This window comes from Helicoverpa zea, chromosome 1 (assembly GCF_022581195.2).
Source record: "Helicoverpa zea isolate HzStark_Cry1AcR chromosome 1, ilHelZeax1.1, whole genome shotgun sequence".
NCBI lineage: Eukaryota > Metazoa > Arthropoda > Insecta > Lepidoptera > Noctuidae > Helicoverpa > Helicoverpa zea.
The window spans coordinates 6,397,644-6,469,732 of NC_061452.1; the positions used below are offsets into that span (position 1 = coordinate 6,397,644).

The 72,089-nt window shown below is 35.9% G+C and overlaps 2 protein-coding genes across 2 annotated transcripts; one reads left to right on the forward strand and one right to left on the reverse strand.

Moving 5' to 3' along the window:
• Positions 1-15,213: 15,213 nt before the first annotated feature.
• Positions 15,214-20,211, reverse strand: LOC124633727 (snurportin-1). The gene is made up of 9 exons (XM_047169044.1): positions 20,094-20,211; positions 19,847-20,009; positions 19,411-19,501; positions 18,900-19,064; positions 18,390-18,581; positions 17,966-18,096; positions 17,206-17,354; positions 16,805-16,980; positions 15,214-16,464 (listed from the first exon to the last, which is right to left on the reverse strand). Exons 2-9 carry the CDS (start codon positions 19,996-19,998, stop codon positions 16,363-16,365), a joined length of 1,158 nt encoding a protein of 385 aa, XP_047025000.1. The 5' UTR covers positions 19,999-20,009; positions 20,094-20,211; the 3' UTR covers positions 15,214-16,362.
• Positions 20,212-28,152: 7,941 nt separating this feature from the next.
• On the forward strand, positions 28,153-44,614 carry LOC124630715 (integrator complex subunit 6). The gene is made up of 16 exons (XM_047164696.1): positions 28,153-28,433; positions 28,531-28,608; positions 29,124-29,363; positions 31,957-32,137; positions 34,206-34,414; positions 35,593-35,763; positions 37,035-37,187; positions 37,784-38,014; positions 38,429-38,623; positions 38,987-39,196; positions 40,038-40,238; positions 40,646-40,960; positions 41,266-41,383; positions 41,855-42,018; positions 42,468-42,594; positions 43,120-44,614. Exons 1-16 carry the CDS (start codon positions 28,317-28,319, stop codon positions 43,347-43,349), a joined length of 2,940 nt encoding a protein of 979 aa, XP_047020652.1. The 5' UTR covers positions 28,153-28,316; the 3' UTR covers positions 43,350-44,614.
• Positions 44,615-72,089: the final 27,475 nt, after the last annotated feature.

The window sequence follows — 72,089 nt, forward strand, 5'->3', positions numbered from 1 at the left end:
CGGACGATTAAATTCGCGGAACAACAAATCAGAGTTTACTCACAAAATTAACCACTGCCAACCAGTTAGAAACTAAAATAAAACAACAACAACTATCTGAACCAACCGCCAACATAATCATATTACGGCATGGTAGTCAACAAATATGATAGCGGCCATATTTCGGTCCCACGTGGATCCAGCTAAACTAATCACCGTACATATCAACTTATATCGGGTACATGTTTGTATGTTTGCGCTTTGCGCCGATATTGACTTGGTCTAAGTCAATAAACCCGGGTTTGCGCATCGCACATGACTTATGATTTTGGTTGGACGAAAAATGGTTGAAAGAAAGAGGGGAAGGGGTCCAAGGTCATTATCCTCCGAGCCTTTTTCCAACTATGTTGGGGTCGGCTTCCAGTCTAACCGGATTCAGCTGAGTACCAGTACTTTAAAAGAAGCGACTGCCTATCTGACCTCCTCAACCCAGTTACCCGGGCAACCCGATACCCCTTGGTTAGACTGGCTTCTGACTCCGTAACGACTGCCAAGGATGTTCAATGACAGCCGGAGGGGGAAGGTCCAAGGTATAGCTGCTTTAAGCAAATTAAAGAGAAGGTGAAGGCTGCGACGTATAAGGAAGTTCAGGAGTTGGCGCTCGATATAAATGGATGGAGCTGCACCGACAAGAGCTGAGCTCTTAAATTAAAGAAGAAGAAAATGGACTTCAGAGGCTATTAAAATGCAGAAGAAAAACAAAGCAGGTATATAATAGTCTTTTGTTGTCAGTCTTGTTGTTGCTAGTCTGTGTAGTTGAATCAAAAAGTTTTTGAGTAGCCCATCTGGTTTGCATATTAATTGCAGTCCGTCTGTATGCAAACATCCGAGAACCAATGTTCCTACCTATCCAGGCGAAAATGTTAGTTCCGTTACGTCAGTCGATTTATTTACGGAGAATTTAAAATATGAGTAAGTAAGTATACCTACAGCATTAGCATACGTGATGTGTTATGATTACCTATGTGTTTCATGCAATTACAAATTGAAGGAATGAAATCAATTAGCTAACTACCAGCACCATACCCATGCCTACCGTGGTAATTAATCTTTCGTTTTTTTACCACTTGACTACAAGGCGTTGCTAAGATTTATTCAGCGAGGATGCACTTAATAGACTTGTCGACTAGTGCACTTTGTTCGTCTTCTGAACTACGTGACTCGAATCGTTGCAGCAATATACAAATATTTGCCTTACTAACGCGTACTTGTTCTAGTATTCTGTATCAGATTGTTTGTGCATTTGGTACCCAAATTCTGGAAACTTGGAAAGAACTGGTACACCACACCAAAAGAGTAACTGTAGTCTTACTTATCATAGAAGGGATAGCAAGTCAATGGATTAAACTTAAAACCTGGCCATAGAAAATCCATGATAAAAAAACATCGGCTCATCACGTGAAACATGTAATCAACCTTTTCAGCTTCGATGACTAAGGTACCTTTCGAAATATTTAAAAAAAAGGGTTGCCTCAGTTGCCTGCCTTTATGTAACACTAGCCGCGGTTTCACCTGCGTCTGATGGGAACTACTGCCCACACAGGGATGAAACTTCACTTTTATCTTGATTCACTAACATTGAGATCATCTACTAAATAGTCCGAAGAAAGCCTACACATTTGGTTTGTATAATCCCGTTCTTGAGTTACGAAATTAAAACGAAAACTAACATATATACCAAATTTTTTAACTTTAAATAGATTTTACAGCAAAAAGGTACATCACAATTCAAACAACTTGTAATTTGGCTATCCAACACGTTTAACCCTGCAAGATTTCAAATGCAATCTCCAAATGGAATCTGTTTCCATCGAACACGATTCTTCAATCTTCTGATCCGTCATGATAGATAACGGAAGCAATCTATACAACGGCTTGAAGCCTTGTCATTCCACTTTAGATATATTGAATTTGTCATGGTGTTTAGCACAAAATGTACAAAGACAAAGTAATTGTTAAATATTTTTGGCACGTTTTTCGGTAAAGTTAAAATTTAGATTTTTACACGTATTTTCAGCTGTCTATACAAATAAAGGAGGCATCCTGATTCTTAGAAATACGATTCTAGCTCAAACCTGTGAGACTGTGAAGGAATATAGTCTTAGACGTGGAATATTTTCAAGAAATGTGTCGATGTAGAGTTAAAAATTACTTACATTATTAGTTCACCCATGCATGAGGTAAGAGGATGAGTCCCTGATGCAAATGTTTTCATATTTTTTCACTTCCTTTGATTTTTGTATCTCAATCGTCTTAACAAGTTGGTAATGTAGCTATTGTTTTAAATAGCAACACAAATTATTTATAAATAGGTATGTACATTTTCCATTACTAACGTTCCAAAACCTGTTGTAGGTATAATTTCGATAAAGAGACCCAATAATTGCCGTTTTCCCATCAAACATTCATTAAAAAGTAATCAACACGTTGCGCCGACACGGCTGGAGAGAAACTCGCTAATTTCTTACAACAATACAAGCCCATCTCAGTTGCCATATTTTCCCCGATTTTACTGCCATCACGAAGACCCAAAAAACTAATCAAGAAGAATAATACCCTTCAGGTAACGTAATTTCCAAGTTGGTATGTTGCAATTGTACTTACCCAAGTCCGAGGTGTTTATAGCCCACCTTCTTAAAAGTTTATTTCAAGAACCCTCCCAACTTTACGTGTTCAACGAAATTTACACACACGGTTCGCAGTAAACAATCTAGGTAGTACTCAATGCATACAAAAAAGTCCCGGTATATTGGCGAACACCTGAACGACGAGAGGTCTACAGCTTCGCTTACGAATCGCTCCTGAAATTCCGATCACGTGCTCGTAGGCTTAACTCGACCTCGATTCCACTCAATTTAAACGTCTAACACGATTTTATTTCCACTAAAAGTATCAACGGGTAGTGAATTGTTGTCGACCTATAATTGTAATCTGAAAACCTTTGCTGTCTGGAACAAACATCCGAACAATCCTATCTCAAAGCGCTTATGCGAACTATCTCTTTGTGTTTTGGAGTGCATTTTTCAACTGTTGCAGCGTCTCGACCTTAATAAGTGTGCAGCAATTAGCGCTGAGAGAGACAACAGCGCACGATCGCGGGGTTCATTACCGAGCGCGCCCGCCATCCGACAGCTTTAATGATCGTCGCTCGAGAATTATGCACAAAGCCATCCCTATTACGTCAAAAATTTCAAGCTGAAGGATTAAGGAGGCACTGTATAGGAACACGTTATTCAAAACGGGCCCATTCACGGAATGTTGGCATTGACAGCTTGATCCACCCTGCGGGACGCAGCATCACGTCGCGTCGCTTAAATGTGGCGTAGAAAAAACTTCAATAAAACCAGCGTAAAACGTCTCTCTGTGCTTTATTGCTTGAAAGTCGTTCACTTGCTGAAACAACCATCCCGATGCGAAGACGTTCGTTAAAATAGCTTTTACGATGCCGTTGTTATGATATTGCGTAGGAGTACTGCCTACATAATATATAGCTAGTATTCTTATCAGAGCAACCCTGTAATAGCTATGAAAGCAAATTATTTGCTTCATATACGCGCATGATAGCGTTCGAAACATATCGTAAGGTTAATATGGGTACAAAAGTGCGCTCATTTACTTTTTCCTCAAGAAGTAGCTGAAATATGGGCTGACATAAAGCCACTTGTTTGAAAAAGCGTTTTCTATCTACTTGGGAATTCTGTCCACGCACGGTGTACCATTCGCACGTGTCTGGCGGACAAAAAAATGTTCTGTACAGTATTTGAAGTTTATGAGTGAAGTACAAAAAGTTTACACAAACTTCCATGAGTACCTAAATCCACGGAGCTTTAGTCATGTATTCGGAGATTAGGATACGACTCGAAGTAAGAATGCTCCCTTCTTGCTGAGGAATACAAATGGTGCTTAGCTGTATTAATACCGACCCGGCAAAATCGCATTGATGGATAAAGTTAAGACTACCTAATAGTTTAATTCGCGTACAGTCCATATACAATTTACATTTAATGTACAGAATCATCTACTTAAGTAAGTAGTGACATAATATTATCATAGTGCCATCAGGAATCCGGCGGTCAACGAACTAATTATGTCAATATCCCACGGGATTTTTCGCTGTACGAAGGGTCGGTTAAGAATAATTACGAAGTGATGTGAAAATATTGAAGTTGTTTATGCAATACTTACCAACTTAATCTGCCAAGTGGCTTATGATCATTTCGTTTATTTTAATGTGGAGTATTAATAGCAATGCTAATCCCGTAGTGTTTTAATTGTAAAAAACATTCAAACTATGTTGGCCTTACTACAAAAACATCTGTTTAAAAGTAAAGTTAAAGTTTTTGTGATAAGACGGTGTATGTTTAAATACATAGAATTTCATTCGTTTTTTTTTTTTTATTCTTTCTTTCTTATTCTTTCTAATTCTAATTCTTATTCTTTCAAGAACTACCGCTACAGCTACGCCCGGCGGTACCGTGGTGTCTCTTTTGACAAAGTTTGTCCCTTTTGGTGGCGCTTTTGAGAAACCCTACCTTCAATTTTGGTGGTAATTGGTCACGCTCGCTTACGCACCCTGACACCCTGCCTTGTATAGTTACGCAATTTAATCAAATGATTGTATATAAGATCGCGTCAGAGATAGACGTTTGTTAGTACAATTTAAGTCCGCCAACAATAAAGTCCGTCATAAGAGTTTTATTGCGTCGTTTATCTCTGCTGGATCTTGGCTGAATCTCAGTTTCAATCTATTTTAACGACGCCCTTAATATTTATACACTCTGTGTAAACGAAGTAAATAATTAATATTGCCTCAAGAAACAAAACACTCGCACCCAATTTTTTTAAACGGGCTCTAATGAATTAGTGTGCAATTTAAATAATAAGACTAAACTTCGGATCTTAATCAAACCTGACAAATTGCAGTCAGTCAGTCTTAAATTCAATTTACTCGAATTCACTTTAAATAATTGAGTTGAAAGAAAGTAATCATCTTAAATCGAGGATTGTCAGATTTTATTTGGTTTGTAACCGACAAATAGCTTTTTAGTAACGACTTTAAAGAGCTTGAGTTTTTTTTTATAAAGTGAAGATACTTTTGCTGATGCTGAAAAATAGGTGGTAAGTGCATATAGGTATAACTTTATTTATTGTCATTTTTTCTAAGATATGTTTGAGGTATTTCTATTTTCTTGCAATGATTTCTATCTTTGCTGTGAATATGGTAGCAGTGGCAGTAAAAGAAGCTTTTTTTAAATATTTTTTCATCACATCGATCACGAAACTTTATTTTTTTATCATATTTCCTCAAACCTAAAGGAAATAAAAATGCAATAGTTTCATTTAACCCCTCATCTATCACTCGCAACTGAATGTATCGCGTTCTCGCGTGACGTCACATTTCACGACATGAAATAACTTAATGCAAATGGAAGAGCTCTCGGCGAGTTTGTGAAAGCACGATAAGTTGGATCCTGAGAAATGAGCTACTCGACTTGACCGCCGCTCATGTGAAAATTATGCTATCCGTTACTGGAAGACAGATTCTGATACTGGAGAAATTGTTGTGACACTTCTATTATTTTTATATCTTCTATTTCTTGGAAGGTATCTCTAATTATAGTGCATCGAAGTATTAATCTAAGTACTCATACAAACATGCATTTTTCCACCAGAAAACAACTAAGATGCATGGATACAAAATTGGTCTAAACATGAAAAAAATTCTGGTTGCAACTTTTTAAACTGTTTACCCACGCACAAATAAGTAACAAGACCCTTTAAGCATTACCATCAAAATAATGAATATTAAAGTTGATGTCTTTAGCTATAAAAATATCTATCGTGAAGCTCACACTTCAAGCCGTGGGGATATAAAACAATAACCAATCGAGGCTACTCGCCCCGAGGGATTGTACTACATCGGCTGCAGCAGATGACATGATACAAAATGATGTTATAATTTAATCAGACAGTGAAACTCTATCCTAATAACATAAGCAATATGTTATAAATTATTCATACAAGATGAAAGTGGAGACTGCTTCTTGTCCTGCTAGATGAGGTTGAATTTTAGTCGAACTAGCTCTTTTTTTAGATGTCGTATATAAGAATTTCGGTCAAGGTTTTCAAAAATAAAATTACCATAAATAATTATAGTAAACTATCCATTAATTAAGTCATTAACACAACAGATTAATCGACCAGTATCACTTAATCCACATGCATACCTATAAGTTTTCTTAGCAATGAAAACGGCTGGTGCAAAATTATCCCCGAGGCCCTAGGGTACGTCAGGAAAATAGTCTATTGAGGCCGCAGTCCTTGAGTGTAATCTCACTATCTTTCCTTTCAGATTACAATAGATATCGAAATAGCCTTCAGAAATATACTTTAATCGTATATACCGTAGAAATCTTTATACAATATTTAGAACGTAAAATATTTCTTCAACAGACTAGGTATGTTTCAGGTGAAAAATTTTGGTCCGGCTGCAGATCAGCTACAACACCGACTACCTTAGATGTAGCAGTCGAATAAAAAGCTTACCTACTATAACTTCCATAGGAACCTATTTTAAAATCAAGTTAAAAATCCCTCACACAAAAGTTTCGCGCACAATAGAATTGTCTGGCGCGAAGTTATCCTGGGTTTGATGTGAAACAAAAGCCAATCATGGCCGCTTTCCCACGAGACGGTAGGTACCAGGAGTTCCAACTTAATTATCTTAGATGCGTCACTGCAGAGGCACTTCCAGTGAAGTGGTAATGTGATCAAGGATCTACCATTATTATAGAGATGATTATTATACAAGAAGTTTGTATTGGTCATAAGCTAGATCCATTTTATAATGGTACCGAGCAGGCCTAGTGGTTAGTAAAAATCTTACTTTAGTTATGTTCGTTTTCTAGATATACTATAATAGCTTGTGAAATTCAGTTGCTGAGATTCGATCCCGTAGGTATAAAGCAGGATTTTATTTTAACGGTCAAGTACGGCAGACGTCGACGCCATGATACCTACATAGGTAACTATAACTTGAGCTTCGGTAGAAAATCCTTTGAAATCAGAAAAACAATCTTGAATAGGCATGATGACAGTAATCAAAAATCATTAAAATAATATATTTATTAAATTGAACTTGAAGCTTGAAATATAAAACGCGCATTGTTTTCTTTATTAATAATGTGATTAATATGTATTTTTATAAAATAAAATTACGAAATAAGGCAATCCGCCATGATATCTTGAACACCAATCAGAGCTCGTGACGTCATCTCTCAAAACAACTCGCGCGAAAGCGCGCGAACGTCACATTTCGTTATTGTGAACTTCCACTGCGATCTTTGTTTTTAATTAATTAATTGTTTATAACACGAGTTATGGAGCCCGGATTTATCAAGGCAAACAGCGCTAATTTGCCTAGAATTGATATCATAATGCTGGGAAAGTTTTTGGCATCAAATAAAGATTTTCGTTCAGCTGAATTTAGAAATGTTAAAACTTCCATGTAAGTATACTAGTTTAATTAAAAAACATTGAGAGATGAAACCTTACCTCGAAATAGTTATTTACATTATAAACTATGCTAGAATCTAGAGAACTATGTAATAACTTACATCAAAGTGATCTTCACAAAAATAAAGTTGTACCCTGGGCAATATTGCTTTTGAATCTCGCCTTGCAAGTTTAGGCCACTTGTTTCGTATTTTTTTATTGTGAGGAACGTACACAAATAACTTATCAGGAGTTGTTTTGGATGTGTTCTTACACTGGGGGACCCCACAACACCTATGCCCTTTCGAATTCATATTTAATAACACAAAAAACTTAATTATTGCACGAGCGTTGTTTACTTGCGTCTTGTAATTTCAGTCGTGACGTCACAAGTGACGACATGACACTGACAAGCGTTTTCGCGCCGGATTCAAAGTGGACAGAGAAAAATGCAATTATTTGATAAAAAAAACTTCGCATTTTCTTAAAATTAATAATTTTTCATATAAAATAGACGTATACCTACATCATACAAAGGAATTTAAAAATTTGTCATCATGCCTATTATATAATTTTGATCTCAGGCACTCATTCTACCTATAGAATTTCGATTGCGAAACTGATAATTTTCAGGTCAATGCTTATGGAATGGTGAAAATTCATGAGTTGTTCCAGACGTAATTTCATGAAATATTCTTTATAGCAACCATTTCAATATGCATATTAAAATTCCTTCGTTTCCGGCTTTATGAATGAAAAGCAAGCGAGCTGCATATCGTTTCGCGCAAGCTCTGAAAGTTAAATTGGAAAATATCAAGTATCTACGCATAGTAGAAGTACCAACAGCTATTTATCACAAGAGAATGAAAACTGGCAAACTTTTAAGCTAATCTCTATAAATAAATGTTCTAAGCACACGAAATATAATGTAGGTTAGGTTCCCTACATCACGTTTTCTATCAAAACATAAGAAAAGCTGATGCTGATGATGCTGAGCTGTCTCCTGCAACCATAAGAACAATTACCTAAGTAGTCTTTAGGCACAAAATCTTTTATGAATTCTGGTGCTCTATGTACAAAACCTCTAATCCCAATAAGATACTTCTGCCTACAGGTGAAACTTTTTGCTCAACTTCCGTAAAAAGCACATACCTACCTACTTACCAAGATGTCGAAATGTAGGCAGGTATGTGTACATAAAAGTCATACAATACATACAAGTCGAAAGACGCGTCATCACGGATACATTCATTACCTACACACTCATTTAAATGATGATCGTCATTACTATATTTGACTGCAAAAAAACACATGTCGACTTCGCGCGCTGATCAGTGTTGCCATAAAAACAAAACGTGAGCAATACATGGTAGGCACAAAGTCACGTCTACAATTCATGGAGGTGGCGGGTAGTGGTTTTTCTATGTAAAATATATGACAAGCAGGGTTAGGGTCACATTTGGAGTCGCAACTGAAGTCCGGGTCCCCAGAGCATATTTGAGAACCTCAATGCTCAAAGGTTTAAGGGAATTTGTTTTTCGGATTCGTTTCTTGAAGTCAGTCTATGGGCAATGTAAACATGATCACTTATCAACAATTGAAAATAGGTAAATATGGGCAATACACTTAGACTTATTTACAGTTGAGAAGATAAATCGTTCCCCCAAAGTAAAATTATGCTTTACACAACTTCAACCTTAGTAATTTCATCCATTATCATACATCTGTATGAACCAAACAATACGGCGTCTAATTTATACGAGCTATTTCACCATGAATTAGTGCTCACATTCAATTTAAAACCTATAAAACCACGATTTCATAGGCAATAACTTTGCTATTCAGTACTAATCGACGTCCTAATAAATCTGAATGACTAGAAGCGCCTTCGTTGTCTAACGATAAAAAAAAATCCTGATGTGGCTTCTTTTATAAAAACAAGTGAGTTTTATAGCTCATACATAGCGTGGCTAAGTGCTGGATACGCCACAAGACGTTTGTGTCAAATCACTCTTTTTATTTCCGCAGTTTTTATTATGGTAATAACGCGAAAGGCCCATGAATAATGTTCAGCCCTATATTATAATGGAAGCGTGAAGTTCTTTGCCCCTTTTGTTACCTACATGACTGGATTCAGTATTATGATAATGATAACGTGGCTTACATTTTTTTATCCTGTGGAAATCCTCTCCCTGCAGCTCGTTTAGGGGTGTTAAAAGGGTACGTAGGTCTTACCTACTGACTAAACCCTCACTTATGATCCAGTTGCGTAAGCGATAATGGGCAATGGCAAAAACACCTTAAATCATATTTTTTACTCTACGGCTCTTAAATATTATTTTTGGACATTTATGTAATCCGTATTAGGTACACTTTAGCCGAAATCAAAATAGGTACATGTCAGTCGGATACATATTGTAGCCCCTACGCGAGCTCTTAGTTGAACCGAAGTAGGGATAACTATTAAGGTAATCTGTGGCTGAACCATGAAACTCTACCGAAGCTTGGTAGGTTCATATACATATATCCATAAGTATGAAGGTTCATATACCCACCCATCGTTATTCAGTTAGATATTAGTTCATCAATCATGACCAAACTAATATCATAGAGAGGACAGTTCCGTTTATTTGCTCGGGTATAAAAACCGCTTATCTGATTGATATGAAGCTCTCCTATCGCTTATATTGTCCAGATTGATAACGTTAAAGTATAAATGAATATTTCAGAATAAACTCCTTTTTTAAATATTGTAAGCTTTTCCTTAAATGTGAGATCCCCTCATCCCGCTATAAATCATGGGATTCCTCCGGTCGAATAAAAAGTATCTTTCACAAGTTAGTTTGCTGACCCATAATAGTCATAGATAGGTATCTGTGCAGATAGTCACTTTTTTGGGATAGTGACCATGACCGAATTTCGGTCTTCAAGAAATATAAGGTAAGAAAGATAATATTAATATAAAGTATTTTAAGTATTACACTTTAATACATTTTGTTAAAATATTTTCATGATGTTAGGAAGGTAAATTACGCCACAACAAACAACGGAATGTTATGGTAGGTATATAAGCAATAATTATATTGTGTTTCTTGTTTACGTGTTCTCAGAATTACGTTGACCTAGTCGCCGTTTGTTAATAAATACTTCATAACATGCAACTCCTTGTTTTCGGATGCGTCTGATTGACCCCCCACTGAGCAGCTAATGTTCACTTGTTATTTATTAGAAATTTCTAGGAACAGACATGTGCCCTATAGATATACATGTGTGTGTACGTAAGTACAGTTACTTACACATGTTTCACAATCCTAATGGAGGAAGGATATCTGCCTGGTTCTTGTGAACTCTACGAGTTGAATGACCTTTGGCCACGGGTTTCTGATTATATGCATACTTACTTATTTCCATACGAAATATATTTCTAATTTTATATTAATGCCAAATAATAATCGTGTTAGTTCTAACATTCAAGAGTGGGAAGAATAAACAGCGTAATTTTTCAGCAATATGTCAATTTTCCCCTGAAATAACTCAAGCATACTTATTTTTAACCTATTACAATTTTAAAACAAGGCCTTTTAGCACTCGCTTTGGTTCAATTAGCCTTAAATCAGTGATTAATTGAACCATAAGTACGTGGGTGGTATATTCTCATAGCTCGCGTTTTCATATCTTCAAAGGGAGCTTGGAAGAACGCGTCATGTGCGCTATTATACAAAATTTATAACCGTGTGGATTTGTTCGCAAGAAATAAATTCGTGTAACAAACACCTGAGACAAAACCGCGCAAACAAAAGGTAAAAATATTTGTTTTTGAGGTTTATTTTTAAATAAACCTCGTATGTAAACTGTTGTTTCAGATAAAGATTATAGCCGACGTTTTTTCGTGCACGTTTTACAACTTAAGGATGGAACTGCATTTATTTTCAAAAAGCAATTTTAAAAATGTCCAGATAATAACGCAAAAGCAGGATTCAAATTGAAGGTCACTTTGGTTTGAATGGGATGAAAGGTACAAAAACAACAGTTAACTGTTCATAACTTCCCAGAGAATCATTAAAACGAAAACTAATATACTTCAACAAGTTTGTTGGTTCAGAAGCCCCGAAACTTCAATAAAAAAAGCTAGAAAAAGGAACACGGTTGGCAAGGCAAAGGCAGCGAGTTCTATGAGGTTGCGTTAAATCTTTATGAAATAATATTTCAGTCACTTATTTTGAAAGCTATTGACCGTCATCAATACACTCCTTCGGGACACAATCATGGCAGATTGCCAAGCCAAGCTACAAGTCAGCCAAGCCGTAAATCAGTCCTTCGAGGCACTACTAGTAGGTTGATCTACCAACCAACCATACTAATTAAAATATTTTTTTAAACAAAAAATCTGCCTACATGAAAAATCTCAACAAGCAAACTGGAGAGAACTTAAAATTTTATTTGATAAATGCATTTCGACCAAAACGTAAACTGAAAAGGTCCAACCATGGAAAATAAAATGCAACGCCATTTTTCATTGGGCAGATAGTGAATTCGTATGAGTAGGCATGGTCACGCATGGTTCAAGATTAACGGTAAGCATTTCTTTATAAAGATCATCTATTAAATATTCGCTGAATACCTACCAGGACCTTATGTGACATGGGGATACCGTAATATCTTACAAATACCGATTTATCGCGATATTACGGTTCACTTCTCGTTGGAAGAGTAAGGATGATATATTGTTTCTTACCTATTTCAGATGCTGAATGTCTCTATTTTCTCACGCAAAGGAGTTTTCATGCCAATCCCTTCTTATTCGACCATTCTTTATCCAATAGATACCTAAGTTCCTACTTACATAATTATAGATAATATAATGCCGAATACCTATAAGTTGAATTTATATTCGATTAGTAGCAATTCAAGTAGATCTTGTGTGTTGTTTAATCTTCAAAACTATAAACAATGTTTAAAAAATAAAACTATTTATTTCACGAAAATGTAATGTTTATTGGAGAGATTTACCCTGAAGAAATGCGTAAAATTGACGCATGCGGGGTTCGTAAAATTGACCTCATCGTTTATTCTATTTACAAGTGACGTAAGATATCCTATATATAGGACATTTAGATGTTCAGCTAACTAAAGTTCATGGATCAATTTCACGCAGGATATTATTAGGTAGGTATATTAATTACAACATATATTATTATCTTTCTAAGGTTAATTGTAACAACACAGATCCAAGGAAATTTTACAAGAATATCTTATTCTAAGAGACCATACCTACTATGTAGAAATACATACTAGAAGCAAGTAAGTTCTACACTTTGTGTAAATAGACATTAATATGCAAAGGTTTATCTACTAATAATTCGTTTTTCTTACCATTCTCAGTCCAAAACGATTCGTTTTACTTTTTTTATAGGTAGGTACTTAGTTTAAATTGTCCCACTGCTGGGCAAAAGCCTCCCCATTCCGTCTCTACACCTCTCGCTCCTTACGAGTGTTCTCACAGTTTAATTTTACTTACAATTATATTATTACATAATAATTCGTCATTAAAAGCTTACCTATTCATCATTCTAACATCCCCTTTTTTCATACGAAGAAAACATGAGCTTAGCCTAAGTAAAATACTATCACCACTGAAGGCAGGTTGTTGCTTTCAGTCTCTCCGATTTCCTCCTAGTTGTATTATTCAGCCATAGGAATCTTAAAAGTACCTACTTGTGTCTAAGATGCAGTTAGTGACTGCAGAAGACACATTGTAACTTTCCAGGTTTGAACCCTCAAGCTGCTATTCAAAATGCTTGCACATAAAAAGGACGCCAGATTACATATCGTATTGATTAAACATTATCTTTTAAGAAAGGCTTTTTTTTACGATCTTTATATTAAGTTTTCATTCCTTAATATTTTTCTATTTCTACATAGGTATGTCGAACTGGTTTGCTGATAAAAAAAATAGAAAAGCTGTCTTCTCTAAGAAAAAAAACTGCTAAATGCTAAAGTAAATATTACGAAAAAAAAGTATCACAATAACGAAAAAAAATAGGCATTGCAGCTAGGGTTGCCAGATTCAGGTATTTCGATTCCGGGACAATTCGAGGATTACGAAAAAAAATATGAAAAATTAGAATACCTATCTATACTTTTTCATTCAGAATTCATTTTTCATTCAGAATTCGCATGTTTGAAGACTGTTTTTGTAGTCCTTTCAAAAGACTTGTGAAATCTGGGCTCTTTAAAACGAAGAATTGCAATGCAGTGGGGTGGGGTGGGGCATAAAGGAGGGAAAGCGGCCTGCTACTATTATCAAAATGAAGAAAGCTAGTGTATGACGGTATTCGAAAATCCGGGTCTAAAAGATGCAATTCCTGGACACGGGACAAGACTAGTAATTCCTGGACAATCCCGGATTTCCCGGCCATCTGGCAGCCCTAATTGCAGCAACACATAAATAAGCTTGCCGCATGGCTGCATGATCATTTTTAAAAGGCTTTAAAAATATATATATTATCTGTAGCTATAGTACTTTGAGGAAAATAGCGGGCGGATGAAGTGGCTCGGAGCGTTGCAAGCGTTATTAAAGCTGATCTGCAAACTCAAAATCTCTAAAAAAATGTGTTGGACGTTTTCATAAGATTATTAAAATAATAATAAAATATGTACATAGGTATTTGTACAAGGATACTTCCTAGTATGAATAGTTAACAATAACCATATCGATAAAAATCGCTACGTGGTCAATCGATTACAAAACTAGATAAATTAGGGAACAGCTCTAAACTATAGTTTATTAGAAAAAACACAACTTATCCCATTGTAATGCGGTCGTCGTTCCTGCTCTGCTCGCTCCATACACGTTGTTATTCTGCATACACATAATTTCCCGTGCCACCTTCGTTATTGGGTCCTGTAGTCGCTGATGCTGCTGCATTCGGAGCCGCCTTTATAACAAAAAAATATCATGCTTTAAAATATTTGTACGCTTCAATTTCTTTGCAATCCAGGGGCCCGATTCTCCTAATTTTACTGCGACATACGATTCACATTCGACTGATATCCAATCACGACTCAATCACGATTGAAGCGTATGTGATATTCTGCTATTTTTTCTTGGAAATAAACGTTTTTATCCTTTTCTGTCATTTAATAATGAATCATTTTGTCTGCAAATGATTTACGATTGCAATTTGATTGTAGAGCAAACTACCGTATAGACCAAAATCACCAAAATGGCAGACCAATCGCAAGCCAATCGAATGTCGTTAAAATACGATTGGTCTTATATTAGTAGCAGAATGCCCGATATGGTTAAAACTGATATTGCGATTCAATTTCATTTCCAATTTTGACATTATTAAAACTTATTAGAATCGGGCCCCTGGTCGAAAATACCATTCGGTATTTATCATTTTGTTTACACAAAACCACTGCTTTTAACGAATCGCTACGACCATTTTTTTAAAGCAGGTTTGTATGTGTGTGTCTAATTTAGGTTATGAAAACAGAAGTGTAAGTAATTGTTACCCAACAAATAAGTGTTACTCTTTTTTCGATACTTTTGGGTCACAATTACTACAAGTTTTCAGATGCAGAAGCACATCAAAGTAACTGTCTATCAGACACTCAAATCGCAATAAACTAAAAGGTTTAAGATGGTACAAAATGAGGAGACAAAAGCAAACATTCGAGACTTGTATCCATTTATTTAGAGTTCATAACAGTTTGCTTAACTCTAGGTCATGCTACATTCAATAAATAACATTATTCAAAACTTAATTAGGTACAACAGTTGAATTACGGTCAAATTAAGCAACTGCCCACTGAACACATGCAGTGCTAAATCTATTTAACACGTTCATCATTAAATTTATTTTAAAGTGATAACATACCGATGTTTTTCACATATGTAACATTTATTTTATTTAATAATACTCACTAACGTACTCACAACATAAAAAATATGTACTCAGAGGAACAGTTAATGTCGAACTTAATAGCGACTTGGAAACTCATCATCAGCAGCCAGTGAAAATAACAAGCGAGTATACCTACATGTGTTTAGCAGGCAGTTGTGCAAATGGGCCTTAATTCATTAAAAAATAAAAATTAACCGGAATTGTCTGAAGATGAAGTTAACACATCATAAACACAGAAGGTCTTATTTTATGAGTAATTCATAGCTAATTCAGACTATTTCAATTATTTTAAAAATACTGTAAGTATTAAAATAAATTTATCGTGTACACAGGTCGAATAAATAAAATTTTTGCAGCATGCAAAATAAAAAACATCAACAAACACGTATTGGTAGACTGGAATCCAAAATATCGCAGACGAATTTGAAATCAGTCTTAGAAAATATATCTGAAATAGTTTTCATTTCAGAAAACTGGTTCAGAACTGGTTCTTCCACAGAATTTAGGATTCGACTTCCAAAACGTGTTCTTTTTAGCTACATAATTGTAAGCGACGAGAGATAACACAAAATACATAAAATTCCAAAACAGTAACATCATAAAAATACTACTTACGCCCATTTTCACAGACAACATAAACGTCAGTCATTCTTAAAACCACAGATTAAAAATTGAACGTGAAAAATAGTAAGGTGTTGTTTTAAAAAAAAATTACGTTCATGTTGCGAACTTGGGCCTTAATATTTCGGTACCATGTAATCCTTCCAAGATTGGATGTAGATCTAAAACGACATACACTTAAAGACTAGTTTTTAAGCTCTAGCTACTGACAATTCAGTTTCTCAAAAACTACACAGCATAGTCTAATTTACAGCCATTGTAAATAATTCCACATTTATTTAACGGTAGACAGTGCTTACTCCATCTGTTCGATACTCTTCTTGTCATCTGTGTTCCAATTTTGAACTTCTGTCGTTGGGTCCAAATTGTGAGATACAGTCTCTGTCGCCATTGTATTCTGTAAAAAATGGAGATGGATTTATACAAACTGAAGTCTGCTTTCTTGAACGTGCTAATTTTTAACAGTTCCTTAAGTTTATAAGCAAGGCTATAGGCTACTTTTCATATGACTGCGTGAATGGTCCCCATCGGGAAACCTGTGAGACTGCGGGAACCAATAAGTTAAATAAAAATTGAAATGAAATTACGAGTATAGGTTAATTCCTTTACAAAATATACAAAGCTACGTTTATCTGAGTACAGGAAGTGCTTCCCTCGAACACGGGAGACTGGGGAATCAGCCAGTACTTTATAATGATGTATATTGTATAGCATTCCATTTATGCATCTGTACTTACACTCTGGTCATTCTCGCTATTTGCTACTGGAACGGGCGCGATATCCATACTTTCACACCGTTGTTTCCACCTCTTGTTAGATTTTGCCTCTTTCTCTGTGAACTCACGGATATAATTGGCTTGGTTCACATAATTTTTAGGCATTCCAAGCATGTATACTGGATTTACTGTTATTTCTGAAAAATGAATACATACACAATTTAGATCACAAATACTATCGCTGTCTAAAGACTTAAAAGGGGTACAATTTATGATCTATAAATGTTTGCAATGTACATAATATTATCGACTATACATAGCCGATGAAATAAAATTCATGAAAAAAATTATTATTAATTGACCAAACTTTATTCCATTATTTTTACATAAAACAGTTTGAGCTCAAAAAAAATAATATTTACCTCTACCTAAAACTTCTGGCACCATAAAAGGGTACAGCCAGGTCACTAAGGGAGTTTCTCCGGCAACATATTGAGCTTGCTTGTGGTAAAACAACAGGCCATCCAGGCTAGGAGTACAATTTGGAAATGGTGGATACCTCATCATAAATCTGCAATTAAAGAACAGCTTTAAATCAGACATTAGATACAGATGATTAGATGATAAAAAGTTGTGGTGGCCTACTAGGTAAAGAACCAAATCGGGTATGATTTGTTTCAGGTATGGGTATGATTTGTTTCAGGCAAGTTCCAATGCAACTACTCTAAGTTTGTATGTACTTTCTAAGTATAACTTGAACATCAATGACTGTGTTTCGGAGGGCACGTTAAACTGAAAGTCCCAGCTGTTACTAAACATCTTTGGCGGTCGTTATGGGTAGTAAGAAGCCAGTAAGTTAGACAACCAGTCTTAGCAAGGGGTGTTGGGTTGCCCGGGTAACTTGGTTGAAGAGATCAGATAAGCGGTTGCTCCTTGTAAAACACTGCTACTCATCTGCATCGGGGCAGACTGGTAGCCAACCCCACCACAGTTGAGAAAAGGCTCGAGATAGATATAAGATACACACACACATACTCAAATCTGTCAGTGTGCTGCTTAAGATTTTATTTTACAATTTTCAGACTTATATCAAGAAAAACGGTAGTTAAGTCAAGGCATATGGAAATAATGTTTCACATGATTTTTATATTTTATTTAAAACATTGAATAAACAATACTTACTCATTAAAGTTTTCTGGATCACATGTTATTTTTGGTAGTATCTTAAATATTAACTGATTCTTTTTACTGTATGTCCCTAATTCAGGAATGTCATCTAGATTGGACAACAACCAATAATGTCTGAATTCAGCCTGAAAATAAACAGAATCAGTATGTTATTCATCTGACTACTATTTATGGTCACAACCACCCTTTAACTGCCATAGCGAACTAAAAAACTTAAAAACGGTTGGATGTGTCCATATCACAAATCAGGAAATTATTTTCAACTCTGAAGTTAGAATTTTGCTTGACTCAGACATTATGAAGTTTGATTAAGTATGAAGGTTAATTAAGGATATAAGTAGATAGCAATCTGCATTTGTTTTTTTTTTTCTGAATAATCGAATTTCAAATAAGTTGTTCTAAAAATTAAACCGCTCACCTCTCCATCAGTCATTGGCTGACAGTTCCAAGCCAAGAGATCTAGCACAAACATTGTTTTTAGAGTTTCTACATAGAAACAGTCTAGAATGCAGCAACGTCTTCGGCTCACAGTTGCCGGTGATCCTCCCGGTAATGCAGTTCTACATTCAAATCTGAAGTGACCGTATTTACTGTAGCATTGTGTTGTACCCTGAAATCATTAATGAAAACTAGTCAATAATAATGTTCCCAAGTTTCTTCAAAATCCATTCAGTAATTTTTTCATCAGAGAGATCTTTACAGAATTACATGTTTATTATGTCTGTAGGATTTGATTGCACTTTCTATTATTCTAACCAACATTGTTAATAAGATATTTGTTTGTGCACAAACTAGCAAAAAAAATTGTTAATAGATATTAGGGGTTGTTGGACTTTAACCATTTTATGAAAAAACTCCAATAAAAGTATAAAAAAGTCGAATAAATTCCCTTTTGTTGGTAGAAATATAATAGGTTTTAAATACTCACATCATTTGCAATGACTAACATCCTAACACCTTTTGGGCAAGGCACCACAAACCAGTTTTCATGGAAATCCCCTGGCTTCTCCACCATCCATTCAGATAACATTAGAGTATTGTTGTAATTACATCTATTGAACCCAGCCACATATATCTGTGGTCTGTAATGAACCTGAAATATAAATTAAATGTTTCTATTCTTAATTTGTATTTTTTTTTAAACTTAGCAAAGGGGGGCAGAGGTGAAGTGTTATGTCAAACTGCATAGTGCTGCACAATAAATAGAATTATAAGTTAGTTAGCCATATGGTTTCTTTGATTAGAAATTAAGTAATATTTGGTGTTGTCAGTTCATTGATATCTGACGGACTATGTCATAGCAAACTTCTCTGTAAAATTGAAGGGATCCTGCTTGTAAAGGTACTTTAGCATTGCTATGAGTGAAACTAAGTTCCAGAAAGTCTGACAACCAGTTTAGAGTAATTCAATTGAGGAATTCAGACCGCCAACTCTCTCACCTTTTTTCCTTTGAAAATTTGGCTTTGTTTGGCAGCATTTTCTACACCTTCCAATATACCTCGAAATGTGTCCGTGAGGGCATTACGATTACTGAAATATTAAAACTTTAAATAAAAAGAAGTGTGAATAAATACTACATAACAGTATAAGTAAGTAGTAAGTAAGTAGTAATACATAATGGTATAAGTAACACTTTAATACCAAAGTGATGACTCTTATACACCTTCTACTATAATATCTTCCAAAGTAATAACAACTACATAAGAATGTCTCTGTGTGTGTGTTAACATTACAAGAGAACGGTTCCACTTATGTAGATATATAAACGACCATTTGATCGAGGACAATAATTATTCAACTGAGGAGTATTTTAGTGGAATGTTTTGACTATTTACTATTTAAATGCCCCCAAAAAACTCCTAGAGTACAACTCACGTCTTTTGGCTGGAAAGAATTTCCTTTCGCCGCTGCTCCTGGTTGTCCAATTTCCCCCAGTATTTGTACATTCCTTCAAAATTTGTACCGGCATCATTGCTAGGAGTATCGTCCTTGCTGAGCGCACTGAATTTTTGCAGTACTTCGTCCATAATTACAGGTTCTACAACATATATAGACATGTATTATATACTTTCCTCTATTTTCTATAACAAATTGTAACTACTCAATTGACAATAACACGAACCACTGAATTAATAAATGTCAAAAGAGAATTGGAAAAACAATTCAAACTGAAATCCGATCTAAACAGATGGCTCAACACGACCGTATGGCACAACAGTAATGTTGACATTACTTTGACATCACTGTCATTCTCCCAACTGTCAAGTAATTATTGATTTTTGCGTACAGCTTTCGCTCTGGTGATGATTCCTCCTTTTGCACGCATAATGTTGAGACATTCAATCACTATTTATTATCGTCATCTAAGAATAAAATAATTATTATTAAAGAAAAGTAGAATTAACTAACTGTAATCATTATGGATTATATTAGAGGGACCCAATTGATGTTCTCAAGGTCTACATCTATTCCGTAGCCATTTTCCGCGTATTGGCTCCCGTTGGATTCAAATCGATCATCTTAAGCGGGAAGGTTGAAATTGCAATTTCGGTTCAAACTATTCTCTGGCGATAGTTGTGCTTTTTGTATTTGTATAACAGTATGGATAAGAAAATACTAAATGAAACCGTCTCTTCATCATCATCTCCCGAACCTTTTCCCAACTATGTTGGGATCGGCTTCCAGTCTAACCGGATTCTCCAAATAGGTGCTAATATTACAGCATTTGATAGTAATTTCTATACGATCTACCAATATACCACATAAGGTACCAACTAATTGTAATTGAAGAAATTTTTTTCGTCTCTTTTTCTGCCTGCCCTCTTACGAATTTCATTTAGGGACTCTCTACGATTTGTCTTTCTGGCAACATAATGACTCCCTACTTATTCATGTCATCTCTCAAGCAATCATCCATCCATATTTTCTTCGGTCTTTCTTTCCCTGACCTTACCATCCATATACATTCCCTTTCATTAGCTCCTCATTACACGTCCATATCTCATTATAGGTATTCAAATCAAATCAAATCAAAACGTTCTATTCTATTCTATTCTATTTTTGTATATGGCAATCCGTGTCGATGTCAATTTCGACGATTCTGCCAATGACAAGTGGGATGAGAAGCAAGAAGTGCTTTTAATTAAAATAAATTTAAAAATATATATATATTGATTTAAGATGGTGCTGTGGCCGATCTTGTGTAACTTAATGTGTTAGTAGGACGGCACTGAAACAAACAGAAATATATTTACATATATAAAAACAACAACAAAATGTTAGTATATAACACATAACATATAATATATACCACAACCATACAAACTGTGGCCTAAATATAGGCCACAATTTATAATTTAATATTGTTTTGATTAATGAACATCAACAGCATCTGGAGCAGTTCTGGACAGGAGTGGGATAGGAGGGAACGGAAGTTAGTCGGGAGAGGAATTTTAAGTTTTTGGAGACGACCATATAAATCAAAGGATGAGTTGATAGGACAGTCAAAAAATATATGGTCCAGGGTACCTTCATCCAGTCCACACTCGCAGAGGGATGAATCCTGCACCCGAATTTTGCGCAGAAAGACCGGTGTACAGCAGTGACCTAACCGAATTCTGCACATGACTGAAATTACCCGTTTAGGGTATCTTTTGAAATTTGAAAACCACGGTTTTGGTTTTACAACCGGTTGAATGGCGAAATAAGAGCTACCCTTCCTTTTGCTTGAGATGTTCCACCATTCCTGCCACGAGGTCTCAAGACTCAATTTAGGGAGGTTTAGCAGGTCATGCCCTTGAAGGGAGAAGTGTGCAAGATCAGCGGACTCAGATGAACACGCATCTTTGGCCAATGCATCGGCACATTCATTGCCCGCTATACCGCAGTGGCTAGGGATCCAGACTAAGTGTACTTCTTTCTCTTGCCTAGTGCAGGAGAAAAGGGACTTTTTAATATCCAGGACAATAGGACAATGGAGTTTAGTTCTAAAGGGATTCTGGGATATGGCTTGGAGACAGCTAAGGGAGTCAGTAAAGATAACTCCACAGCTAATCTCATGGGACTCTATAAAACGACAAGCTTCCAATAGTGCCACACACTCGCCTGTAAATACTGAAGACTCCTTCGGACATCTGAATTTCAAAATTATTTTAGAGTTCTGATAGTAAACCGCGGCTCCAGTACAGCCACCATTTGATTTGGAAGCATCCGTGAAGAACTTTTGAAACCCAATCCATCGTTCACCCAAAACCGCATTAAAGGCCGAATTTGCAGATGGGGAGTTTTTGGATATGCCAATGTTATAGAATATTTTAGGGGTGAAGCAAAGTACTTCATAAGGGTAATTAAATAAAGGAAGTCTGGGATGTGGAGCAATGGGGGATTCTAAATTTTGAAAAAACCGATATGCTTTTAGGAATAGGGGGATTTCTTTGTGTTCCCAATATTTGGAGCTGTGACAAAGAGTGTCAAGCTCTCTGAGTTTTGGGATGAGGGGGTGAGATGACTTGGGAATAACCCTGGATAGGAAACGGGAAGCGAGGTACTGACGTCTCAGGGCTAAAGGAGGTTCAGCGCATTCGACCTGCAAGGCGTTAATAGGCGACGACTTCATGCAACCTGAGATGATTCGAAGGCATTGAGACTGAATCCTATCTAAACCGGCCAAGGCACCTTTGTTGCTTGGAATCACCAAGTGTGACCCATAGTCCAGGATACTGCGGACTAAGGCATTGTAGACCAGTTTCATAGTGAAGGGATGGGCCCCCCACCAGACACCAGCGAGAGCTTTTAGGATGGAGATTGCTCTTTCGCATCTTTTGATCAAATAATTAAAGTGGTGAATCCCGGATAATTTTGAGTCTAAGAAAACGCCTAAAAATTTTGATTTGTTACCTATGGGAATATCTTGTCCTTGAATGTTAACTGAGACCTGAGGGATCAGTCGTTTTCGGGAAAAAATCACTACCGAGCTTTTTGGGGCGGATAACGAGAGACCATGGTCCAAAAGCCATGTGTGCAGAGAGTCCAGGGAGAGACAGAGAGATGAGGCAGCGTCCGTAATAGATGGATTAACTACATACAACACTAGATCGTCAGCGTATTGTAAAAGGTGGCAGTCAGCATTAAGGCAGGAGCCAATGTCTGCTGTATACAGGTTGTATAGTAGGGGGCTTAGAACTGAGCCTTGGGGAAGGCCCTTCCACGTCTGTCTCACCTCAAATACCTCCCCCTGCACTCTGAGCATCAAAGAGCGAGACATGAGGAGTGCGCATATACATTGTACCATCTTACCCGGAATCCTCAGCTGTTGCAATTTTTGCCTGAGAACTGGAAGAAGGACGCTGTCGTATGCGGAAGAGATGTCAAGGAAAGTGGCTACAGCGGATTCATTTTTGGAAAAGGCTGTACGGATATCAGTAACCAAAATTGCCACGCTGTCCATGGTGCTAAGCCCCTTTCTAAAGCCAAACTGACTACTCGGCAGTAGATCCCTAGACTCCACCAACCACTCAAGTCTATTTTTAATTAAATGTTCCAATATCTTGGCCAACACTGAGGACAAAGCAATTGGTCTAAGGCCATTCGGATCATCAGCAGTCTTGCCGGGCTTCAAAAGGGGAATTACTATCTGAGCTTTCCACTGTTCAGGAACCCAACCAAATTGATAGCAATAATTTATTATTCCTAAAAAATATTTTTTTGCTTCAAAACCAAAATGAACTGCAAATGAGTACGGTATGCCGTCTATGCCTGGGGCGGAATCCCTAACATGACGTAATACCGTATCAAGTTCCTCTAACGAAAATGGTTCATTCATAGGATCATCCACAATATTTACAGGCGGGAGCAGAAGTTCTGAGGAAGAAGGAACATAGGCTGGAGCTATTTTGTCAAAAAAGGATTCAGCAGTTTCTCTCGAGATAGGGGAAGAGATAGATGGGGAGCAGCCTCGCCTGAAACGATTAATGCTCTTCCAAACTGCTGAAATGGGAGTGGAAGGGGATAGAGAAGTGCAAAACTTAACCCAACCGCGGCGTTTCTTCTTGCGAAGAAGCCGCCGAGATTGAGCTAACACTCGTCTGTACCGTATAAGATTGTCGCTATTCATCGCATCATTGTACTGTTTTTCGGCCTCTTTTCTTTCTTTAATAACCGATGTGCATTCTTGATCCCACCACGGGGGTGACGGGATTTTATTTCTGGCACAGTTGCGCAACGGAAAGGTAGAGTCTGCGCTTGAGGTAATGGCCGAGATAAAGCCATCGTAGCAGCTCTTAGCATGGCAGTGACCAGAAGAATCTTGAAAACTTGAAGTTAAATTTGGAAGCATACTAATTTTCTCCTCCAGTAAAGATGCAAACCTCGACCAATCAGGTTTGGACAAGTTGTACTTCAATAGTGGAGGAGACGTTTTCTCTAAAAAGGTTTTATTAATTAAAGTTACAACAATGGGGTAATGGTCGCTACCATGCGTCAGAGTAGTACATTCCCAATGAATTGATGCCGCCAACTCTACTGAACAGAATGTGAGGTCTACACAACTCTTTTGCTGTCCTGGAAGGGATCTACGAGTAGGGCTACCATCATTTAAGATGCAAAGGTCAAAATCATCCAAGATTTCTACTAAACCTTCCCCAAACGAATCACAACGATTGGAACCCCATCTAAAGTGGTGACAGTTGAAGTCACCCATGACGAGCACAGGTCCCACTATGTTATTCAAAATGTCCCTAATGGTGGTTAAAAACCTACGCTGAGGATGGGAAATATACACGGATAAAACAGTGATACCCTCAATTCTACACGCAACTATATTCATATCACCATCCAGAACCGGAAGAGTCAAGGTGGAGAGGGGGACACGATTATTAACAAGGAGAGCCGACCCTCCATAGCCATCAGATCTGTCACATCTGAGAATATTAAATAGTGGTATATTAAAACTGAGACTCGGGGTGAGCCAAGTCTCAGCTACAGAGCAAGCCAGAGGCTTGAATTTATTGAGGAGGAATATGAGGTCGTGCTTTTTATGCCACACGCTCCTCACATTCCATTGAAGGAATACTTGGCGAGGCGCCATTTCTAATATTTGATAAAAGGTTAGTTAGTTGGTAGGCAACGTTGGACGGTAATTGGGTATTATTGGTGGATAGAATTGTAGAAAGAAGTTTAATAAGTATATCTATTATTGAGGAAACATTACTATCAATGAATGGGTTATTCAGAGCGCAGCCATCAGGCTGTGAAGGTGCAGGGGAGTTAATAATCTGCTGATGGGCAGCTTTATCATAAGAGGGAGATAGAGGGGCATGGGTCTTTGGCTTAAGGAAAACAGTTTTGCGGTATGACTGAGTGGGGACGGGAATAGCTTTTGCAGCATTAGCATAATTGCGAGAAGTAAGTGGGACAGATTTGCTAGCTTCAGCATATGAAAGGGACTTCTCAGCCATAACCGTCTTAATGGCCTTCTGTCTACCCAACTCGGGGCATGATTTGCTATTTGCAAAATGATTCCCCGAGCAGAGCACACAGAATGCCTCCGCCTCAGAAGTGCTGCAACCATCACCAGGGTGATCATGGCCGCACTTACTGCAGCGAGGCTTGGACCGACACACTAGTTCCACATGACCAAACCTGCAGCACTTACGGCACTGGATGGTGGGATAAACATATTGCTGAACCGGAAGGGAGGTGTAACAACAAAATACTCTTTGAGGTAATACTTGGCCATCAAAGGTAAGTACACATGTCTCTGTTGCCTTGAATACAGTCACTCCATCAATAACTACTTTCCTGCTTATGCGACGAACTTTCAGGATTTCACCACAACCTGAAGGGACCTGCAAGTATTTTTGGGCTTCCTCTTCATTTAAATCTGTGGGAACACCAGTCACAACACCCATCCTAGTTATATTAAAAGTGGGGATAGAGGCAACATAGCAGTTCTTATGTAAAATGCTGTTGATAATAAATGAGTTTGCATCCTGAGGGGATTTAAACTCTACAGACACACGGTTCCTACCAACTTTTTTAACACCATCACGGACAACATTGGTAATGTTATGTTTTTGTAGGAATATTCCGAAAGTAACAGGGTGTAGAGAGGTACCGGCGTTAGGCTGGGGCTCCAATCGAGAGACATGAACGATAAAAGGTGCCTTATCAGTAGCAGAGTACCTGCTGCGGCCAACTAGGTTTCTTTGTTGTTTTGATGGCGGGGTTGACACGCCAATGTTGGCATCATCTCCGGAGCGTTTCCTGGTATTCGAGGTTGATAGGGTCTGGGAGTCCGCGATGCTGCAAGCAACATCAGCGAGTTGGGAAAGCGGATAGTTGGGGGAAAGTGGAGCATATGCAGAGATGTCGGGAGGATCGGGATCGGGGGGTTTATTTTGATCCATTATGCTTGTAAAAAACTGGTTAGTTACCGAAATAACAACACACCACTGGTAACAAACAAAAAGACAACACACAAACACAAAACTAAGTCACAAAAGTTCACCAAAACACTTAAAACAGCTGAAAATTCTAGGCACACGTGCTAACCAAAGACACTCTGTCTCATCAAAACGTTTATTCGCGTTCATGGCGCACAAACAAAAGCGAATATACATAAAAAAACAGGAATAAAAAAAAAAAAAAAAAAAAACAGAAGAATAGGTTTAGAGGAAAATATGCGTTACAATCACGCGAAATGGCCCTCGCTCAGCATATGCAGCGACCCTATGCGAGACAGAGTCGAGAGAGTATTGGTAATAGGTAGAGGTATTATTTATGTCATAAAAGAGTGGCGAATCTTGGAGGAGGTCTTTGATCAGCAGTGGACATCTTTCGGCTGAAGCAACAACGATGACGACGAAATGAAATCAAAATAAAATAGAACGTTATATATAGGTACCTAACTACTTACCTACTTAATACAACGATTCATTTCTGTTCGTACGCTTAACTGTTTTAGTGTTGTTTTTGAAACCAAAGTTATAGAAATTATTTTAACAACTTTCTACTTAAAATTCTTTGGTTAAATTATGTAAAGGTAAGTAGGTCGTTCAGAATATTTCATTGTTATATCAATATTTATTATTTATTTTATTTAGGTTTATTATAAAAGCACCATCTACCTATGTAATTCATTTTGCGCAAAAAATACAATATGAATTTAATAAAACTATGAGATTAAATAATAATTAGGTCAAATTATTAATCGAGTAAATCTGCCAAAGGTAATGTAGAAGCCTGCCCTATGCATTCTATATTTGAATTTACCGCTAATTGGAGAGAATGTATGTTGAGTGCTTGTTGAATTTCATAAAATTGTGTTTCTTGTTCCTTGCAGCGTTTTATATTATGAAAAACTTTAAGTAACTTTTACTTCAGTATTTTACTTATATATTTGTAATATATTACAAGTATCACAGTCGTTTCCATACTTATTAATTACACTTAATAGTTACCAGGGTTGCTACCAAAGTTTTATTTGCCCGAAATCAGGAAAAGTTATTACACAGTACAGACGCCTACGCCTCATTTTTTAAATAATTAGAATCATTAAAATGTTGTAAAAATAATTTCCAATATTCTCACTGTAATAAGACTGTACCGTTGACACATTTTCATTTTCAATTATTTTGATCAAAAAATCTTTGTTGGGCATCTTCTGATTAAAAGAGATTCATGTAATTTGTGGGCACTTATTTTTTTACAAATTATCTTTCGTAGGTATTATAATTACTAGGTAATGAAAATTTTAACTAAATCCCATTATTACTCAATAAAATCTTTTGTTTCAAATTAATATTATGATGTTATGGAACCTTGAAGAAATCAGAACAAGTACTTTAAAAAGTGAGAAAGTTTATAAAATAATATGTTTGTTACTTCAGTCCAAATTCAAATTCAAAATATTTATTCGCAATGTTTACCCATTGGCAAAACACTATAGGGTTCTATAAATTTCCATCTCGTTAATTGTCTTTGTCTTCTATTCTAATTCTTTATTTTTTTCTGTAATGATCTGAGAAATGAAAGTAATATTCTAGTGGCATCAATTTGCCTTACATCAGATTTAAAAAATATGGTAAAATGTTATTAAAGCATGGCAACATTTATCGCTAGTCAACGGACATTGCCGACGAATTCCGAACGTGTGATTAGGTCACGTGGTACTTTTGGAGTCTTCGTCGTGGCGTAGCTTAGCTTGTTCAGCTGCTCGTCGAAGCGGCTGTCGGACGGTCGCCTCTCAGCGAGTCAGCGTACGATGTAGCGGCCATTTTTGTTCTTAGTTCATAATAGCGTGCGCATATTTTAATGTATTTCGAAGGACATTTAGGCAATTTTCACGATGACTATTATAGTTTTCCTAATAGATACTTCAGCTTCTATGAACCAAAGAGCTTATTTGGGCGGACGCCCAACATTGCTCGATGTAGCCAAGGGCGCTGTGGAAACGTTCGTAAAGGTACGTGCAGTGTCATCGACTCGTAAACCGCCTCGTTTTTGTGATCGATTTGTTTATCGCGTGTTAGTGTGTTGGACTGATCAATTTTATTTCTTAGGTTCGTCAACGTTCCCCCGAAAGCAGAGGCGACAGGTATATGCTTCTAACTTTCGAAGAACCACCCGCGAACATCAAGGTTAGTATATCAGAGTGAACACGTTAGCGAAGATTTTCTTATGGATTGTGCTTAAGTGAGAGTGTTTATGCCGGTTGAGTGGTGTCCAAATGTCAAGCACTGTAATCTGCAATCCAGAACATTTACATATTTTGAAAGTGCGAAATTTACTGAAATAGACAGCACGACGTAAACAGGACGAACCGCCGCCGTTGCTGCCTCCGCGATAGCGCTCGCTACTGCGCCGCTCGTCGCACAATCTCATTGGCCGAGCCCGCACACTACGAAATGGCGATTCGGGGGGGAAATTCAAACTGATTCACACATCACAGCCAATTAATTTCTTATTAGTTTTGTGTGCATTGTTTTAAAATATGTGTTGGATGATAACAAACACTTTATTTCATATAGAGCTTCAACTATTGCATGGGATTAAATATTAGTAGTATCATCAGCCACTGTCATCTCTTGACACAATACTTCCTGAAGTACTTGTACAATATGTGGCATGGTTTTCACTCTGTTTTATGTTTCAGGCTGGTTGGAAAGAGAACCTAGCAACATTTATAAATGAACTAAAGAATTTGCAATGTCTGGGCTTGACAACAATGGGTGCGGCCTTGAAGCATGCCTTTGATGTTCTGAACATAAATCGCATGCAGACTGGTATTGACACATATGGCCAGGGAAGATGTCCATTCTATCTTGAACCTTCTGTGATTGTTGTTATTACTGATGGAGGGAAGCTTTCAAGCAATGCAGGCATTCAAGAAGAGGTGAGTTAATATACATTTAATTATTTTTATCAATTTGTAAAGTCATGAATTTTGTATAGTAAGTCAACTAGATATTGATAATGAGTTTGAAGTTTAAACATATTCATATTATTTATGGTTGCTAGTTGTACTAAGCTAACTTTTCTTTCATATCTTTCTACTTGTTCAGAAGTTACAGATGGCCTTATTTATCATAATGGATACTCCTATTGGTTTTATACTTTTGTTTGAAATCCCCTAAGACGACCCACTGACCAAATATTCCAGCAAGCTTTTAAAGTATGATAACTGTGATGCAGTAAAACTAAAAAAAAGAACTTATTGAATCTACTTTAAATGTAATATGCTGCATGGTTGTCTATGTATTTAGAGAGTTTTTTCTATAGTAGGGGACTACAGTATTGCAGTGGATGAATCCTAATAAGTTTCTAATATTATAAAGAAGAGATAAAGTTTGTGACATTTTAGAATGTCATCACTGGATCTGCTGAACCAAAACTACTGAATCACTTTTTCTGTTTTACACTTAAGCCTGTGAACTGTTCCTGTGAATATAAAACTTATTCATTAATTGTATATTATACTTATTAATTTTACACTATTAGTAAATATTACCATGACAAAAGCTTTATTTAGCCTAAATAGGTACAAGTTGACTTATTAAGTACACACTTAACTCAGAAGAGTTTTAAACATTAACTGCAAAGCATCAGTTACAATGTTTAACAAATTACGCTTCCATATCTTATCTAAGTGGGGCTTAAGTTGTGTTGAATTTGAGTTTTTAAACAGTTATCCAACTAATGTTATATGATTAGTATGAATGCTTGGACAACACATTTTTAAAAGTGATACTCCTATGAATTAAAACCTTGCTCTAAGTTTACTCTAGTTCAAGTTATCAAGTAGTTTTTGATATACAATCAGAATAATATTATAATGTAAAAGTCACCAAAAAAATATTTAAATCTAAATGTTGCTGACTGTAGGTACCTACAGTCAGCAACAAAAGTTCATTAACACAGGCAAAATATATAAAAAAGTTACCTGAACACTAAAGTCCTCAACTATAGAATAAAATATCCAGGCTATTTTGTTCTATAGTTGAGAGAGACAAGAGAGATCTAGAAAAGTCAGTTAAGACTTGTATTTTTGTACCACTGGTACTTATTTTAGGTTGACTAGTATTTTAGGTATATTGGCGTTGATTGCTGGCTGGCTTTTTCACTTACTACGTATTTTAGATTGATATTTATAAATCTGATTATGTTGACTCAGTTGCAGTAAGTGCAAACATAATTTTTGCTGACCTACTTTTGAACATCATAAATATCTGCAATAAATGATGCACTATAAATTTCGGCTAAGGTCTGATGCACACAAGACATTTATATCCATAAGTATAGGGCTTAGAATACCAGTCGTTTTTTTTTATCGGTTTTTCTATTAGCTGACTTTTGTCCACGACGTTGCCCACGTTTGAGATAGAAGATATCCTTAAGTAACAATATATTTTTTTAATGTTGTGAAGATGATTTTTTTTGCGTGATTTTACACAAAATATTTTGTCTAAATTATGAAATCCCTAATATCACATCATCATATAGTAAACCAAACAAATAGTAAACAAAATCATATAGTAAACAAAAAAACTAAATGTGCCACAAGCCTAACACGAGCTACATAACTGCAGAGCTCTCCAAAGACTAAGTTTTATCGTTAGCAAGTCACTTCAGTTGAAATCCGTTTGCGTTCGGAGCTACAAGTCTGATTGTCCGCGGTATTATGGCATCGACGTCTAGAATCGTGGCAATTATTGTTCCTCAGTGCCTTTTCAAAAACAATAAGTTTGTAAATAAAACGAAGAGGATATGTGACGTGTCTACAAGCATTCTCGTTGGTTCGACATGGTCATTATCCTTATTATGAAAACGTAGGAGGTGTTAGATAAATTAGTGTTCTCGCTACGGATGCCGTGGCTATACTGAAATCTGGCTAGTTATCTCCTATAGACATCCAGTTTTATTGAATGCGGAATGACTCATGTTGTAAAGGGGTGGAGTTTTTGACTATGTATTTAATGCGTAATCTCTGGAACTACTGAGCTAATTGTAAAAAGAATACAGAAAGCTATATTATCTTCGAGTGCTATAGGATGTTCTATGTGCATTCAACGTATGCAAGGGCAGAAGTTTGACACACAAGTTTGGCACACTTTGACAGCCTGTAGCTTAAATCTGTTCAATTAACAATGCAGTGTGTAGCCAGCTTAAAACTGACTTTGCCGACTGTTGGTTACGTACTGCTAGGCTAACTCGTGTAGTCATATTGCATCTTACGTTTAGAGGTCGCTCATGCGTTATTCAAAATTTCACCAACAAGTGTTACATTTGAATACTGTGTCAATAGAATAAGAAAATAGTTTTTTTTTCAATGTATTAACTATTAGTATCTGAAAATTATTCAAAACTGTAGTTAAAAATGATAGCTATGCACGTGTCATAGTTTTCAAATAGTGATAACAGCATTTCCTGGCTCTAATCATAAATACACTTAGGTACCTAATGATAATTGTCATCAATGATTCTTGCAGTTCAATTTGCCGATGAACTGCCCAATACCTGGTTCCGAGTTGACTCGCGAGCCGTTTCGATGGGACCAAAGACTATTTTCGCTGGTGCTAAGGCTTGCTGGGACGCCGGCTGTCGAGAGGGACACAGGCTTAGTGCCTTCAGACTCCTCGCCTATCGACGCGATGTGTGAAGTTACTGGCGGTAAGTCAATACATATTTTATTTATTTATTTATTTACAGGCACGCACATGCTTCAGTTAATTTGTGACCTTTGTCCAGACCGGAATTTGGTCACGGCAAAACGGCTACTTGGAGACTTGCAAACTACGCAGTAAATATTAATTTAATAGCAGAATCTAATAAGATTATTAATTTAATAAAGAGCAAATTCAGAGTAAATTTAAGTATTTAATGATTGAGTTTGAATTTGCATTATTCTCAGTTTTTTATGGAAGGTCAAATTGGCTGCTAATGGTGTTCTAAGAAATTGGTCACTCTTCCATAGATTGTCTGCAGCTACGCATTATGTCCTTCCAGCTGTTAGACCCCTCATCCTCTACGTTGCCTTTTCCACAATGTATAACATATTGGACTTCTTGATTTTTTTACGCAAATACAAACAGTGATGTACTGCATTTATGACACTTATCTAAAAGTCTAGCTCAAGATAATTTTGTAAATAAACTGTTTAAAAATAACTTTTTATTTAATGTTAGGTTACCATGGACTTAAGAATATGCACGAATGTAATAATAAGTATAAAAATGTAAGGAGACTTCGGTTGTAGAAATTTCATATAAACAGGGGATAGGAAGCCCTTTAGAAAACCAGTCTGACTAGTTTTTGTGCTGTTCATTTAGACTTTAGAGTCAAGGTACATATACTTTAAGGCGACGAATTGGTCAACAATAATTCCATAACCGGCACGCGCATCTAAGGCGAAAAAAGGGGTCGGAGCGTCTGAGCGGGGCGAGGATAACAATACGCGCGCTAGCTTATAACTAAAAGTCGTAAGCGACAAAATGGTTTTGTAATTTTATTATTTAGAAATGATAATTTGATAAAAATTCCTTCTACAATTTTAAAGAGTATGTATATACTCAACTACTAAAAAAGTTAAGAGGCTTAAATCGGTCCCGTTTGCCCATAATATGTGAATCTCTTTTTAAAAAGAGGTATGTTTGATATATTTTTCTCTGTTATAAAAGTTACCTAATCATGTTTCTACGTCTAACAAAATAAGGTTTATATCATGAACTTTCAGGTAACCAAGTTGTATTTTGATCCGTTTTGTATTTACTGAGAAAAATTGAGATCCTTGGCGCCAAAAATTCCAATTCGTCCTCTTAAACATATACCTAGAGCTTTGAGTAAAAATAATGTTTTATGCTGCAGTCCTAATAGCTGGTTTAATTGACCATGAGAAGTTATTGCCTTAAGTATTAAACAAGTTTTATGTATAAAATATTGAATTCAATGCAATAAAATTTTTTGTTGACCAATCATGAAAATAGTACAACAATATCAATTGCTTGCCATTCCTACATTATGGATTTTAATATCATGTGATTTTCCTGGTAATTTTTATTCAGTTGGTAATTAATATCGATGTCGATAACACGTGGCCCCTCTTTCAAGTCCAAGTTAATGAGTTCGGGAGTTTAATAATAGTATTCTGTTCGCTTTTCTGATTTATTTTAAAGGAGAACTAATTTCACTTCATGTTATTCTGGTGTAACTTTAGCTTCAAGTTTAACCTACTCTTTGACTAATATACCTATTCCTGATAGGTTAAGACTAACGTAACTGTGAAACTATCAACAGACATAATGAGTCATTTGTAATACCTATTGATAAAATAATTTCCTTACTCTATTATTTCTTATTTCTTAATCCACACACAAAGTACAGATTAAATAAATTACTATCTATGAAAACATGTAGTCAAATTATTGTGCGCCTCATTGAAGGGAAGGGATCAGTATCAGTTGGTCCATTTCCAAAATCTTATTAAAAAATATTTTCCTAACTAAATCATCTAAAGAGAAAATCATCTTCAGTTTACTCAAATGTTACATGTAAACTACTTGACTAGTCTTGCTCTACATTGGACAAGATGACTCAAGGATTGAAACATACAAAATATTATAGCATTGACTGCACTTCTTAACCCCTTTTGTGTTCGAGAACCAAAATGTAGTAAGTCCTCCAGTTTCGAATTGTTTCAGAAACTTCTAGATAAATTACAATACTTTTTTGTTTTTTCCAGGTCGCTCATACTGCATCACCTCCCATCGCATGCTGATGCAGTGCATCGACAGTTTGGTGCAGAAAGTGCAGAGTGGGGTAGTGATCAACTTCGAGAAGATTGGCCCCGACCCGCCGCCTATAGACGGGGCTAACAGCAGAGAGGGGGAGGCGGACGATGCCATCCATGAAGGGGAGAAAGATATTGACGGTGACGGGGAGAGAAATGGGGTAAGTTTTCGTACTTAGTGTGGTTATAATAAGCTGGTTACCCTATGTTTAAAATGTTAGGTGTGTTTGACTATGTTATTGAAGAAAAATAATTTGGAGGTGGCTCCAATTTTTTTTGTTCTTATATGTAATGCTTTCTGTTTCATAAGTTACTTAAGAGATTTTTTTTATTTAGATTCAGTTTTTTTTTTGCTAAATTGCAAGTCGTTTGTTTCTGGAGTTAATTTTATCTCTGTAGGTACAATAAATTAGTCAGTTTACTTGAGAAGCGTGCTAAAAATAGAATCTGCAAATTAAATAGGATTTCAGAATTGTAAAACAGAGCTAAAAGATTTCAGACTCCAGTAACTAAAATGCAAATATCCGTAACATTAATATGCATCAGGCAGATAGCATGTAACAATAGATAAATGATTAAATTCTTAACATAGTGGAGATTTTAGTAAGACACGTTCTCTTAGTCACGCTAACGGTACTGCGTATTATGATAAGCAACCGCTTTGTGACGCAAATGATGGGTGCAAAGCCCTACACACCTGCTAATCTATTAGCGAAGTATCGTTACTATTTCGAAACCACATTAGTATGCAGGTCTTTAAATATGGTACACGAACACTAGCGGAAATTATACTCATTAACTCCTAAAGATTGATCTCAAATACCCGAATAGGTACTTTCTAAATCATAATTTATGCGCGCTTCGGATTCTATGATGAAAGTATTCACATTAAGATGACTGTAAAGAGGTATTTGAAAGAGAACAAGAATTTGTTAATTTACACTTTTCTGAGAAAATAGGAGTTGATTTTGATGAAGTATCTATAAATGACTTATTTTTAATCTATAGATAACTATCTCTCTCCTAACACTACAATAGGTAAATATAAGTGTACTGCTTATTTGGCGATGACTGTTTTATTGGTGTAACTCAAAAGTAATTTTAGGTAGCGAAAGAGAAATTAATGTCACTTTGGACGCAAAAAAAAACATCAAATTACTTAATCTGAAAGTCTTGAGCACCCAAAAACCTCCTGCGAATTCTTAACACAATATTCTATCATGATCTTCTTTTCTTACTAGAAGAGTTATTTACCTCCTTAGTAAAGACTTATGTTTATCTAAAGCTAATCTATTTGGTACTTACATAAACATCCTAAGTTATATTATCCTCTTTGCAGCGTTGGAACAGCGGCCAGTATCAGACCCAGAGCGGTCAAGGAGCCCCGCAAGCGTGGCACTCGTGCCGTCGCCTCATCTACGTGCCGCGAACGGTCGCGCAGAAGGGCTTCGCTGTCGGCTTCTGGCCTATACCGGAGTCCTTCCGATCCGACCCTAACGCGCAGACATTGGTGAGTGTTACTTGTTTTATGTCTATTGTTGTTGATAATGTGTGAGGAATAATTTATTTGATAATACTTACCTGTCACTCTTTTTGGGATGGAATGGAATGGAATAATGACATGTTCCTTTACTCTGTGGATGGAGTTAAAGGGACAAAAGAATCATCCGGGGTTATTCTTTACTTACATCTTTGTGTATCAGAAACAGGGCAGCTCCAACCAACTTGGAGGAACTGTTAGTTTTATAATCCTTCTTTTACGGAAATCTAAAATCTATTTGAACTGCAAAGGTCTACTCACCCTAAATTACGAATGTTTACAGAAATAACAAAGACACAACAGTGTAATCAAAATTTCCTGTACTTTCAATTCTATAAAACAAGCGCTAGCTCAAAGCTGCACGGCATGACAACAGCATAATTACTTCCAAGAATCGACAAAACTGAACGCAAATCAAGCATGATTGTTTTATAATAGATACTATTTAGTCGTAACTGTTAATATTTCATGTAACAACAGGTGCTGCACATTACTGCAGTTCCCATGACTTGGTCGATTTTATTATTAACAACTAGCTGATCCCGCGAACTTCGTATCGTTCAAACCTTCCCTGGACCTCTACAAACATTTTAAAACCAAAATCAGCTCAATCGGCCCAGCGGTTTTCGAGTTTTAATCAGACTAACGAACAACAATTCATTTTTATTTATATAGATACACACTTTTATTACGATGTTCGGACACTGTAATAATTAAACATTGTTCGTTTGTCCGTAAATGTTGGTTCTTTTCGATATTGAAGAGTTCACAATTCTTGAAAGTGATTGCTGTCTTTGTTTGTTTGACTTTGAGCTCGGTCAATAAGGAAATGTAAAGTTGAAGTGCAACAAAGCTTTTTTATTCACTGGGGATGTAATTGTAGCCTTGACACAAATTGATATTGAAATTATATACTCGTTTTTACAGTGAAAATTGCTTACTATTATTTACACGGACTGTTATTATTTAAATTTCTTTTGATAGCTTACTAAAAGTGTTGCTGCAAATGCCTTAGCAACAATTCTTAAAAATAAATATATTTATTTTTGTCAAGGTAGCGTCTATAATTAGCTGCAATTTGCGCATTTATCGTATGGTGTTAAACACGTTTGTGACATGTATCCGGAAGCATAAGGGCGTAACCTCATAGATCGAAGTCAGATAAACAGAATTCCCCAATTATATCCATATAATCTCACATAGTTGTATTTAATTAAAAACTTATTTCTGTTGTTTCGCAGCCACCTCGTTCTGCACATCCAGTGGTGAAGTTTACTTGTTCCAGTCAAGAGCCAATGGTGATCGACAATCTGCCCTTTGACAAGTATGAATTGGAGCCCAGTCCACTCACGCAGTTCATATTGGCTAGGAAACAGCCCACTATATGCTGGCAGGTAAGAAGTCTAAAAAAAAGTCATTGGTTATCTGATAAAGGGTCAGTTATCCGAAAGTTGTTGCTATCTGCAAGATAAAGGCTGCTTATAATTTTTGCCAGGTATATAAACCAATAGTTTATCTATCAGATAAACATTATAAGTAACCGGTGAAACTGTCTTTGTTACCACTTCTGTATTATAAATGTCAATTTTAGTTTAAAAAGATAATACTTTTCCCATACCAGGACAATGAGCTTGTCCACTCAAGCCAATTTTCGTAAACAGAGAGTAACTAATGATATGGCCAATTGACTTCAATTTGAATTAATTTATTATGTAGGTTACCTTGTGTCGTGTAAACAAACTATCAAATTGCTCGCCACTAATAAGATAATGTGTGCAATTATTACCTAAGTGTTCAATAATTCATTGACAAATAGACATTTACGTGTTTTGCATAATATTTTAGTATAATCGTTTATTGAACGAGGATCCTGATCGAAATATTAAAAATTCGTTTGGCAATAATATGACAATTGCAAATGTAAATAGTATGTACTGAAATGTAATAAATTGTTAAATACTTTAGGACGAAAATATGCTTATATTTCCAGGTATTCGTCGCCAACAGCGGTTGCAAGAACTCCGAAATCAACCATCCTTTCGGTTATCTAAAGGCGTCGACCAACCTCACTTGCGTGAACCTATTCGTGTTGCCGTATAACTACCCGATGTTATTGCCTCTATTGGACGATCTGTTCAAAGTGCATCGCTGCAAGCCCACGCCGGAGTGGAAGCTGGCGTTCCAGCATTATCTTGATAGGATGCCTTCTTACTATGTTGCGGTGAGTTATATAATGATGTATACCTACAAATATTATAAAACTGGAGCTTTTTTTTAAGCGTTATTAGATAAAAAAAGATAAAGTCATTTATTCAAAGTAGGCTGAACATCTGCACATTTTGAAGGTCAAATTTACAAAAGACAGCCGCCAAAAGCCGTCCTTCACCACTTCCCGTGTGTTTTTGGTGCTATTGTCGGGTAACGGTCGAGGGTCGTTTTGAAAGAATATTACATTATATCATCATCATTATATTAGTGTTAGGTAGCCAATTAATCCATGAAGGCAATATTCGACCTGTGTTTGTATGTAAATATGGATATTGGTCATTACTGATCAGTGTTTACAAGATTTCATGTATTTATTCTTGTATAAATACCAATAATTAATTAATAGCAAAAATCTTTCTCATTTCAGCCTCTTCGAAGAGCGTTGACTAAAATGGGAGCGTCAGCACAACTGCTACAGAGCTTGATTCCCGATTCTCAAGACAACTCGCTCAGTTTCTCCGTATTGAACTATTTGAAAAGACTGAAAAATCAAGCTAAGGTAGAATTCGAGAAACTCTGTGCTGACGTCATCAACAAGTCTTCCAGCAACAACACGCAAAAGGTAAATTAATAAAAATATAAATCTCGTGTATAGCTGTATATTTATTGATAGCAATTTGCATTAATTGCCTATTCTTTGATTCGTACGCGCTATAAACGATGCGATGTTTCTCCAATTAGTTAATGGTCATGCATAAAGATTATGCATATTTCTTATTCTTTTTATGCATATTTTTTTCTTGTTCTGCCTCGTTGGTCTAGTTGTTGCATAGCGAGACTGCTTTGCACGAGTTATCGGGTTCGATTCCCGGGTCGGGCTGATGTCGTTTTGTCTGGAACTTCATTCCCCCGTGTATCGTGTATCGGAGATCACGCTAATGTCAATGTCGCTAATATTTAAACCTTTGTTAATATTAAATTTCAGGTAGCCGAGAGCGTAAGAGTGATGCCTCGCTCACCTCTTCGTAAAGACTTGACAACGCATCCGTGTCTACAAGACAAGTTCTCAGCACTTCGGGATCAGTTGAACGAGTTCGGCGGGTTCGTTGTAGGGCTTTCACGGGGAAGACATAAGACGCAAGCCCACACGTATAGGAATCCCTTTGATATACAGCGGAGAGACTTATTAGATCAGGTAAGCATTATAAATATGATAAACATGGATAAACTCTTACCTAAAGCGAAAATGGGGTTAAAAATAATTATATAAAATGTTTAACAGAATAGAAATGCAACACTTCTTTTCTATTATACACTTCTATTTCGTCGGTTATGATTTGGTTAGCTTTCAAAAAACATCTAAATTTTATGTAAGCACATGAACAAACATTGGTATTTCATATCTGCAATGTCACTTGGCAAGTTTCCAAAATACATGCCTTATTTACATATTTATCAGTTTTTGTATGCCATAACCACATTGTATTGTAATAAGGCAGGGTGTGCGCCATAGTTTCTTTTATTTATATGGCATTTTACCTAACGGTTTTATGAGACGTTGTTGGTAACAACGTTGAACGGAAACTTGTATAGATATTTTTATTTCCATTTTGAGTTTGCAAAAAGTAACTGAGGGTTTTAATGACTGTCTGACTGTATATTTTAGAAAGTCATAAAAGCAATCAGTTACAATGACAAACAATCTATATAGTTTTATCTTTAGTAATTATCTGGGTTATGCAAAGTAATATGGCTATCATTCCATTCAAACTATTCTGATCCACTTGGGTAGTGGAAGCTGTCTTCTTTTTGCCCTGTTCCCAAGTTGTTTGGGGTCGACGCAACATGTTCTTCCATTTCTCTGTGTCAGAATACATCCACTTATATTATTACCTACATACACTTAATTTTTACCTACATACACTTATATTTTTAGCTACATTGCGAAATGCCCCACTTATTGTAAGACTATTCAAAACCATCTCAATAAATGTAAAACGAACCAATTTATTAACAACATTTAACCCGAATTGCAGGTAGTACGAATGCGAGCGAACTTCCTGCAACCATCTTTAGCACATACTCGCCTGGTCGACGAGGACAGCGTACACTCCATGCCGGTCGCTCAGATGGGCAACTATCAAGAGTATCTGAAGAGAATGACACCGCAGTTGAGAGAGATCGAGTCCCAGCCTGTGCGGCAGCATATGTTCGGCAACCCGTTTAAGATAGACAAGGTAAATATACAATATAATAATATACAATATAACAATAAAAATATACAATACAATATAAATATACAATAATAGATAGACAAGGTATTCGTTTTGATACTGCAATTTTAACTTTGGGTAATTATCAAATGAAATGATGGTGTGGGTGCAGCGTGAGAGGTTGTTTGTGTTTTGCTGACTAAACTATATGGTTCCTGCTTTGGAGCTTTTTGTGTACCAGGGCTACGGGAACACTCTCGGAGTTGGAAAATGTTATTGTATTGAGTAGTCTTCATAAGTTTTTTGTAATGGTTGTAGATGGACGCTTAAGATGCATCCATAGAATCATACAAGAGTATATTTTGACTTGAAAATTTTATTAACCGCTCACGGTTTGGTTATCATACTAATTGGTGATTATACTGTTCCAGCGCATGATGGTAGACGAGGCGGACATGGACCCAGTGGGCACTGTGCGCAGCGGCGGCGGCGGCGCGGGCGGCAAGCGCGGCGCCGACAGTCCCCGCGCCGCGCCGCCCAAGCGCAAGGCGGGGCCCCTCCCCGCGCACGTGGTGGCGCGCCGCCCCTCCGACCCCGCGCCGCGCCCCGACCCCGCGCCCCACCCGCTGCCCCACCCCGCCCCGCAGCCCGCGCCCGCCGCGCCCCTCTCCCCCGCCACGCAGCGCCGCCCCGCCTCGCCGCTGGCGCCCGTACCCTCTGATCTACCCTCTGGAAGGCCTCCTGAGGTATGTTCATGATGCTATTTTGTTAACCTGCAATATTTTAGTGAAGTACCTATATGTATATTACGCAGTGTTCACACATTAAGATATAAAAATTACTTGTGTCCTTTGTTTGTTTATCTGCGGAAAAAAATTCATGTTTATCTCTGTACCAGTATCTCTGTATAAATGAGAGTTGTGACTACAATAATTCTGAATGGTTAGAGTAATCGATTTATTTTATGGATATTTATTCAAGGAATTAAAATAAAAAAATTGTACTGAAACACATTGTTTTTAAAATTAACGACATTACGTTTATATTCCAGGAGCCTCCTAACATGGATACAGGCGGCCCGGCGATCGGTCCAGCATCGCCGCCTGCGTCTCCGCCAGCCATCGCGCCTCCCAACTTACCGCCTGTCGTCAAACCCTTCCTCAATGGAGGTAAGTCCTATTCACATAACAATAATCTTTAAAAATAATGAGGCATTGTAATTAAACACATTCTACTAATAAACTTTGAAAGCCATACATCCACGGAGGTAGAAAAGATGAGTGAAGATGCCATAAGGCAGCTAGGTCAGGCGCGTTCTTCTAGGTTTTTCAATATACACAGGGCGTGACCAAAACGCTCCTTTATGAGTGAACTAACGAGGCGTTCGGGTAATTTGAATCCGAACGTTTCATCCGAAGATTTTTGGTTTACAAAAAAATGGGCGGGTTCTAAAGACAGCGTAAGAGAGGGCGCAGCCACTAAAGCTTCTAGACCCCTGAACACCCATTTTGGCTTTCTAAGGACATTTTTGCGTTTCTTATTCACAAATTACCTATAAGCTTGGTAGGTCTAACACACAAAATCTAGTAAATAACATCATGATCGTTATTTTTATATATATTCCCTGTATATTTCCTCAGACGCATACACAACAATGGGCAGCAAGATGTCCCGGTCGCCGTCGCCGCCGGGCGAGGCGCCGCCCGTGCTGCACGACTCGCAGGAGCTGCAGATCAACGCCATCCTGCAGGGCGTGGCGGCCGAGAACAACTCCAACGCTCGCTCGAGGAAGAGGAAACGAAAGGTAATGTGAAAAGTGAAGCTTTCGTGTCTGTTTGATTAGGCCTAATAAAGTTATCAAGGTTAGGGCAATAACGAAATTAATTTATGAACGAAAAAGAGAGATGATCTCACAAAAATTGAAAAAGACAAAGCTCAAGCTCAACAAGCCAAAAAAAAAATGCTAGTGAAGCCTACTGCAGTTATAAACTGTTCGATTACACCAGAAAAAGTTTCATGAGAGCACGAATCCATAAAAAATGCATTTTAGTCATCATGCGTACACTAGTGCTTAAACGATCATATCTCAGGAGCTAGTGCTTCGATTTGAATCATTATTTCAGTGTTAGTCCATGTATCATGGAAGGTTATAGGTATAGGTATTTTTTTATCCAGGAGCATGAAATCGGGACGCGAGTGAAACTATAGTTACAAAATAAGTAAAATGACGTAATATAATGAATTTCTTGACAGAACGACAAACAGCCACTACAGTTGACGATGCCGCCGCAGCTGACGCGCAAAGAGCTCGCGGACATCAGGAAGCACAACCTGGACGTACGATCTGAAGTGTTCCGCGCTGTCAGACGACCTGGGAAAGGTAAATAATACATTTTATCATCGTTATTGTATCATAATGATGACTATTGAAATAATATAAGAGACAACTAAATTTTCAATAGATCAAAAATATGTTTTTCTCCATACTTTAACTTTTGCGCTTTATATCCATCAAAAATAAACGTATTAGCTAATTTTCGAAATAACGTCTTTCTTGTTAGGCGAATACGACGAAACTGGCCTAATTGAATGCCGATTCTAGTATTGTTTTCTTATAGTCATTGTCTGATTTAAGGAGTCATCAAACTCTGAAGAGCAATCGATAAAAAGCTTTACCTCGTCAAATGTGTGAGCATGTTTGTTTTGATAACACAGACTTGATAAATATGTATTTCCTAAATAAACAAATTCCTTATTTTTACGTAGTTTTTTGTTATTTCTGAGTTATCAGTGTTATCACAAGCCATTCCATTCAATGTACAATAATCGTCACTAAAACGTGTATGCTATCGAATGGTATTCAGCGATAACCTTGGATAATGTTGCTAAATCATCTTGTTCACAGATTACACGAAACTGTTCGAGAATTTAAAACAATTACAAGGTGGTGTGGACGTTAAAAAGGAAGTGATACGCGAAGTTATAAACGAATCGTTAAGGTTTAAGCGAAAGGCCCTCGCCAAGCTTTTGGAAGACTTTTTAGCGGGACTAGAGAAAAACGGAAGCAGTGCCTCTATTACCATGAAGAGAGTGAACAACTCAGTGATGTACAGTAACTCCAACGACCACAGCTAGTAAAAGTGAACCCTGTGGACATTTAATGTGATGTTATTGACTGGCCACATTTGCTGTTCAAAGTCGGGAACTTAGTTCGACGGATTTACGACACGTAGCTATTTTAAACAATGGACACAAGCATGTGCTGTTATGATATTAGTTTCTGTGTTAATTTTATTGTAACAAGCCAGTGAACGTTGATATTCTGATTGTTATTTCTACCATAGAATAATTATATTCGATGATTTTTGTATTGCGATTCCGCCTGATAAGTAGTCATGTCGTCAGTGTACAGTAATAACACGAGATGCGATGTAAATGATCTCACAGGCTCAGCGGTGACTCACTGTTGAGCGAATAGTTATTGCATTGTATGCGAATCATTTTGTTTATAAGATACTAAGCATATTCTGTCAATCTGTTATGAATCTTAACATTAAAACTGAAAGAGTATAAGAGTTGTTCTTTAAGTATAGTAGAAAACATTAAAACATTCATAAGCGAAATATCATCATATCATATTTATGTTTCATTATCTTCAAAGCATTTTATGTAAACGTATGCATTGCAGCCATGTCTTGCTGAATTGTAACAAAGTTTATTGACCAAGGAACGTGAATTTGTGTCGGCCAAAACTAACAGTTTTCCTGTCATTTTGATATTTTGTGTCTTACACATACAATGTATATGAAGCAATATAAAATTTGGTTTTATTATCACAAAGTGTCTTATCCAAAGTGGCAGTAAAATCGTGAGTTTCATGTTGTAAATAAAGTTGTACATATTATTAGAATGTTATAGTTATTACCAATGGAATGTATGTGTAGGATGCTTTTATGCATCGGTCACTGCGACTGTTAATGTGGCTGGATGGACCTGACAGAGATAGATATTAAATATTGTTAATAGATTAATGTATCCAGGAATGCTCATACATTTTATGGACCTGATGAATTTAATAAAGACATTTATATAAAATGTTAGTATTGTCATTATTGACTTCCTTCAGTGGAATTTTAAATGTTTTTTATTAAAAATACTATACGCGTTCATCACGGTTCGTCTGTGTCACACGATATTGTGGACACTTGTACCAAAGTATAGTTTATTTTGGATGTTCTTTATCGGGAAACATCATTACATAAATAAAAGAGAACTGTGATACTCGAAATTTTAAATTATCGAATATTATGGGTGACCCGCCACATTAACATGAGTTCGGTCAATTGTAAAGTGTAATATATCATTTTTTTAAATAAATTATGATCCTTATTGGATTTTTATGTAGTGTTTCATTCGTATCTAAATGCAAGAACGATTCCCCATAGTAACACACCCCTCGACAATCACTTGAATTTTATATCAACTAATCAAAGTTTTAAGTATCGCATCATAACTCCCTACTCAATATTAATTATATTTTAGGCAGTATTTTGTAGAGATAGATTTAATTGAGGCGTCTGGCTTGCAACAACAGAGATAATGTAACGCAAAATTGGATGCGCCACGTCCGCCCGACCGATCTATACGAGTATAATATGGCTCGTCGCTTCGTAGCCCGGATAAAAGGGACTATATTCAGTAGATCATTATCTTCACCGGACATCCTGTTACAGTTTGCTGTTATGAAAGGTGCCCGGAAAAGTTCTGTAGATAATGTATAACTGAATATTTTGGTGTGGGGTGCTTAGTTGTTTTTTTGTTTATGAATAAAATAACAACGGCTCTAACAACATATCACGCTACTATAGAGTTATCATTTAATCGATAGCAACTCTCAGTTCGTGATCATATTTTTCGTTTGCACGTTAAAAAAATACGAGAACGTTGATAAAGCACAATTCTTTGGACACTGCTAGGTATCTTGAGCGTAGAATGGAAGCTATTTGATTTGAGATTTTTAAAAAACATATTTTTTATGAAAAGTTTCAGGAATACAATAAAAATATTTAAGTTTTTTTTTTTAGTAAAAGTAAAATTGTATTCAAATTATGTTTGTCACTAAATAAAACAGTGTACTTCATAAAAATGAGAACATCACTAAATTGTTATGACCATCAGGATTGAGGAGCCACTTTTTGTATCTTAATGAAATTTTGTACTTATTTAGTAGTAAGTTTAAAAGTATTGTAGGCTCAATCTTGGAATTTGTAGTATAATAGTTCAAAAGTTATATGAACACAAAAGTGGCTCCTCAATCTAAATATTTGAACTGAGGAGCCACGTTGGAACACAGAAAGTATACGATGTACATTCTTGAAAATTTTGTATGATTTAGTAGTAATTGAGCGCAATGAGTACTAAGAATTTAATTCCAGTACCTTTAATATTTAAGAAGATACAATACTTTTAATGTGGCACCTTAACCCATACAATGAAAGTGTGAATTCCCATGAATCGTAAGTGGCAAATTCAAATTACACCCCATAAACATTTAGTAGTAAGTGTGTCTGAATTTGTAATACATAAACAAAGTAGTAAAACTGAGTGAATTTTGTAAAAAAACGTATTTTAAGTGGCTCCTCAATCCTGACGTTTCTGAAATGAGAAAATGCTTGAGTTACCTGAAATCGGAATGGAATAAAAAAAATAAAGACACTAACATTTAGTATAAATTTCTACTAAATATACATGCACAAATGAAAATTGTATGTATTCAATATCTGATAAAAAATCATCTTTTCCATATTTCTTAGGACGTCGCCATCAAGGGTGACCATGTAATATGAATAACATCAGGATAAATAGTTCTCAGCTTTGCCGCCGTGCTCTCGCTGTGGCGGCATATTGGGCTGACATGACATAGTGTAGTCTCAATATATGACATGTCATCGACACGAAAGAAGAAGAATCTTTGCCGCAATTTTTTATTATATTCTTTATTATTTTTTATCTCTAATAATTTGTCGTCAATTGTCGTTCTGAGTTCCTCTGTATGATCTTATTCTCATTTATTACAGCTGTCAATTTTACTAAATGTGCATGATTTTTCTAAAATGTTTTGATGTAGCAAAAATGTTCATCAATCAGTTATTAAAACTGCAGTATCAGTTTCCTGAACATCACTTGGAAAACTTGCTATTCAAAACACTGACAAAGTTTCTACTAGGAATTAGTCCAGAACAAGGTTTTAACAACTTACTTAGCAATTCTCCAAAATTAAAATTAAGAATAGATACGCATGCTTGGCAAAGCCTTTTGATGCTAGTAATATATTCCAGTCATCAAAACCTTTTCAAACACATAAAGTCCTTAAAACCAAGATTTAACATAGGTGCCCGCTTTTTTTGCAAAAGAGTGTATTTTAAGTACCCTCAGTGGCAGTTGTGGAAACTCTTTACCAATATAAATAAAATACGGCCTGACATCGTTAAATATGGCTGCTATCAACCGTTAAGGAGTTCCCTAAACGCACTTTGTCTTTATTGTCAGGTCTGATATGGTACTCATAACATATTTCGGTGTAAAGATCTCGTCAATACGAAGCCAATGAGCCCAAACACTTGGCAGTTGCTAATTACCGATACGGAGTTCCCTTGATTTTCTGTCGCCTCCGTCATCAGGTAAGATCAAAACCTTCATAATCATATCACGAATAACCTGTTAGCTATGGGACAAAACTGCGAGTAGAAAGAAAAAAAATCATATCGGTCCAGGCGTCTTCGAGGTAGCGAGTAACAAAGAAAATAACAAGTGACTTGAGAACCTGCTCTTTTTTTAAAGTCGGTTACAACAAGGCAGCAAATATCTGTTTCATATGTAATGCTGTCATTATTTTAGAAAATGGCAGTATGGTCGTAACACTTTAGCCTGCCCTAAGGGCAAAAAAGATGAGAACTACCTATATATCCTGATTTTTATTCATATTACATGGTCACCCTTGATGGCGACGTCCTAAGGAATATGGAAAAGATGATTTTTTATCAGATATTGAATACATACAATTTTCATTTGTGCATGTATATTTAGTAGAAATTTATACTAAATGTTAGTGTCTATATTTTTTTTATTTCATTCCGATTTCAGGTAACTCAAGCATTTTCTCATTTCAGAAACGTCAGGATTGAGGAGCCACTTAAAATACGTTTTTTTTACAAAATTCACTCAGTTTTACTACTTTGTTTATGTATTACAAATTCAGACACACTTACTACTAAATGTTTATGGGGTGTAATTTGAATTTGTCACTTACGATTCATGGGAATTCACACTTTCATTGTATGGGTTAAGGTGCCACATTAAAAGTATTGTATCTTCTTAAATATTAAAGGTACTGGAATTAAATTCTTAGTACTCATTGCGCTCAATTACTACTAAATCATACAAAATTTTCAAGAATGTACATCGTATACTTTCTGTGTTCCAACGTGGCTCCTCAGTTCAAATATTTAGATTGAGGAGCCACCTTTGTGTTCATATAACTTTTGAACTATTATACTACAAATTCCAAGATTGAGCCTACAATACTTTTAAACTTACTACTAAATAAGTACAAAATTTCATTAAGATACAAAAAGTGGCTCCTCAATCCTGATGGACATAAATTGTTAAGTACATATGTGAACGGCAAGGTATAAAAAAACCGGTATCAATTATTATTTTCGTTCCATTTTCTAAATCCGTTAATAAATAATAATGGCCACGTGAAATATAGTAGTTACCTATATAGTAAACGTGGTCAAGAGCAGCCGATACCGCATTAACAGCTGGGGTTGCCTATGGCCCGTTATTTACGGCCAGTGCAAGATTTATTTACATTTGTATCCATTCCCCTATCTAAATTACCTGCTTTATCGCTAATAGTTTGTTTAATGTGATTTTTACTGCTAATGATAATATCATCTTTATTTCTTAGCAGTGTACTAAGGCTCACGCCTTTTCCTGGTTGGGGGTAGGTTGAGACTTAAAAATTTGTTTAATATTCATCAATTTAATTTATCGCGGTTATATTATTTTATCCCGACGTTTCGGATCCTTTACACTACAGTATCCATGGTCACGGGCAGACTAAGTTGTTGAAGAGACATACATATTATGTAGGCCAAACTAAAAGTAGAGAGAGAGAGAGAGAGAGAGAACCTCCAAATTTCAATAGAGAAGATGGCTCTAGCGTACTGCCTACCTGCTTGGACTTATCGACAAAAAGACTTTTCAAATACTTTTTTTTTTTTTTTTTTTTAAATGTTTTTCTTTGATTGAGTACACTGAAAATCACCAACTGTTTGATTTCCATTATTCCTTTCATACAATTTATTCGTTTTATTTCTCACTACATGATTGTGATACTAGGTACCTATATACTTACCTACATTTTTTTTTCTTTTTTTTTGTCATAGAAGCTTTGTTGTTTGTTGTTTGCTTTGTTGAAAAGTCTTTTATTTATTTATTTATTTAATGCTTCTGCACATTTCGTACAAGGCGGACTTAACGCCATAGGCGTTTTCTGCCAGTCTACGGGTGGTCTAGGGTGGCGGAGAAATAGCTGTGGTAGGCGCAAAGTTTTTGTTAAAATATTGTCAACAAAGAACACAAAATGTATATATATATATATATACAATATATGAATAATAATAAATTATATACAGTATACATACATTCTTAAATACATACATATTACATTTGCCATTAGAGGCCAAGAAACAAATTAACAAAAAAAAAATGAAGAGAAAAAAAAACAAAAAAAAAACTGTCTACAGTTGCGATTCTGCCAATTCCCTATGGATGTGGTCGCGTAATTTCTTTTTGAAGAAATAACGACTGTTAATCATCCTGATCTCCAACGGTAGCTCATTCCAGAGAAAAAAGAGTAAGAGTCTTTTGTCGATAAGTTGAAGAAAAACATATGTGCATTACTTAGTAATCCGATAGCGAAGCGAATATCTTCTGTTAATTTATGTCACCCTAGTACCTACTTGTGACAAACAATGATTCGATTTCAACATCATTATTTTATTGTAGAACATTATTAAAAGTTGCTAATGCATCTGGCTTCAATGCACTTATGATTTCTTAGTACTTGTAGTAAGTAGCAAAATGAAAAGTACCTTTTTTGCAGATATATTATTAATATAAAAATGTTGTGAAGGAGTTTGGGAATGTTCGCGTTTCAAGCGTTTGCTAAGCGGACGTTCAGAGCCCGATGATGTTGTGACACAGAAAATGAATGTAGTCGACTGTACTTTTTGCTTGAAATCGGGTTAAATTCTAAAACGTGTCGACTTGGGGAAAACATAAAAGTGAATAATTTAAGTTTCACTAACTGGACACGCATCAAAATCTTGACGTATTGAGTTGACGACATGATAAATGTTAAAATTTTGAGTTTCACCAAGTGGACACATTCGTGGTGAGTTAAGTGTGTCGAGCTGATGAATGACTCTTTATTCTCAGTGTTAAACCAATTTTTTACCAATAGTTGTTTCCACGTGCCCGATCTACTGTAAATAGCTACTCTATAGATTTCGAGTGGCCTAACCAAACGTTCACGCGCTCACTTAATTTGTATTCTCCGTGTTGCGATGCATCATCACAAAATTCTACACCTAAATTACAGTTTAGAAACACAGCTCGCTCAGCATGCAAGCCAACTGGCTGTAAATCAACTAGGCATGATGTATTTTATAATATAAAAGGTTTGTTTCGTGGACTAGATCCTTTTTGGGGTGAAATTATGAGGTCCGCATAGTAGGTAGGGTAGGTACTTAAATATAGGTAGAGGTACCTACTTATAGATACAAAGCTTTCTTACCATAGACGGATATATTATGGGAAAACGAGTTGTTTCGTCTAAATTACCTTTAATTAAGTTCTAGCCATAAAAACTTTTCCCAGGTTTTAATCTCAATTCTTCGTTTTAATTGGTTAAGTCGTTTTACGGTGCAAAACGCACAGACAGTAAAGCAGACAGATAATTATTATTTTATGAAAAGGATAATAAACAAAATAAGAATGAATATTGTTGTAGATTAAATACCGGATAGCTAGCTAGCTACCGGATTCCGTAATTTCTATTGCATCGAAACAAGCAATAAATGAGGCTTAATTAGCAACATTTTGATGAGCTAGCTTTATTATCTATCTAGGTATATTATTATACTAGCTTTTGTATCAGTGATTAGGCTGCTAAAATACGATCATCATTAACAGAATAATGTAACATTTAAATTAATCAAGGATAGTTAGTGTACCTCTGTTGTGTAAATTGTGTATATCTATTATTTTTATCAAAACAAGCACTAAAGCTTTCTTTTTAAATATGATGACAGTAAAATAGTATCCAATTTTTCCTAGACTCGTACTGGCTCGAGTGCGTCCTCTTATATTAACACCAACAATATATTTTTCATGAAAGTCACCTATGAAATTTTTATGGCATTTTTGTTAACTACACCGACGAATATCGCAAAAAGATTTTTTCATTTTTTAAGCTACGACTTAATAGACTCCGTAAAAAATGTTGTTAGTGGAATATTGCCGCGTGAACAGTTTGAAAGAGTTATAAAAAGTTGCCAACCTTTGTGGTTGTCTACAATTTGTGTTTATGACGTTTAAACATTGTTATTACTTTTAAATCAAAAGAAAGATATAAAGGTATCTAACATAATTTAGTTTATTTTACATTTATTTCGATTAGATTCATGATTATGGTATATAATCACCATATTAAAATTGATCTATTTATTATTCGAGGCAGGTGTGCCACTTCTCCCCAAGGAGGACATCAGGTAAGATCTGAATCTATCTGGGTCTACTTATAGAGAGAAAAAATGGCTACAGGATGTCTTGCCGGCTATTTCTGTTTAAGCATATAATTCTATAGATACTTCGAGAATGGAGCAGAGTTAATAAGATGTTGTAGAAAACAATCAAGTTCACCTTGCGACCTAAAAGAGCGTTTATCTCGCTTCACAGACGAGGTGAACCGGCCTCAGCTATAGTTTAATTAATTAATCTGCCTTCGACTTTACATTTTGACAGTTTATTAGTCAAGTTTGAAGTTTAAAGAATTTTGCAAGACTTACGAATTAAGTTTTGGTCGGTTTTTTGAAATTTATTTAATGTTTAATTAAGGCGTTTTTAATTTAATACGTCCACCTGTGTTGGGGATTTTGAAGTCAAATGCAAATCATTTATTAGCTACATAGTTTTTTTAAAGTAATTATATGTCCGTCATTATATTAAAAAATAGTAAAAAAACAGACTAGACAATTAGTTCATCAAATTTTTTCGATAATAATAACTATGTCGTTATCTACGTGTTATTTCTGAAAAAGTATATAAGATTCTCAATTAATATTCCGCGATACCAATGGGCAACACAAAATAATCTGTTGAGAATTTCTCGATAGATACTTACACGAAATAATGCATGAACAATAAAACAAGAGCTATAAAAATAAATGGGTGAATTATTTTCTTCTTTAATAGTTTCAAAGTGGGAGTGCATCGGTGAATTATTGCTGTACCTACATAAGCTTTTGACCTCATTCAGGCCATAAGAACAGTCTGAAATATATATATTTTTTAATATGATGAGACGTAAACGATTTCGTATAGTATTGGCAACGTTAAATTCAAACTCCTTTTGTGAAAAATTATTGATTTCATCGTATTAAATTTAGTAGAGCATAACCCATTTCCATCCAAACCCAAGTTAATAACCAGATATTTGCCGCGTTTTAGCATACAGCCGAGCATATAGGCTTATGTAATTTTTATATTTATCTCCTACTGACACGAAATTCTAGACATTTCATTCATGTTTTTTTTTCCCTTTTCCCTCAATTTTAAAGCACACGTAATCTATACATATAATAAAATGATAGGAAAGTCAAAACTGTACATTGAATATTTTTTTAAAAGAATACTTGGGGGGTGATCCATAATCGATTCTTAACCCAAAAATGTAGTTTTTAGAATTTTTGTCTGTATGTCTGTTCGTCTGTATGTTTGTTCCGGATAAACTCAAAAAGTACTGCATGGATTTAAACCAAATTTTGCATGAATATTACTTGGGGGCCGGTTCAACACATAGGCTATATATTATCACGCTATCCCTTACGGGGGATGAGCAATGAGCCATTATTTCTGTTAACGTTTCTGTGAAAGCGTATGCAATAATAACACATAATTGAATGTTATACTTATATTAGTTGACCGGCCTGTTATTAATCTTTAAACAGAAAATCTTGTATTTATAAATAACTCGGGAGAAAAATAAAATTTTACTTACGAAATTGTTTAGCCAAGGTTAACGTGGCTCCATCTATGGTATATAAAATACATCAAATTTGACAAAGCAGCGAGGTGGTAAATAAATAACACATATTAATTACCATTTATATTCACAGATGAAGTTGTCTATTTTCTATAATTCACCATATTGTAACAAAGGATTTAATTTTTTTATAGTTATTTTAATTTAATATTGTTTGTCAGTTTGCCACATCAATATCCTGCTATAATTGTTATCGTGATTCAAGGAAAATTGATAGTACTTATCCAAATTTAAAACGGAGCCATCTAAACAGTTTTTCGAATATTATAGTTCGGCCATTCAGAGAATGCGTTCCTGACACGTCGCGATTGAACTGACGACGTAATAACATTCATTGATTATTGATATAATAATGTTGTTTTAATGCTCCTCAATTGTTAAAACGGTAAACAACCAGCAAAAATATTTTTATCGTAACTGCAACGCCATTGCAAAGTTACGTCGTCAGTTCAATCGCGACGTGTCAGGAACGCATTCTCTGAATGGCCGAACTATAACGTCAAAAATGATTACATTCGCGGAACAATTAACTATCATGTAAAGCCATAGATGGAATTGCACATTTTTTCATAAGCAAATTGACTTGGGGTTTTTTAGTTTAGCTTATCATCCAGTAATGTGGTGGCTTTTTTTATGAGAAATCATAAAATGATCCCTCGCGCTGAGGGCTAGCAGCATGAGAAAGTGTCAGACTCTATTTGACTTAAACCCATCGTATTCCTTCTTAAGACATTTATGTATCAGGGCCGCGATAACTATTTCGAACAATATAGTAACCTGAAAGCAACTTTAACTTTGGAAGAGTACTATTGAGTAGAACTCAAATAAATTTTAGTGTGGTGTAAAACATGCAACGCTTAAGGAACGTAGAAGAAAGGAGAAAGATCGATCTCTCGCAAGGGCTGCTAAGCGTAAGGTAAGGCTCCTGTACCTTGAGAAACAAGCCCAGACACAAAGTGCAGTTTAAAAGAAATGGGAGGTTCTCGAGTTAATACCATACGCACGTAAGAAGCTTTTTCGCCTATCTTCGTCGCATACCAGAGATATATTATACTTTCTTTCGACTTCTGATCTGCCAGACCCAAGCTGGGTCTAAAAAACGCCTTTTAGATAATCACGTTCGATATCATTCAGTTACAAAGGCAGAATTGCCATCAAACATGTTTTCGCTAAATGTGCTATCCGTTGGAGTAGGAGGCAGCGGACTGACTGAAAATTCGCACTTCTCATCATAACCGCTGTGGTGAACGTGGAAGACACCTCGGCAGCCAGGTGTCGAGAGTCGATTCCCGGCCACCGCAGTCTGTGGGCGGTGAGTTCGGGTGGCTCATCCTTCTTCCGTCTCCTAGGAGACAACAGGCCCATGTCGGCGACGCGCGTTGTTCCACGCGCCCCTGAAAGAGAGTCAACAAACTCCAGTAGGCCAAAGCCTGCAGGGGCTGCGAGATTGTTCGAAAGAGTTATCGGGGCACAAGTAAAGGGCTTAAGAAGGAACATGGTGGGTTTTATTCGGTATGACTCTGACGCACCCTCACGCTGCATCTACTGCGAGGCCAGACATTACATTGTCGCTGACAGAAAACCTTATTCTATTATGATCAAATCAAACTGATGGCTGAGTACTACATGTATCTCCAGGATGCCATGAAACGTGTTGCAAATGACTTTGGGAACTTGGTAATCCTTTTCTCCACCTTCACTACAGATTCACGGGGTACATGTAGGTACAAATTAAATCAAGACATCCTTGGCTATGTGCAATAATCTGTATGTCATCTTCAGTCAAGTGGTCATGTTTATCACGTAGTTACCAACTAAATTAAATTAAGTTATATGATTGATGATGTTTTCAAAACGGTTGACTAGACCCAAAGATTTCCTGAACATTACAAACTTTACTTCTTTATTTAGATAAATGGCCACACATCCACAACACAACATTTATTGGTCAACCTGTGCGGCTGCTAAGTAGTAATCCTCTAGCTCCGCATTCTATATTGCCCACGCAGACGAAGTCGCGGGCAACAGCTAGTATAAAATAAAGCAAAGGTCAGAGCTCACGCGGCGTGGAGGCGTCGTAAATTCCAAGTGCCGAATTACACGTCTCACTTGTTAAGCTGTGGCGAGCACTGGCAGACAGTAGGTAAGTACTTACGATGCACTTGCCTTGTCTTCTGATTCATACAGGGAGAGTAGGTTAAGTTCTTGTCTTATGGTATACACTAGGCTTATTTTCGTCGTCCGTCCGTTCTCCCGCTTAGATATGGTCGCAAAATTGCCTTGCACCTAGTACATTAAACGAACCTAACTATTAATACCTAATAATTTCTTCTTTGACCTAGATTTTTACTTAGATTCTGATGTCTATTTCTGCACCTTTTGAAATCTGAGTCATTTTTAAGTTTACACTGATAAAATACTCTGTTCTTTACCATAACAATAATATGTTGCCTTTAAAATAAATAGTCGTTCACAAAAGTATGTTCTCCTCCCGCCTTGTTGCGGTTCGTAAGGTGCATCGATCGATAACTTATTATCGTAGGTAAATTCAGCCCGTATCGTATTTTCTGTGTCGCTTGGAGTACTACTTAACATGCAAGGGGTTAAGATATAGATAGTTTTGTATGAAGGAAGATAAATTGTATGCTGGGGTACGCGCGTTGCTGTTTTGGGACAAGCTAATAAGACAGAGTCTACCTTGATATCACTACTTTGTAACCAAGGGTCTATATTTTTCTGTTTAGATGATGGGGTTATAGGTCCACTGGTTTCGACAGGAGAATATAGGATACTAGCAAAGTCGCGTGATAATTTTACTAATATGTATTTTTTTGTTGTGCTAGAATTGATTGTAAATACAATAACGATGTTCATCTTCAGATACCTACGACGAATAGTGATAGGTATATAAGACATTGTAGATACCTAAAAATAAATGGTTAAAAATAAATAACTTCCATATATTACATATCATATCCGAGGGCCTATCCTATTTAATATTTATTTATTCTGTAAACAAAATCGTGTTTACTTAAGTACCTATCAATTCTAAGAAAACGTTTTTCCGCTTCAGGCAGCATTTGTCCGCGAAATTTTGTGGGTTACATTATATCGGGGTCACTGATAAATTTCATGATCATATCTTTCAATTTTATTGACCGTTAGATTCGATATTAACGTCGCAGGCGTTCAGAATAACATGTCTTTCAGCTGAAAGACTAGCCATTTAGGAAAATAGCGAGGAATAGACGGACTGTGAAATATTCTTTAACTTTAGACTCTGTAGCTTTTCTAAATAAGTAGTCATCTTTGTTTATTCTTGATGCTTTTATATATACCTATATGTATTGAATATAGGTAAAGTATGACATGTTCAATATAATTTTATTTTCTAAATAGATGTGTACAGGTTCCCAAGCGAACATAATTTGGGAACATAATTGTTACCAAAAAACACATAGGGATCCCAATATATCATCTAGTACCTATAAAGTTACCAATTTTTTTTTTCATTATTTTGGTAAATATTTTGTAGTAATTTTCGCGAAAAACTATTTCATACTCAAAGCTGCGACATCATCAAAAGTATTGACAGTCTCCTACCACTATAGCACTGTTATTTTAGTTGACGAGACATTATGCAACGGGTATTTGTGGTCGTTTGACCCTCCGCGAAGTATTCTTATTCCAGTAATCTTATTTATGGCGTAATATAAAGATGTTTCGGAGACGATTTCAATCGCGTTCGGTATTTATGGTCAACTCTGGATATATTTTATGTTTTTTTATTTCTAAGGTAAGAATGCAGAAAATATGGCACAGCTATACGAATGTAAGCGGTAACTTATGGTCCGGCAAATAATTTGTTTGCCCAAGCTCAAACACTTGTATTTAGCTTGGTTTTATAACTGTCTGTTTATTTTTCAATGTTATTTTCTAAGATAATGTAATGATATCAGAACTACTAGTATCTGCAGACTTTTCTAAATATAATATCCCGTTTACGCACATCCCAGGAGAACCACATCTCTGTCGTCAAAACATTGCGAAAAGGGGAAAAAGTAGCCTATGTATGTCCTTTCACAGGCTATAAAACGTGACAGATAGGCAGAGTATACTTTCGTACTTATAATTAGTGTAAATAAAGATTACTTTATCATAATTTTGCAACCACACTCTTTGCCTGAGGCTCTTAACAGAACTTTGAGCTGGAAGACCTATCATGTATGAATTCAGTCAACCGACGGTCTATTACCATCATTTCTACTTACCCCTTGACAAACAAACACGTACATCCATTGTACTGTAAACACATTAGCTACATAATGACGGTGTATCTCGACAGCTAGATAAAATCTGGGCGTACCATTACAAGTGCTAATGGGGACTCGGTGATGATGTTCGATATCTGTTTAACTGATAACGTGATGTTACTGAGCTTCTGCCAATTCTCTTTATGAATATGTGTTGCTATTTTTTTTTATAATAGTCTACCAATAAATACATTGTTGCTTCCTTGAGTAAGGGCTAAAAAGCACGACATATTGACGCTACTAAACAAATAAATCTAGGAATGATTCTAGTAACTGGCTTGTGGCAATTGTTCCAAGTTTTCAAGCATTAGGTTTTTAAGTTGTAATCTAATCTTAAAACAGCTTTCTCTGTGAGAGTTGGACTGAGCAGATAAATGGATACATTCTGATACAAAAAACAACTTAACGGTGGTTGATGTAACTTAACAATACATCGTGTAAATCAAAATAGCTTTTTAGCTATTTTATATCCGGGAATACGACCCTTAGGAACAACAAATCAATAAAAAGAGCAACCAGAATCCACGCACCATATGTTTAAATTTAACTTTAGTGTCCAAACAAAAATAAAAACACTAACAACAGTACAACGGTAACACAGATCAGTAATGTATTCCCAAATAAGTAAACCACTTCATTTGCTTCCAATATTGTATTTTGGTAATCGAATTTTCAATTAATCCGATGATAATAGCGTTGCGTTCCGTTTTCCCTATTGCTGTAGTGGTTCGTTCGTTTACGAGTGTTTCGTCTCTGATAAAACGAGGAAGCTTTCCTTTTAAAGATGACATATTTATTGTTCATGTACTTGGCACCAGCATTATTTTTGAATGGATTCTAAAAAATAAATAAATTAGATTTTTTGACAACCTTTGTGAAGGTTCGCATTGTATTGTTATGCGATTGTAATGTTTTTTCAGTAGAATTTTGTATTTTGTAACCCATTTTGTTTTCTTGGTGTTTTGCTTACTATTCGATCTATATTTGAATCGGATATTAGAGATGAATGTTAATTAATGATTTTATGATATAAATGTACCTATATTTACTCACTTATATTTATACAAGAGTAACGAGTTTTCAGCTGCGATAAAGATAGTTACAACCAACCATACTTAATAAAAATACTTAATTAAAAACAACGCTACCAAAGAAGCTTAATCATAATAACATAAAAAACAGCTAATCTACACCGAACAAGGCATGAATATTAATTTCAACAAACTCCACTGAAAGACACAAGAACATTCGCCAAACAAAACAAATGAACATACGTGCATTGTTTTTAAAAAATAAAGACAATGTCTGTGAGCCGTCCGTCGACAATTTATGTTTCGTTCTCGCCTCTAGTGAAAGCCCGCGATGAAAGTTCAGCGTATCTCCGAACTGCAGGCGTGAAAATAAAATTGAAGCGGGCTTTGGGTTTTCCAAAATGGTTGCTATCGGCGAGGGGGAGTGCGGTCTCAATGCTCGGTTTTGTTTGTAATTATTTCTTTAGCTTGTAGCGAGATTCTATTGCTTGTAATCGGGTTTATTTTTTTTGGTTTATTTTCTGTTTCGGAATAAGCTAGTGTACGTTCAGCGTATTGCCTGATAGAAGTGTGAAAGTTTATTATAAAAACTTGATTATCTATTCAGTAATCAGAGGGTGTAATTCGTAATAGAGAAGTAATAATATGATACACAGTATTGAATATGTGCATATTTCAATTAGGTACTCGCTGTTTGTGATGGTAAACATGTCACGCACGTCGGAAATATTTGCTGCTGGTTTGAAATAATAGTTCAAAACTTGATTGTAGGAAAATTACTTGGAGAAATACATCAGTGCATTCATAAATTAAAATCGTGCAATGTAACAGTTATTCCGTGATGTATTTAAAGATGAAGTAATAATATTGTAAAAATAATCTGTAGGTAGCATGATTAAAAATAAATCACTCTAGTCAATAGGTACTTTAGACTCTTCTATTTTATTCGAAGTCAACAAGTGAAATAAAATTAGAAACATTTGATTCAAGTTTCTAATGTATTGGAGTAATTAGTTACAAAGCCGTTTGAGTTTCCGATGAATGAGAAATACCTTTTTCTACAAAGGAAATTTCAAGAATATTTATGCTTAAGAGTTTCTTTATATTGAATGAGAATTGCTTTTAAAGTGGACGGTTCATTTACCTCGGATCTTGAGATCGACGGAGTGTGTTGTCGGTATGTCAATCTAGACTTTTAGTGAATCTATCGGCTCAGGTGACCTATTTTCTTTCTGGAGTGCCGAAAATAGAAATGTGATGGAACGCTCTGAATACGATTCTATTTTGTTTTTATAGACAATGCCATTTTTAGTAACAAACTAAACCGGTTATTGGGCATATAAAAGCCGAATGGCTTTCCTTGTTTGCGGATTATAAATTATAATATAGTTATTAGGTATAGTTGTTGCTAGGCTTGTTCGAGAATTACCTAAATGAGCCTAGCTCAATTATGATACAAACATTCTTAATCAGTTCACGGAATGGTAAGTTTTCTCTGTCATCCATCTGTATGGAGTTTGCGGAAAATATATTAATTAGATCAGTACCAAGTATTCATGTAGGGATTCTCATATCGTATTTAATTGTATTTAATTTGACGACCTCTATGGCGCAATGGTCACCAAGCCGGACTGCCGAATCTGAGGTCCCGGGTTCGATTCCCGGTGCGGTCGACATTTGTGTGATGAGCATGCTTGTTAGCCGTGGTCTGGGTGTTACAATATGTATTTATAAATATGTATATATGTAGCTATATATAGTTTATCAGTTGTGTTAACACCCATAACACAAGTTAATTAATAACTTACCATGGGGCTAACCAACCGTGTGTGAAAAGATGTCCCGACATTATTATATTATATTATTTAAGATAATTACTTAATGAGGAGAATCCACGTGTAGCTGTAGCAATTTAATTTATCATTTGGCATAGACGGTATTTTACTCTCATTTTCAATTAGGCTGGCTTCAATTGGCTTTTAGCAAATTCAAGGTAGCTTTTATATTCTGTCTGAGTGTTTACCAGAATGACTGTCTATCTGACCTCCATTGACATATTTTGAAGTCAAGTATAGTCAATTCTAATTGGACGTTAAAGGACATGTGTTAGCATAATGTTGTCTGAAAGACCGTTACGTCACTGTCTGTTAGTCGATTGATCGTTCGACCATCGACAATAATTGTTCTACATACATTTGGTTGGAATCACTTGAAGTTAATCAGTTGTGACTTTGGACTTAGTGTTTCTACTCGAATTGGGTTAAGGGTAAAGGAACAATGAAGGCTTAATTGTTGGGTACGTGCTGCTGCCGCTTCGATTTCGAAACGATTTCTTACCTACTACCTACCTAATACCTACAAACTACATAGTAGTAGTTAAGTAGTAGCAGTAGCAGAATAGTAGTGTAGCTGCAGCACGCACGATCGACAGTTGCAGTCGGCAGATCGCTTCTAAAACCTACCTTTAGTTCGAATCTTTTGTGGTTTTTTGACGAAATTTTGAGTTGACAACAGCAAATTGACTTATATCTCGAGTCAATTTGCTACGTTAATTTTACATTTTATTTAATTTTTATTTTAAAATGGTTTTTGAGGCATTGAATCTGCAATCAATAATATTTGGTTGGTGAATCTGTGTCAATTTGCTTTCAGGACATAATTACCAAATAAAATATCTGTAAGTGGAAATATTTATTTTAAAAGTGTTTATAGATTTGTAAAATACCGATATAATTGGAACTACAGGTACGATTCAAGGAATTGTTGTGTAGGTACATCAGAAAGCTGAACTTTACTCGAGTAGCAGGTAGGTACTTTGTGAAAGTGGCTTACAAACTACAGCGCTTTATTATTTATTGTACAAACACGAGTAATTTTAAAAGAAAGAATGAAGTTTAACGATTGAAACAAGAAAAGATTCTCCCAGAAGACTTTCAAATCATTTATTGTATGTGGTTGAACTTTAAACTTTAGTGTTTTTGTAACTTTTGTTCTAGTTCGTGAAATTAACAGATTTCAAAAACCGAAATTAGTTGTAAGCTTTTAAAAAGCTTAATTAATCAAATAAAGGTACCTAAATCCCACTTAATTTACCATTAACAGACAAACGATGTCAATTGACAAGAATTTTATTACTTTCCTTATGATCATCCAACCTCAAATACGCCCTTAATAAACTCATAAATACTAATACAAATTCCCTATTACGTAACATACCTATAAAAATACGCCGACCTCCGTTTGACAAACTCATAAGTAGACGGAGGCAGGAAATAATGAAATATTCAATAGAGAGACGTACCTATCAATCGACGTCTTAATACCTTAGAGGTCGGAACATTGTTTTCTGAGTAAAAAAATGTGTCGGAGAGCAAGTCATCTCGTTTTTATCGTAGCTCTTTCAGTTGGCTGGGCAGTCTGAATGTGGTGAATTTATTGCGATGTACAATCTTCGGTGGAGCGCGACGAATTAGCTGACAATCGGCCAGGGTGGATCGTGACGTCGTCTTGCGGTGCAACTGATTTATTACTTGTTGTTTGAACGATATTTTAATATGAGTTATGGGTGTTGGCCCAGTAGTGGGACAATATGCGTCAGTCAATGTCGTGGGGGCTATAAAAGGGCGGTTCTTTCTATGTATATTAAGGTAACCGTGTGTATGATCAATTTTGTTCTGAATCTTATTAGGGTTTTCCTGACTGATCTTACACATTATTTTACTTTATTAATGCAGAAAGCTAAACAAAATCGATTTCATTTTATAATACTAATTGCATCAAATAGCGATGTAATCATTAAATGTAAGCAGTAAAAGTGCTGTATCTATTATGTAAAATTATAATCTATCCTCCGATCATTATCATCTCGAACCTATTCATAATTAAAGTATCAATTTAATATTCGGCTCAGAGATTTCAATATAATAAGACGCTAAACTCGCAGGTGCACTAATAAAGTGGTGTCTGCTATTTAAGTATTAATTGGGCACCTGTTGAGACCTTCCAATGATATAGTAGGGGGCCCGTGACCTTTGTCCGGGCACTTGTATATCAAGCCAAGAATTACAGGAAAATGTATTGTCTGAAATGTACCTATGTTTAGGATTAACGATCGGACAAGCTTTGTTATCCTTATTTACTCCAAAATTATGGTCCCACTAGTAATTTGAAAGTAGTAATTCATTTGTTTGTTCGGAATCGGTATTCATGTTGAACGTTAATATATTAAAAACAAATGAGTAATTAGTAGTAAGAGTCAATAAATAACAGAATTAAAACCCTTTTATTAACATAAAATTATAAAAAAGTGAAATCTTGCTTGAAATTCAGCGAACGATATGAAATATAAAGGGTAATTTGTATACCTTTTATCGTAACTTAACGTTCAGTAGTTATATTGCTTGTGATTGTTTTTTTTTAAAGAACCAAGTATCTAATCGGAAACAATGCTGAAATATTTCACATGTAATTACAAAACAATTTGAAATAGAATTCTGAAGGTTAGAAGGATAGTTTAGTAGTAATGATTTGGATCTGTTCACAAAGAGCTTTCACTGCTTTTCTACATTCAAGTCGATGGACTCGACATTTTTAACCTGCTTATATTTAGTCCGAGTACCTACTTACAAATATAAAATATTTATATGCTATATTAATATAATAAAGTAGAAACATTTGTTTGTTTGTACCCCGAAGGCTCCGACATTGCTGGACCGATTTAAAGCTACACTATCCCACAGTAACAAAAGCTGTAATATAATAATCTGGGCACGGGAAGAAGTTCCCATCGGACGCGGGTGAAACAGTGGGAAAATAACTAGTATTTATGTACAAAGGTGTAGATGTTTTGCGTCATGAAAGCGGATGATCCCTTACATATGTGTGTGTAAACGTCCATGCACATTGTTTTTGTATGTGTGAGCTCAGTAGGGATTAGTTGTAATCGAGAAACCTATGTTAATATTTTTTTATCGAGAGAGACCCGAATGAAGACGAGTGAGACTACAAGTTACTTACAACTTACAATGTGTAAACTATAGTTGTTCACAACCAAGACTTTGTGTAAGCATGTTTGTAGAAACTTGATTGTTTTCAGCCTCTGTTTCAGCAAAGCTATATATAATGGCCTATTATTCGTTGTGTGTCTAGTGTGTTTATAATTAAACAATGTTGGGGAACCAAGTTAATTATGATACTTAATTATATAGTGATGAATAAATAGGCGGATACGCTGTATGTTTAAGTAAACCTTGAGCGTAATATGAGTAGTGTAACCACACACATTTCTTCCGAAGTCTCGCAATGTTTTAGAAAAATAGAAAAAGAAGATCGGGGATCCAATTTAATTTTTTAAATTTCATTTTTATTACATTAAATAAAATATTCTGAAAACCCTTCCGCTTTTTTGTACTGCAAAAAAGCTTATCCGCTAATACAATATTTTTTCTTATTGATAAGGTAATCATATGATTTACCATTAATTAGTACCTTCACTGTTACTGACAACGCGATCAGACCTACCTACTTTATTAAATTAATCACTCACGGCAACTCTCTAGAAAATTAGCAAAGTCTTAATGAACTAAGTTAAGACTTAATTATTTTTCAAAATAATTGAATTCAGGGAAAAGGTTATGCTCTATTTATAAGGTCTATTTTTAGCGTCTTTGTAGTTTCTGTGTTAAACGTCACTGGCTGATGTCAAAGTGAGTCACTGCTCAAACGTCTTTCTTTAGTTAGTGATTAAAATTGATTAACCGATTCTGTAATTCTGAACACATTTTTCCACACTACTTTTGTTCGATCGTGTACTATGAGAATCTAACCAGAAAATTACACCTGTCTTGTCGTTGACCTTACTTGTCGTGATTTTAGGGTATAACATAGGATTGGTAAACTATTCATATCAAATGATAAAAACAGGTATGCTCTAGTATACCACGCATCAAACCTTTATCTAACTACATTTTCCGAAGTTGCACAAAACAGCGTCCCACCTGATAGCGAGAGCATCAGATAAGCGCGTTTTCCCGCCGTCTGAGTCGCAACCCCGCGGACCGAGCGAAAATGAAAACAATTCAAAGCGATCTCGCCCCAGATCATTACTGAGATCTCCAACTTCAACGATGTTTTAATATATTTTTTTTCGCGTCTGGCTATCAGATGCTGCTCCGAAGTAATTTGTAGAGAAACACGTTTTTCTTTAACGGTTTGATGGAAATTAATAAACTGTTGAGTTGCAGCTTGCGGTGTTACTTCTTTTTGTTTAGTACATTTAGTGGCTGAGTCATAACTTTGATTACTTTAACTAAGGGAATTCTAAGTACCTATGTTCTAAGTATCTTTGATTACCACCTAAAGTAGTGATAATGCACCTTCTTTTCTTAATATGTACTCATTTTAATGGAATGAATTCATAGTAAGTCATTAAGAACGCACTTGCGATGCCTTTAAAATTGTGGTAAGCTTATTTGAACTTCAAAAGGTTTCATTTGTTATATGTATTGAAATACTCTCCACTTTACAGCAAATAGGTCTAATATTGTTACTCCTTCAAAATGTTTTTCTTGTGAATTGAGACACATAATAAGGATTAAGGTACGTATAGGCAAAGACCCTGTCATAATTTCAACAAAGCTTACCACACGCTTGCATCAAAGAACACCCTTCAAAACGTCAGTGAGCTCTCACTTCGGTGGATGTGATTGACAATCGGTTTAGAACTGGCAGCTCAGACCGAATCAATTACTCAACCATCCACAGTTTAATGTAAGCCAAAAAAGTCGAAAGCAGGGATTGGGATCCGGCGCTGGCCAACCAAGTGAGGTAATTAATTACGCGTGGCCGTTTTTGTAGCGGCCGGCTGCAAGAAAACGGCAAAAGATTTATTGTTTGCGCCACTTCACTTCTCCGTCTCCGGACGGGGAATTACTAATCTTTTCTTTAATTCTGATCCCTTGTTTTCTTCCGTCTATAATAGAGCCGTAAGCCGGATTAAAGGGAATACTCATTTCAGGCTCCTTCATAATGCATTGACTCGGAATATAACGGAGCAACAATAAGCTGTTTAATATATACTTAGTACGTAATAACACGATATTTATAAGGTACTATAGGGGTTGCCTGCGGATCCACTTGTGCCTAAAGGGTTTCAATACTCGGATGAAAAATTGCCTAAGTTATTCCTTGTCACATCAACCATCTACCAGTTGAAGTCTCGTTATAATCGGCCTAAAGATATCTGTGATAAGCTAGAACAAACATAAAGTCAGACAGATAAAAAAAATTGCTTTGATATGTGTACCGTGTATACCGACACCCACATTCATTTATTCTAAGCGGTTATTTTAATATTACAAACGGACATTCCAATTTTATTTATTTGTATAGCTGTATAGATTAACTAAGCTAAGATTAATTAACTCCCACAACACAAAAGCACGTTTCAGCTAATAATGTAGGGTGTAGGCAAAGATAAATTGAAATTTCAACGATTTTAAATAAATATGTTACTAATCCCAATTGATTAATAAGAGTAATTCAACTCAGACGAATGAATTAGAAAGTTGGTCCGTTTGTTTGGACCAAGTATTAATATGATTGGAAATTGGTCGGGTTATTTCTGTATGGTAATGAAACACGATTAATTAAAATAAAATAATGTTAACAAATAAAACGGTTTTATGCTTAATACATTTTTAAAAAGCAGTCACTCATTGATTTTGTAATAATCTAGTAAACTAATGACTTATTTATATGTACCTACATTGAGAGATCTATTAATACTTATTATGCGGATATTATTATAAAAACATGCAATGCTAGAAAACATAATACAATTTGTTATACACACTGGTTTTATTCCACGAAGTCAGACAAGAAACGGTTCAAAGATAAAATGCTACAATTAATCAAAAGATTCGTTAGATAGGTAGTCTTTAATTAGTCGTATATTTGTAAGGTAATTAAAGTTTCCAAATGGATGCCTTAACAAAATTTCAATATAACAGAAAGGTCGAGAATTTGTCCTTCCATTTATTATAATACCCAAAGGACAGTTGGTCAAATAAACTTGTATTCTAGTAAATTGGGTTGTTCCCATAAGGAGTTATCTTGTGATTGAGATTGCCTGTATACAGATATTTAGAAAATTACATGGATTTTCCTATGTAGGTATAATTGAACATTGTTGATTTATGATAGATATAGTAGCTTCCACTAGCGGTTTCACCCGCCTGCTTCTAAAAAAACTGCTTATATTCGTATGAAAAGTAGACTATGTATTTATTCTGATGTAGAAGCTGTGTTACTGCCAAACATGAGCCATGACCATGACAACATGAGCCGTTTGCGTGTGAAGAAGGAACAAACAACCTCGGACATATAATCTCAAACTTTCGACTTTAGTGTGATTAATCATTTCAGTGAGTGAGTACTACAGCTAATTATTCTGATTGAAGAATATTGTTATATACCAGAAAGGTAAGCTAAAATTTATAAATTTGAGAGGATTTAATCTACGCCTCTGGATTTTCGAACGTCGGTAATTATGTTTACTATAGTTTACATACGTGAAGTTCTTGGAAATATGTTCACATGGTTAATTATGTATGTTGATACCTGCTACATTATTCGATATTTCCCTCTAAAATACTGGAACAATAAATAAGGTTTACATTGTAAACAAACTTCTGGGGAAATAAAATGTCTAATAAGGTTTTACATCTATATTTCACATTTTTTATAATGAAATCACTACATAGTATAAAACAAAGTCGCTTTTTCTGTCCCTGTGTACGCTTAAATCTTCAAAACTACGCAACGAATTTTCATGCGGTTTTTTTATCAGATAGGTATGGTGTTTCAAGAGGAAGTTTTATATGTACAATAATATACATTAAGTAGTGGGGAAATACTGTTATCCCGTGCGAAGCCGGGGCGGGTTGCTAGTATCCAATAAAATAATATTTGATTATTGTTTATCCTTAAAAAAAGACCTCAGTTTCTATTTGCATGATTCTTGTTTAGATCTATAATATACACCAATTTATTACACCTAAATTCATAAAAATATACGCCATAAAATGGCGTTAGGTCCGCCTTGTACGAAATATGCAAAAGTATTAAATAAATTAATTCATTAGACACTAAGAAAGGCTGAATATTCATTATAATCAGACAAAAACAAATTATATCTGTAAAAAGTTACCATGGACACAAAACTTCATAGACCAACTGGGTTAGAAAAAATCTATAAAAAAGAAATACATTCGCTCTGACCAATAGTTTGCTAATGAGCATAAAGCTAGTTTATATGAAAATAAAGTGGGGGTTACACTCGCCAACAGAAAAACGTGGCTTACAATCAATCAACAGCTGCCAGTGAAGTTGCTGAACACATTGACCCCTCTTAGAGATTTCTGTTTAGTATTTAATCACTATGTACTGGGAAAATTGCCCTTTATTTTGGCACTAATTGTACCAGTGTAAGTCTTGTTTTCACCAGATTTAGTATATACCTCTTACAGAATATGATGAATATGTTTGGCGTTGTGTGCTCGATTGATATTGAGTCCCTTCTAGATGTGTTTGAGAGCTTTGTGAACGAATTGCTCATATTAGCACCAATATGTCTATCATTGTAAATAGTGGCTTAGTGCAAAGGGGAAAAGAAACGTCAAGCGTGCATCCTATTGTTATAATAATTTGCTTACATGACACCCACGCACATAACTTGACAAAGGAACAATATTTAACGGTACATACAGGACTTTTCGTATAAATAGGCAGGTAACTAGGTAGGCTTATCTAAGAAACCCAGCTAATATGTCTAGGATTATTGGCGGTCAGATAAGGCTTCGTTATAATGTTAATATTATTACTAGATATCAAAAAGTAAGTAGACTACGTATTACTAGGCTTAGGACAGATAAACGAGGGGTTTCAGTTCGCAGAACTGACTACTCAATCCATCAAAATAGCCCTAAACGCGTTCACGTATAACATTTCATTTTCATATCAACCATGCAACATCACGCGGTCATTCAGAACCAAGCCTAACACAAAACCCATTATTTTTTCTCATCAATTTACTTTCAAAAAGATATCTACAAACTTTTGTGGGATAACGGTTTATTTTTCGTACATAAGTACAATCTCTAATGAGGTATGGCTTTAGGTATTGTTGTTGTGAAACTTTGGTCGTTAATTAGTGAGTGGAGGGCGTGCTGTGGAGTTGAGCGTCGGATCCCAGGTGGGATGTGCTTCTGCGTTACACTATGTATTTGCATAAAAGTTAGTGCAGTTACAGAATATAGCCGCCGGTGTACCATGAACTACTGTTGACTGTGAGATAGTTTGCCAGCGCACAAATATTATTTGAAGTAAAATTGTTTTGCGACGGAAATGGGTTCCTATCTTTATTGTTCATATGAAATGCATATTGAATCGGCTGAGAGTCCATGGAATAATGTTTACGGAAGTTTGAAAACAGATTTGTATTTGTTTTCGTGTCAGCGACTGATATCTGTTGTCTGTGGCGCTCGTACAACATCTTATAAGCTGTCGTCACGACACCGCGCCCTTGCTTTGTTACGTACTACTCAATCCATATTTCATGTTACATGCTTGCTCTTTTTGTGCTAAGATGTTTTCGGACGGAACGGAGCTTAGCCTTAGTGCTCCATAAGAAAGGAACGGTTGGTGAATTGACTGTTTTTTTTTTTTAATTGAACATCGACGTTTGTTAGGGACTCTTGAAATCTATAGTCATCACTTTTAAATCGACTTAAAATAATAAATCTAAAATATTTTCAACAAGCTCGTTTATTTAAACAAGAGCCCATTACTCTGTATCGTATAACGTCAAAGGAAACCTGTCTCGCAAACTTAAACTGTGGACAATTATCGGATTTACAATTTTCGCCGTTCCCCGACTTGGCATAGTTGTCTATAGGCCGCGGCGTCTTGCAGATCCCGGCGAGCGTCGAATGAGAGCTAATGGCCCGTTAATAATGCTCGCCAGTCGGTCTGTTAGCAGCCTTCGCCGCCACGAATTACGACCTGGGGCTTTCTGCTAAACTGCCGAGAATCGCACGCCTCGTCCTACACGCTAGCGTCGAGCCTTAATGAGACGTAGATGGGGAGATCGCTGCGCGGTCATGTAGGCATGATTAGGTCCCCGCCGCTCCACTATCCTCACGGAAATTATTACTTTTAGAGGCGGCCCGGGAAATATTCGACACACTTAATTACACAGTACGCCCTCAGTGTACTCTCTACTTTAATACATTTTAAAATATAATTTACGCGGAACAGCATTTGTCCTGATTAAACATTGTGCCTAATGCACAGAAATTAATGACACAGTGCTGTGAGTTCTGAAATGTAGTGCAAAAACAGTTGATAGGGAAGTGATCAGATACAAAACAATGGACAGTTCCAGCGGCTGATACCCAAATATCAAACATCCATTACATTAGGTCTTTGTGTAGCGCAGAACAATAGTTTGAAACTGCGTCACACAGAAGAGACTTAAAATAGAAAAGGAATTTATAAAGATTAATTGCTACGGATCCGACGTCGGCGGTGATTATTTCGGCGATCTCTTCAATCGGCAGTTTTGTCTTTGTGTGCTGTTTCCTGACCTTCCTCCGACTCCACAGGTTTTTCTGCGAGGCAATAATTTTCTTCACTCACGAGGCTCGTCCAAGCGAAAAGAGAAAGATAAAAAAGGTGGTCTCAGCTCTTTTGTCGTTCGTCTGTGAGTGGGAGCTCGATTTGTAACAGATATCTACGTCATGTAGATGTATGTTCGTGCAACTTTTATTTTCTTACCGCGAACTGCACTGGAGAACCGCTTTGCAGTTTCGCTCTTTGTACGTTTACCTTCGTTGATTTAAACGGTAAGTTGTCGTAGAAAATAAACTTTGCACACACGTAGTCTATAAAAACCTCTTACTTTAATGTTTGCTGTGGTTTCTGGTACAAATATTCTGTGCTACTAGAATAGAAAGATCAGAGTAGCTCAATCTACAATATAAGTCTCTCCATTTTAATATGAATATAAGGCGAGGGTGTTTTGCCCTTGGTAATAAATTATTGCGCATGTGTTTCTCTCCACCTGCTCTGTGCACAAGATATGGGGCCATTTTTGAATGTCATTACACACATGGCTGAAAACAGTATTTCAAGATACAATGTATATTTTTACATGTTTGATTTCTTTTTTTGATAAAGTAAAGCTACACTAGATGATATAATTAGTTAAGAAAAGTCTTGTCTTATTAAATGAACATAGCTGAAAGAAACGTTTAAACGAAATACTGTAAAAGGCAATCCTTAGAAGATTTTTGTTGGAGAAATACAGGCACTTGTACTAGAGGGAGTGTCTTAACGATCAAACAACTTGACGTGGCGCGATCTTCGCTATGAAACGCTCCTTAATTTTATTGGACAAAACATAGTCTTTGTCCCAGCGAACAAATCGCTCTGGGATCGTAATATTTTGTGCGTAGATTTATCGGCGCAGGCGGATCGAGGCCCTTTTGTTGGGCTTTTCCATAAATCTTTCTGCTATTTAAACGGTTATTAGGACAGGAGCGATTGATGTCCACTGGATCCTTCGTGGGATAGAGAACACTAAATTCTGTTTCGGATTACGATTTGACTTGTTGTTGATTTTTGTGGCGTCATTATTATTGGATTGGGAGGAGATTTCGGCTATTATTACTACTATAGAAGGAGGTATTCCATATAATATTTTTTCATTAAGAAGACATTGTAGGTTTTAAAAGGCAAACTTTAAATAATGTAGGTACCTACCTACATAAACCATGTGATATCATGAATCGTAGGTGTGTGTGAGTTTAAAAATTGACTCCAGTTACGACCCCCGCGGGAAGACACAGGGTAACGTATTATGGTAGGACATGGCAAACGGACCATAAAGCAAAGAAACTTTTGTTTGTACGTTTAGAGTTCATTCAAATGGCTTTGTTGATTTATAAACACGTTTAAATTGACTAAACTTGTAGGAATATTACAAGATTAGAAGCTATGTCGGTTCTTAATCAAATCTCGGATATTTTTGGCTTCCTAATTTTCCTGTTTAATTATATGATATTTTGCTCAGTTGGTTTTAAATAATTTCACATGATAAGACAGTGTGACTTTTGTCATGTATAATATTATTACAAATTTCTTACATCTCTAACACTACTAAGTCTATGTCAAAGTGGTCACTATGGAAGGCTGTACACACCGAGATTAGCTCGTATGATCGGAACCACACTATGAGATCACCGCAGATCCAATTACTAGATAGCTATTGAATCTCTAAGACCATTTTACATTTAGGACCATTTCTGTTAAACCTGATGATTAAAATATCGTTTTCAGTAAAAGAAGTAAGATATCTAAGTAAATCATATCAATTCTTAAGGAAATCTTTACCCTTTTTGTACCCGGCAATATGCATGTAGTATAATATGACATGACCGGTTAACCTTATAGAAATGGACTTTCACACAATCCTATAACAAGAATTAATCTTATGTCAGACGTTGATGTAGTCAGTAAAAATCTGTAGTCGACAAAGTCTTAATATATGTTGTGGCAGATCCTACACGGTTTTTAAAGAGAATTTACCTCCGTAATATTGGGTCTTTTATGATTATATTCTATATATATAAACATGGCCCAATTCCCATTTGCAGAAAGTAATAAGAGTAGATGGGCTATTTATAAATCCAAAATGTAATAAATGTGTCAAAATACGTTTTCTTTCCTCGGTCTATTTGTGGTCTTGGATAAGATAAAAAACGTGTCTAAATATTTTTTTCAACGAATTAACAAAACACGATAAAAAACAAGTACCTGAGTGTTCTTTAAGAAAATCTGTCCTGCTGAGAGCACTCTGCTGTAATAAATTCACTCACAATTTATCTTTTTGTGGATTGCTTTGCTTGTAATAGCGGCCGGGCGTGGGAAATTCGGCAAAAAGACCACTGCGCCCTCTCTACTTTGCTGAACAGACCCATTACACAAAACATTATTCCAAATTACATTGGGCGCGTTACGATAATGTTTTTGTTCATTTGATAAGAGACGAAATGTTGTTTTTCAATTATTATAAAAC

Bases quoted from the DNA above. Each gene is read 5' to 3' on its own strand.
- LOC124633727 (XM_047169044.1), bottom strand. From the start codon at position 19,998: ATGGACGAAGTACTGCAAAAATTCAGTGCGCTCAGCAAGGACGATACT. The intron at 18,097-18,389 runs GTGAGCGGTTTA...GTTTATTTTCAG, and splicing joins AGCCAATGACTGATGGAGAG to GCTGAATTCAGACATTATTG. The intron at 16,465-16,804 runs GTAAGTACAGAT...CATTTTTTACAG, and splicing joins ATAGCGAGAATGACCAGAGT to AATACAATGGCGACAGAGAC.
- LOC124630715 (XM_047164696.1), top strand. From the start codon at position 28,317: ATGACTATTATAGTTTTCCTAATAGATACTTCAGCTTCTATGAACCAA. The intron at 38,624-38,986 runs GTAAATTAATAA...ATTAAATTTCAG, and splicing joins CCAGCAACAACACGCAAAAG to GTAGCCGAGAGCGTAAGAGT. The intron at 42,019-42,467 runs GTAATGTGAAAA...ATTTCTTGACAG, and splicing joins CGAGGAAGAGGAAACGAAAG to AACGACAAACAGCCACTACA.